This window comes from Anoplopoma fimbria, chromosome 22, assembly GCF_027596085.1.
Source record: "Anoplopoma fimbria isolate UVic2021 breed Golden Eagle Sablefish chromosome 22, Afim_UVic_2022, whole genome shotgun sequence".
Lineage (NCBI taxonomy): Eukaryota > Metazoa > Chordata > Actinopteri > Perciformes > Anoplopomatidae > Anoplopoma > Anoplopoma fimbria.
This window is the reverse complement of record NC_072470.1, coordinates 4,467,607-4,539,695: the sequence shown is the minus strand read 5'-3', so window position 1 is coordinate 4,539,695 and position 72,089 is coordinate 4,467,607. Positions and strand designations below refer to the sequence as shown.

The 72,089-nt window shown below is 42.4% G+C and overlaps 1 protein-coding gene across 3 annotated transcripts; it reads right to left on the bottom strand.

Moving 5' to 3' along the window:
- Nucleotides 1–17,227: 17,227 nt before the first annotated feature.
- On the bottom strand, nucleotides 17,228–65,615 carry tns1a (tensin 1a). Of its 3 annotated transcripts, none has more exons than XM_054623516.1 (31): nucleotides 65,571–65,615; nucleotides 56,929–56,967; nucleotides 54,923–54,964; nucleotides 50,226–50,275; nucleotides 49,401–49,572; nucleotides 49,234–49,284; nucleotides 48,834–48,956; nucleotides 47,888–47,952; nucleotides 47,308–47,391; nucleotides 45,182–45,294; nucleotides 45,033–45,093; nucleotides 44,859–44,934; nucleotides 44,631–44,775; nucleotides 44,103–44,168; nucleotides 43,731–43,856; nucleotides 31,578–33,257; nucleotides 29,933–30,096; nucleotides 29,610–29,754; nucleotides 24,166–24,240; nucleotides 23,614–23,695; nucleotides 22,837–23,378; nucleotides 22,659–22,745; nucleotides 22,326–22,454; nucleotides 22,133–22,228; nucleotides 21,973–22,050; nucleotides 21,784–21,855; nucleotides 21,438–21,464; nucleotides 20,907–21,075; nucleotides 20,540–20,608; nucleotides 20,414–20,443; nucleotides 17,228–20,286 (listed from the first exon to the last, which is right to left on the bottom strand). In XM_054623516.1, exons 5-31 carry the CDS (start codon nucleotides 49,548–49,550, stop codon nucleotides 20,157–20,159), a joined length of 4,635 nt encoding a protein of 1,544 aa, XP_054479491.1. In that variant the 5' UTR covers nucleotides 49,551–49,572; nucleotides 50,226–50,275; nucleotides 54,923–54,964; nucleotides 56,929–56,967; nucleotides 65,571–65,615; the 3' UTR covers nucleotides 17,228–20,156. The 3 variants fall into 3 exon arrangements, with proteins under 3 accessions (XP_054479491.1, XP_054479492.1, XP_054479490.1); XM_054623517.1 differs by having other exon boundaries at nucleotides 44,646–44,775; XM_054623515.1 differs by lacking the exons at nucleotides 21,438–21,464; nucleotides 56,929–56,967; nucleotides 65,571–65,615 and having other exon boundaries at nucleotides 54,923–54,953.
- Between the last annotated feature and the right edge of the window lie 6,474 nt (nucleotides 65,616–72,089).

Genomic DNA, 72,089 nt, shown 5'->3' with positions numbered 1-72,089 from the left:
AAAGCTTCTATTTCTTCGCCGCGTCGAGTTTCACTTCCTCTCTCGCCCTTCCCCCATTTGTGAGACTTTGTCGGCAAACTCTTTTTCAGATCATTCGACCCGTTTGCTGTTGCCCTTGACCTTCGTGCCGCATCAGGTGTCAGGTGACGTCACAGGTGCCTGAAAGGTCAGTTCAGCGTCGCCCACGCAACCCCTTTCATTTCCCTCGTCTACCTGTCCGGATCTGAAGAAAGAGCGCCATTCACCTGTGCAACACATCTGCCTCTCACAGGTTCCAACAAAATAACCTCACTTTCCCAACATCGTCCTGAGATTCCCCTACACATTTATGGTGCATAAATTGGTGATTTACTACCCAGTGGCATATTGGCAATGCTCATATTTTTGTTTTTCTGCAGATGCGAGTCAAGGTGGAGCTGTGGTCCAATGGCTGCTAGGGTTCATAAACCCCGACGCTACGTCCGCTAAGGTTGGGTTTCCTGTGTACTTTGGGTCTGAGTCAGTTGGTGAATATGGGCCATATGATGCACAGCTGGTGGATGTAGCTGTTCTGGGCAGAAGGGGAATGGTTCGAGTATTCCCTGGAAATTAATCCCAGGACTAAATGTGAGGTTTTAATGCTTTGGGCTTCAATGTTAACGATGTCTATAAAGCTCCTTTAGCAACACACTAGCTGTTAGAGGTGTCATGGTACACAAATTCCACGGTTTGGTCCGTTTAACTTCGGCTAAGTATTGTTGCCACACAGTTTGCGTCTGTTCCACCACTCTCATCCCAGCGTTACCATAACAATCCCAAAAGTCTCTTCAAGCTCTAGTTTTCCTTTCCTCCCCCTGATGGCTCCAGCTTTACGACCAATGCATCAACACGTAGTATACATAGGGTCCTGGTTCTTTGACGGTCGTGTGTGAACTTAAGCTTTTAAAGGGCCAGTGTGAAGCATTTCAGGGGATCTATTAGCAGACATTTAATATATTATTCATTACTATGTTTGCATTAACTAACATGGAAAAGATGTCAATAAAGTCCCCAAATTTTAAAAGGTTCAGGTCCCATTCTTCAGGTTTTGTGTCCTTGGTGATTTGGGACACAGCTACTGAAACTGACTGAATGCTGACCTTTGACCTCCTTGTGAAAACAAGCCAATACAACAGCCCTTTTACTCTCTCTGTTTCTTTGACCCTTGTCTTTCTTTTGTGAGTGGAGTTGAAGCACAAAGTGCAAGTCAATCTCGTGTTTTTGTGCCAGCTTCCATATTATCAAAGTATGCATCACTTTTTCTGAAAGTGTTCTCAATGAGACGTTCAGAAAAAGTGATGCATACTTTGATAATATGGAAGCTGGCACAAAAACACGAACGTTATGAAAGATTTTTTAAGTTTTATCTGAGACACAAGCTTTCACTCTTGGTTCTCAAGAGGTTTTAGAGGTACTTTTTGGATCAGAACTCACAGTAACGTTCAAATCATCCATTTTTGTCCCCTTTCTCATGTACGATTTCCTACTTTTTCTCCATCATTGTTCGTCTACCTCTGTTTTCAGCTTTGTCTTTATATCCTTACCTACTTTATCTGTTGAAAGACACGAAAGCTTCTGCTGCAATTGTTCTGGAAGAGATAAAGGAGCTGGAGTCAACTTGTTTAAAAGGAGCAACCTCAGCACAAAACGGTTTGGAGTGCCGATACAATCTATGGAATACAGCGCTCCAGTGACGCGTTTCTCTCCAGCCCCGGGACTTTGGGCTAACGTGATGCATTACAGGAGAGTCAAGAGTGAATAAGTGTGCAGGACAATGAAATTATCCTTGTGGAAGTGATATCTTGAAAACCTGTGCAGCAAGACTTTTTCTCAGGTTGGAAGGAGTTTTTTTTTGTGCCTCCAACTTCTAAGTCAGGTGGCACATAATCATCTTTATTTAAATTATTAATTTAGGGCATCTTTGATAATTTGTGTCTAATTGTTTTGTCTCTATTTTCCAACCCAAACCCTTCTTTCTGCCAAGTGCTACAAAGTTAGCACAGCTAGTTAGCATAGCTGACTTTCCCAATTGAAAATGTGTGCTCTTCTAAGATCATGAATACCATTTGGAACTTCAAAAAACAACTTCTAGAGCTAAACATCTGCTTTTACATTGGTATCAGCACTCCTTACAGTAACATGTAATATTTGACTTTATTTTGCTGTAAAACAAGGTTGATGAAAAGCATAATATTAATATATGGTGCATTGTTGCAACATCTGTTTTGCTGCTGTTCAGTTAAAGGAAGTTGAGCTGACATCTGCTGGATGTGGAGGTCTGATGGTCACATTTTTCATCCAGCCTGTCACGGGTTGGGCAATGTCTACAGACATGTGCAGGCTACTTTCCAGAAAATTGAAATTTAGATTGATTTAGATTCTCTCTGTATGAAGTTTAATATAAATCTAATGCAATAACCCACAGTGCATGTTTACTGTGGTTTGGCTTGAAGCTGCTGCTAGTTATCAATCCAACTGTATGCAGCTTGATGTGGATCAGCAGATGACTCACTTGTGTGACTGATGTGCGCCATATGACACAGTCACAGATTACTGTAAGCGACAAAAAGCCGAGTAAACCACTAGAAATGTGCTGAGGCAGCATGCGTCGCCCTCCCCCATACACAGAGAAAGAGTTAGTTCCCAGAATACAGTAAGCACTTGATTTTCAGAAACAATTAGAGGTGTCTGGGGCTGAAACTCAAAGCAATGCAAGTGTGTATTGTGACGTACAGGTGGAGCTCACGGGTGTGGACCCCTGTGCGTTTCCCACAAGGCATGCTGGGAAGAAAAGACTAATGAATAAGATATACTGTATTTCTTAAGCATGCCTAATGGCTCTTTAAGTACAACAAAAGCACATATTCCTAAGGATAATTATCCCATGTGGCACAGGAAGTGATTTATTTCATGTTTCTGGCATCAGCTGCAGTGTTTTATCAGAATAAATAGATTAAAAACTTGGAAAAATAGCATGAGCAGTGATCAACCGCACCTACAGAGAGTTAATCAAGGGAAAGTCCCAGGAAAAACACATGTCCGGGTCATGGCCACACTGTCAGATTTCCACTTAACACATGTGGGAAGTGAAGTGCAGAAATTCCACATCAATGGCTGCAGAGCATCAATTACGGTATCTGAATCAGAAAAACAACAACAACAACGTAATGTGTTGTTGACAGGCTGCAGTAAAGAAAACAAATCTTGAGCCAATCCATAATTTTTCGTCCAAAAATCGTCTTTTACTGTAAACGGCCTGGCTGCGGTTGTTCTGATTCACAAACTTGTGAAGATGACAGTGCACTTTTGTTTCCATGATACAGCAACTGCAGTCACCGACACCAAATTACACATCGGGCAGCGCATGTTTGGGAAATGTGAACCGCAAATCAGCAGGGTGCTGCGATCGGCATGCAAAACTATAGCGCAAGGTAAGAGGAGGAAGTGAAAAATAGGCAGCAGTGAGGCGCTTGAAGAGAGCTGCAGGCGGAGGAGTTTGGTGAAGGAGGCGGTTATAGGAGGCAGTACGTGAGATGGCAGATTGGCTAAAACCATGTCAGCACATCTGTGTGGCCCTGGCAACCGTGGATTGGACAAAGGCAGATCATTGGATCCAGATGTTGGAAGAGCTTTGGTGTGTCTGCCACGGCGATTCTATTCAAAGAAACAAGTGTTTTTTTCTACGAATCCGTGGAACCTGAATATTCAAATCTGTCGGCAAATCGTCTGTCTCTTGTAAAGTGAGCTGTATTTAAATGACTTGCAGTAAAGACAAATTGTGTCAGGTGGTCCTTTTCTCAGAGGGAGCTCGGATTAGATCCATAAAAAGTACTCTGAGGATGTCTACATCAACCTTTTACTCGAACACTCGTATTTTACCCACAGTAGTGAGCACTGGCTCTTAGCTAACTAGATCCAGGGCAGGCCCTGCTGCAGCACCTGCACAGCAGAGTCGCAAAACATTTCTTGGGAAACAGGATTTTGGCATTCCTTGTTTCAGTTATCAGTCATCTGAAAATGCTTTCTCGGAATTTGCGGTTTCTTCTCGTCTGCAGCATGGCATGCAAAACATCTCCCAAGAAAATATGGACGGTTTTGGCAAAAGGAGTCTCTCCGAGGAATCGTTTTGATTTACTGCTCCGAGGCTGCGGCCCTTGTTGTGGGCCCGAGCAGTTTGAACTTGTGGTCATGCTGTCCTCCGCTTTGTTGCTTTCCCACTGGCGTCGGTGCGCAGCACAATGAGCGATGGTTAGGGTCTTTCCCAGAATATGTCCCGCTGCGGTTTTACAGGGTCAGCGTGATTTGGAGAAGCTAAACTAAGTCCTCCTGGCCTCGCTCGTGCATCATTTGAGTCAGTGTGTCTATGAAGTGCCAGAGAAGTGTTTCCTCCAGTTAACATCCTCTTTTAAAGACGCTGACACAAACAGATGAATATGCACACGCACAAGCAGCCACTGACAGATAATATGGAAGATGAGAGAAACATGCGCTGGTCGACATTGAGCCTCTGCTCCCCAAGGATTCTTTGTGTGAGAGCTTGTTTGTGTGTGAGTTGAGCTGCAACATGATAATTTCACTTACCAATATATTTGCTGGGATCCTCTTCGGGCTCATTCATTTGGTTTCTTAATCATTCAGAATTGTCGTGTGCAGCACAAAGAGCCTCGGGGCAGCCATAACATCTTGACTCTGTGTCCTGTGTCCCATTTTATTTCTTATGCTACTCAGGAGACAAGCTGTCCTCTGAGCACCACAGAGCGGCTGCCTCCTATAAAGTGATCAGGCAATCATCCCCAGGTGTGTATCGGAGGTACTTCAATGAACAGCATGATATCAATTAACACTAATTAAAAAGGGGTTTTTGATCCTGAAGGAGCTACATAAGAATCTTCAGAAAGTTTTTGCAGCATTGATGTTAACTGTAAATCAATTTAATAGTCTTAATGCTTTGTATATGTAGGGTTTTGATGTTGTTGGATGTTAATGTTGTGACTGTATGAGGGTAGTTTATTTGACTATCGACCCCAAGAAGAGCAGTTATTGCCAAGGCAACATTTAATGGGGATCCCAATAAACAATAAACAATAAATCTCCTCACGGCCTCGATCTTTGAACCCGTCCCAACCACAAGTAACCGGAGGCTGTGTCTTCACAATGTTAGACTTTGTGTCCCTCACTCAGCCCAATAAAGCAACTGTGTAATCAGGTTAATCAGGTTGGTTCCTGTCTCGATTAAACCAAGTAATTCCGTTCGAAATAGTATCATAATAATAATCATTCATTGAGATTTGCTGACGAGGGAATGCTCACACAGCTCACTGCAACCTTCAATCAAGTAGTAAATATGTCAGGTTTGAATGCTCATAAAGCAACACCCCTAATTGAATCTTGTTTGGCTATAGCATGGCATTATAAAGAGGGCACATCCTTCAGTTTGACTCGAACAAAAGAATGTGCCTCAAACTGAAAAGTGTGCTTTAGGGCCGATGCAAAGTGAAGCTCTCTGCCCTGACATACGCATGTCCACACTTTAATCCTCACATACACTTTGTTTCTTTACACATGGGCATGCTTCTCCAAATTCAGCATCTCATAGTTAAATCTGTAAAGTGTTGCAGTACTGCGCAGTGGCCAGGGAAAAATGTTGGCATTGGATGTTTCGGCAAAACCACGGATTGAATGTCGACATTGTTGCATTTGGTCAGAGCAAAGTGACAAAACTTTATTGAAAGTTACTTGGCACCAGTGCTGCAGGGATGAAATATTTTTGAAGGATAGCAGGAGGTCAGCTTCGCACTGGTTACTGAATAAAAGCCAATGGGATTTTTCCTCTCGATTTTTGCAGAAAATACTCGTAATGATACTTAGACGTTTTGTGCAGGCAAGGATATCTTCACAAATGAACGCCACTCGTATGACTTCTTAGGCGTGATTGCAATCGTAAGAAGTGAAAAGATAACGTTGGGCACAAAGTGCAATAACACTGACTCATTTCCAGGTTTCAGGGCTGATTAATGCGACACAAGAGTGGTGGTGGATGGGTCAAGCAAACGCATAACTTTCTCCCAGGTCACTGTTCTTGTCCAGTGTGAAACCAAAAGTCAGAGTTGACTTTATGGTCGCTACGTAATGTTATGGAAGAAAGTCTGTTAAGGTTGTTGCATTCTTCTTTTAACCCAAGCCATGACCTTTTTTTCTAACCTTAACCATGTCATCTTTTGTTGCTTAAACCTAATAGTTGGCTAGTTTGAGTCTGATTTAGAGAAACGAGTTGAAAGGATAGATGTTTTTTTGCAGTGTTAAAACTCTCTCCCGTGGGCTTGTATAAACAGTGGGACGCTGTGGTTTTACACCGTCAGAGGTTAATTATCTTCACCAATTTTCCCCTGTGAATAATGACGTGTCAGTATGTGAAGAATCTGCGGTGAGAGTACAATCCAGGGCTTTATTTTATGTTGCTGGATCAGCTTGTATCATGTAAGACATCTCAACTATTCAAGACGTCCTGCCTTTGTCAGCGTCCTTGGGGATCCTGCATGTCATGGCGATATGAGAGGCCAAGGAGACCAGCATGATGAGGGGACGAGAGAAAAAAATTCTTTCCGTGAGCGTTGCAGATTTCTATCAAGAGGTGCTGAGCTCGTCAGTTCTGCATTTTTGGATGCAGAGATACAGAGAGATTGTCCACTGATGAGAGTCATGGAAATGTGCATTATGTCTCCTGCTATGAAAAAATAAAACAAACAAAAGCTACCTGTCTTTCCTCTGTCTGGTTCTGAGTTATCAGTGTGCCTCCCCCTCCAAATCTGTCAAGTATCAGATACGTGCAGAGCTTCCAAAAGTCAGCTGGATTGCAGCTCTTGTTTGGTGATCTGTGAGCCGCCGCCAGAGCCGTGTCTCTTTGCAAGACATGCGATACCGTAACAGGAGGGCATTGTCGGGCTCGACTGAGTCAGGGGGTGTTGTGTTTTGTAGACAGAAACTCTCAAACAGCGAGTGAGCGCACATACTCGGCGGTGAATGAGACGCACACTGTCGTCTTGTGTTTCAAGAGCTCAGTTTCAGCTGGTGAGATGACTCAAAGAGAGGAGCCACTTTCCAAAGAAAGTTGGCGGAAGAATGTGGAATACACTCTACTTTGAAACCTCAACTTGTCCTTTTTACACAGTTTTTGTGCGGATTACACAAACGAGATATAACGTGTTCGCTAGTGAACTTTAGAGTAGCTTTGGTTACAGAACAGACTGACTGTTTCCCCATGTTTTGTTTGTTTGTTTTCTTGCATAAAGTTAGATGAGAAGATCAATACCAGTCTTAGCCTCTCAAGTGAATAAGCATATTCCCCAAAAAGTCAATCTTTTGCTTTTTTAAAAGGAGCTTGACAACTTTTTTCAATCATCTTTTCGTGGGTTTAATGAAAACAATCCACCTCCACATGTTAAATCTTCCACACCTGCAACTTTTAAGGCCTACTTTCTCAACTCTTTCTCTTCCTCGATCCGTCAAGAGCTGAACGACAACAGCCGGCACTCATCTGAAAAGAAAAACAACGCAAAACAAACTTTTCACTAAGCTGTCATTGACACGTCTTAATACCCACTACAGTCTTGATTTAATGACATGTCATAAGTGCGGCCTGAGTCACTGTTCTTGGCAGAGACGAGGCTCCAACAATCACACTATGGAGTTGATGGAAATCTGTCAGAGGGGATGCACCTTTCCTCTCCACTCACACAGAGCCGCTCTTGTTTTTTGCTGGAGCCGGATGTGTGTCGTGTGACGTTTTGGCCATTGTGTGAAGGGCTTATTCTTTATACAAGGTTTCTTCCACTTGCTAGATACAGAGAGATTTGTCTACCCAGCAGTGCGGAAACACAGGTGACATCCTCACCTGGATCCTACAAGCGTGCATGAGACGTTTGCATTCAGGCCTGAACTGATATCTTAAGAGAGCTTTTTGTTGTAGCGTATCTGCAAAGCGAGAGTCTTAAAGCCGTCCAGGATTATGGCTTTAGACAGTGGCATTTCTCTGGGATTATGCTGCACGTACTGCTTGTACCCTTCTTGATACCAATCCAAGTAGAGCTCAGGACAAGTTAATGAAGCTGCTGATGTTAGATGAGGCAGGAGATGTGAGACTTCACAACTTTCACTCTGTGTTATGTCAAGTGTATGTCAAGAAGCTTAATTTGTCAGACTCATGACAGATATGACTTTATAGATTTTCAGGTCTATTATCGGGACTTTTTTATTTTGCATCTCTACATTGGTTCAGTTAAAAGGTGAGTTGGTTTTCTGCAAGTAAGAGAGATTGCAGGGACTTGGTCTTTTGCACAAGGGCGCTTCAGCAGTGCAGATCTCCGTCCTCCGCCGGGGGCCTGAACCTGAGTGTTTTCTCTCCGCTGCCTCCATCCAGCTGATCCAACTCAACCACGGCAGGCAGGGAAGCAAAGTTTCCGTCTCTCTGTGTTTGCAAACCGGCTTCCTTTTCCAGCCAAAATACAGAACAGGCTGCTATTAATTACGAAGAAATATTATCCTCTTGCGGGAGGTTCGCAGCAACACCAGTATCCAAAGCAAACAGATACGGTGTGCTTGGAAGCTTGGTGCCTTGTACAGCTGCCATGCCAAATCCAGGCCCACAGATCCTCTTACAGCAGATCAGAGAGAGGGCGGAGGGGAGGTTTGTTATCATGCATGCTGCAGCATCCTAATTCCCATTTCATCTTCACTTCTTGACTCCAAAAACTGATAGGAAAGCGCCGTGCAAAAGTGACCGTTTGTAACTTTCACAATCTGCAGCAAGAAAAGTTGTCTGAACTAACTTCTGCAGCATCGGAGGAGTCTGATTGCACGATAAATACTTTCCAACACATGGCGTGATAGCAGATGGTTGTGTGGGAGGTTGTGAGTTTTTCAACATGCATAACACCATATCATCCCTGCAAACAGCGCTGGAGGAGGAGACAGAGAGGATCGGGTTCATTACACTCAAGATGTTACATTTTGTTGTAGAAAGCCTTTTCAAGGCCAAGAACCACTGAGATTTGATAATAAAACGGGATTTTTCTCCATCAGGTGGTTCTAATACCATTTGACTGAAAACATGTTGCATTCAAGCTTTAATACAGATAGAAACCATCAAAAGACGTCAAGCAAGACACCCTCATTTAGCTAGAAAGGGATTAAGTTACTGACGGTCCTCCAGTTAATTTACAGTTTGAGCCTTTAAAGTGAGGGGCCCCTTGACGAGGTCCCGCAGTGCTGTGCATAAAGACATCGTAAATAGCCATTATTCCTTTGACGTTACCTGCAAACTGTGAGGAGAGGACTTCCTGTGAAGTCAAAGGGAGAACACTCAGTGTCAGAATGATGGATGAGGCTCGGCCGTGTTGTTTTGATGGAGAGATGTGGAGGGAGATGTGCCTGAGAGAGATGAGACCCAGTGGGCCGTTTGAGTGACAGCGGAGCCGCAACGCACCGCTGCTGTTTTTGTGTGAGCGGTGAATTTGTGAGTCCCAGAAGGGTTTCAGGATCGTCCCCCAGTGGAGGAGCTCTCATGGCTGAACTACGGCGCTGCACATGTTGGACACGATGACAGTTCCAGCTCAGCGGGTGCATGTTTTAACTTTAAGGTTTTCAGATTATTGACGGCAGGAAGTGGAAGCTACTGGGCAATTACACGGAACATTTCAAACCATTAAACTCCATATAACATGTTTGGAAACGATTCCTTTTACAGGCCCCATTATGTTCTAATGATTCCCTTATATATGTTGTGCTAAGAGCTACTAAGCTGGAACTAATTATAAGGAAAAAACATTTAATGATATTAAGTATAAACTTTCAGAAAATGTATGAATATATGTTGTGGATTTAGCTGACAGACGCAGAGGAAAGGCACATTTTAGCAAATGTAAATGTAGATGCAATTTAAATCTTAAAATGTAGTTATAAATGATTTCTAGAACAAAAACTGAATAGCTTGAAACGGTGGGATCCTGTTGAGACTTTAATGGCTTTGTTACCATCCTGACTAAAAAAAAAGGCTTCCTAAAGTGTGTGTGTGTGTGTGTGTGTGTGTGTGTGTGTGTGTGTGTGTGTGTGTGTGTGTGTGTGTGTGTGTGTGTGTGTGTGTGTGTGTGTGGACACTGTCATCAAAGTCTCCATCATCAGTTTATCTCTACAAAGGCTAAGAGGGAGACAAAATAGCCGTAGCGTGCTCATATTGTCTGTGAGTTGTTGTGTGGAGGTCGGGGATTTTCCACCTCCCTTCACCTCACACGACGCTTGCCGCATATGCAAATTTATAAAATACTCCTGACGTATAAACATTGGCGACAGAGTTGATTATTCATCCCATCAATTAAACTTGGACCACATGAAGCTATGTCAGATTCTGTTGACCTCCTGTTTATACAAACGCTTTACATGTGACCCATATCTGATTCCCGTGTTCATGCCGGAACTCTGTTGTTGACATTTATAACAACCTGCATGCATAAGTGACGTCACAGAAAACAACTATATAACCCAGCACAGTCTGGGCATCCATCACAGCTAAACCACAAAACATGTGCAACAAACAAAAACAAGGTTTACTTAATGAGCCAAGATCAGCAAAGGTACTTTAAAATGTAAAATGATAAAGGAAGAGGACAGCCCTGACTGTAGCCTGGAGATAAATGAATGTCCAAAAACATGGTAATCATAGCCTGGGATTTGTCTATAGACTATTAAACATTTTGATGTACCACTAGTTTAGAGTTTAGCATTTATAACCCTTTTATACATGAGGATCTCAGCACAGTTAACCCTCTTCTCCACTGCCATTAAAGCTTGCCGATATGTATAAACTTGTTTCCCTTCTCCATGCACCTTTGAAGTAAAGGTGGACTTGTGCCAGAAATGTCTATACCTCTGATTCAACATGTGTAAATGCATGCAATATTAAAAATGACCCTTCTCCGTTTATTTTAAAATCCCAAGTAGATGGCTGCTCCTCAAACAAGCTCACCTTCAAAGTCACAAGATAAGAAATAAAAAAAGAAAAGTGCATTTCTGCAACCCAAAAATCTTTTATCATGCAATCTTTGTATTTTATTGTGAATTACTAAATAAATGTACTTTCTCAGGTGTCTAGAAATCATGCAAATGATAGACTGATGGACACATTGGTTGTTGTTGGGGTTGAAGTGGTGACCTTTTAGTTAACGGAGAGAGGCCAAAGACGCCCTGATCTCAAGAATCTGGCTGCTAGTTTTTCTTCTTCCGTGTCCCGTAAAGTGACAAAGGGATTTCGCCAACAACCCCTTGTAACCTGGTCCAACGAGTTCAGCTTTACATAAGGTGTGTTTAACAAAAGAGTCGAGGTCGTCTCTTAGTTCTGGCCTCCTCTTGTTGCACCTCAGGAGATATTCTCCAATGACTCATGTGTTTATTCTTCTCACCTTTATTTATCCAGAGAGGTTTTGCTGAGTAGGCACTCTCCCCTCGCTACATCAGTCGGCTCATAAAGTTTCACAGCATCACACCCAGAATGCTCAGTAAAAAAAACACTTCTGCTGTCGACCGCCAAGCTGCTGCTCTGGCGCAGTTGTGGGCTGTGTATTTTGCTCAAGGGTACTTCTGACAGTCAGTGCTGAGAGAAGGGTGAATTATGCTTTTTCGCTTCCTCTATCCACAGCTTTCCAGGAAGACTGGAGATTTAAGGTGGTAGACGCTTGCAGACACAAGCCAGTGTGTGTGTGTGTGTGTGTGTGTGTGTGTGTGTGTGTGTGTGTGTGTGTGTGTGTGTGTTTTCAAAGCCCACATAGGAGTTTTTTTAATGTATCTTGGGGGGATTGACAGGTCTGATGACAAATGCAAGTGATTCATTGATTGCTTTGCCGGCTGGCTTCTCAAATCTCTGTAGAAGTAATTAAGTGTAAAGTTTAAAACTGAAGGGAGAAAATGAAATGCAGACATAAAAACGCTGACACCCTAAAACATCTCTGGGTAAAATACTTCGGCTATTTGGTGTTGCACCCACAGAATTTAAATAAGCATGTTTTTAATGAAGAAGGAAAGGAAAAGTTAGCCAAACAGAACATGGTGAACCATAAAATTATTATAAATTAAAAAAGAGCACATACAGTATCATACTGAATATATAGAGTATCATATATGAAATATCCTGTTAAGGAGAACTCCTCCTGTCCTGAAATAAGTTCTTCTATCTTGGACTAGATTTACAAGGTGCATTTAACAGATCAAGGAATTTACAGCATGTACTTAATACAGGGTGTGTGATTGTGCATATGTTTCTGTCTGATTCTTTAAACAAATGGATTTGAAATGGACAGAAAAGCAGAATGGTCTTCCAAGTTTTGGAGAAATATGCTGTTTTAAGACTGAGGCGGAGATAAAGAGGCGCTTTGCGATAGATGCTTTTTGTAGTTTTATGGCAGCTTCATCTCTGAATGAATGTGTCGGGGAGTGTAAGTTCCAGTGCGGAGGAGATCGTCTCGATTTTTATTGCTATTGGCAGAATTCATAGACTAAATAATGGTTGTGTAATGGAATCGGTGCTGCCTTAAACACGGGAAATAAATGGGGGTGGTCATATTCATTCATGCTGGTAATTATCTCTCCTTTTTCAGGGTAAAAAAAAAAAAAAAAGGCAAACCCATTCAAAGCAAAGAAATTATGAACTTTGGAAAGACGCTGACCGTGTTGCATCGATCCAAGACTTAAAACCACTTCTGTGCGTCTGTCTTGGTGCACTCAACATTTTGATACTGGGCAACCATTGAAGAGAAATCACTCTTGCTCCGGCAGCACATGTTCACCTCAAAAGGCACTTTCCAGCCAGATGAATCTTCAAGTTCAGGGTTTCTTACTTTGGAAAGACTTCCAGAAATAAGATCTCAGATGCGGAGACAAAAAGGCGCCTTGTATACACATGTCACATGAATAATATCACCAAAGAAAAAATCCAATAAAAGCATCTGAAACAGATTATGCAGGTAACTCCATACATCGTGGCTCCTCTCAGCTGGCCCGAGGACAGGCCCTTCCCAAAGCCCCGAGGCTCCTCAAGGGCCACGTCGTAAAAAAGAAACACTTACGCCCCGACATGACTCAAGTTTGGGAGTATTCACATTCATGGCAGTTTGTGTGTGTGGTCATATAATGTGCTGATCTTGTGTCTGTATGCTAAATAAGAAGCTGGAGCCAGGAGACTGTTAGCGTAGCTTAGCATAAAGACTGGAAACGGGGGGGCTAGCCTGGTTCTGTTCCAAGGCAGTAACATCCACCTACAGCACCTCTGACGCTTTTTGATTGATGAATTATATTTTGTTTAATCTACACAAATGTAAAAATGACATGTTATAAGGGTGCCACCATTTGCTTAGTCTTTATGCTAAGCTAAAATTCAAATCACTTGGCTAAACACGATATACGGCACGCCTTGTTAAAATTCAAACATGTCTCTAAAACCACAAAATAAGTCCAACTTCTGCATATATTTTAGTGGCAGAGACCAGAGGAAACATTCTTTTTTTGATCCTGGCGGGAGGAAACCTGCCTGTTTCCGTCCAAAATCTAAGTCCACGCTTCACTGGGATGCCTCATAGTCTCCACTCAGCCTCACAAAAGAGGACCATTTCAAAGCGGAGCTGGATTTGAATCCTCACACTGACTGAATGTGTACGTCGGCGTGGCACGATATGATCACTGATTAGCGCTCTGATGCACGGTCGTTGACCCGGAGAGACTTCACATGAGCGTGAAGATAAAAGGGGAGTCAGTGGGACACGACGGGAGTCAAACAGGGCTTTGCTCTGCAGCTTTGGCGGGAGGACAGCTGGCCCGTTTCAGAGCCGAGAGCTCGCCGGCCTCTTTCTGACCAACATGTGGATGTGAGGAGAAGCCCAGTGTACCGTTTCCAGCCCTAATTAGCCTGCTCTGTTATCTTAAGGAAAGCCTCAGGAGCTGAGAATCGCTCAGGGGTTAGGGGCTAAATCCAAGCTTTTCCTGAGGATATTACCGCAAGCAGGAACAGCATCAGAACATCACTGATGAGCTTTTAATGATTTCCGAAAAGATGACGGTATGTTTGGAGGCGGTGAAAAGAAAACTATGCATTCAGCGTCACTTATACTAAACACCTGCTGCTCTGCTTTGTGAGCGGCGACACAAGATTGAACCTATGTCTCTGATGAAATCTAACAATGAGTCCTCTCTGGGAGGTAAAAGACACGGAGGAATTGGAGTGCAAACCAAAACAAACAGGTTGATTTTTCCATTTGATAAGAGCAGAGTGGGAATTTTCCCTTATTTGAATATTTACAGTCCAGTGGCATTTACGTGTGCAGGGGTCAGGTTTTTCCGAGACAGCTGAGTGTGAGTAGGAAGGTCATACCTGGGTGAGGTGCCTCTCCCAGTTTGTACATATTTCCATTTACACACCGGTTCATGTTTTGGCCATGTGTTTCATTAAAAAAAAGATGTGTAAGTTTCAGCGTTAGCCTTGTGTCCATTCACTTTTTTTTTTGCTTCCTTTGAAGCATCGCATTATTAAATCTGTTTGCTAAAACTTTTTTTCCGCTTGAGGTGTTTTTGTGTCAAAACGCATTAGCCAAATAAATTCTGAGGTAACGAGCATTAAATTCTCATGACTGATCAGCTCTGCTGCTATAAATGATTATATTGTCTTCTTCATAAAACACGGATAATACTAGCTGACATGAAAGAACAATTAAAACATGGCCAACTTTTGTGTCAGCGTATACGGCGGAACGTTAGCTAACAAACATGGCAATCCAGCTGTCGACGTGTCGTGACTACAGTGGTGATAGTCAAACGTAACTGGTCATATTTTGCAACGCTGCACCACTAGATGGCGCTCTGAGGCCCAGACGTTGAGAATAGATGGGCTAGTTATTATTTTTTCCAAACCAGTTGATGAAAACATGCATTTAATTTTTGTGACATTTCAAAAGTTTGCTTTAACCTACAATTAAAAGGAAACATAGCAACCGAGATCACTTCTAAGGGAAAGCAAATCAGATTCTTCTGGTGTTTTTACCTCCTCACTCAAAGTTAAATGATTCATGAACTATAGAACTAAAAACTAAAGAAAAGCAGTTCATCTTTGTCTGGAAGTGAAATACCTCCCAACTGTTGTATGCATTATCAAACAATTATGGTTATTAAATGTTGCCTGAGGTTGAACCGTAAAGACTTTGGTGATTCAAGTAGCCCCCGTCAGTCACAATTTTCACCTATCAAGTACCGATGGATGGATGTACAGACATTCGTGGTTCCCAGATGCTGCATCCTAATGATTCACTCTTCTGCTGTTCCAAATAGCACCACCACCACCGTCACTTTCCCCCCAAAATGTATCTGTCCATTTCTATCTAACTCCTTAAAAATTTAAGATTATATCCGTCATATAAGACAGGAGAAATGCTTGTGTTTCAGCTGACGAGGGAAGTGCTAAAAATGCTTCGTCAGGTGTATTTGAACCCTGGTAGATCCCAGGCCACAAACTTTTGACACTTCATTCCCTCACCGCATGTTATTTGGCTCAAAACACCTTCAGCGCACCAGACAGGACGTCATTCCATCATCACCGCCCAGCCCTCCTCCTTTAAAGACGATTTAAAAACAGAGAGGCATCTGGTCCTGATTTTTAATTCGATGGATTGGCCGTAGATCGAACCCCGATCGAACCCGCTAACCGCCACGCCGACGATCTCACGTTTGAACTTTCTCTGTGTTTTTATTGCCTCGACAGACTCTGTTATGAGTTTGCTTTATTTTCTCTCCGTTTCATGTTGTTGAAATGCTAGACTTGCTCTCTGCACGTGGGAACTCTTGTATAAGAGAACTTTGCTGTCAATGAGATTTCCTTGGTCAAATAACGGTGTCGATTCAAATTAAATCACCGTGGCCGTGGACATCTGTCCGTTCAGAGTGTGAACGTATATGTGGTAGTGTCTATGAACGGAGCCAAGAGACCCATGAGGCACACGGTGAGAGCGTACCTCCCTTACAGCTCATAATGTGCCACGGCGTAGTGCAGGGCGACAGTGCGTACGTAATATGTCAGGGGGGAAGTGTGTCATGCATATTTGGGAGTTTGAACACTGTCTGCAGCCGTGAGAACCTCACAGACTTCTGATTATATTTCTTTATTGCCTGTCTCCGTCTCAGGCGCGGTGGAGCTCGGGCCTTAAACTTGGAATCGAACACCGAGCAAACAAACAAAACTGAGCTACTGCTTGGAGAGCTGCCTTGTTGACTCTGGATTTCCCCCGAGTGGCTCGGCCACAAACACACACCTGTTATCAATTTGTTTGCCCTCGTGTGATAGTTCGGCTCTGGAGTGTTTTATGTTCTGGTTGTGGTTGAAACTCAGTTACCAAATAAGGAAGCTTCTGGAATGGGGAATTAAATAGATAACTAGGTACAAGATAAATAAATAGAAAGTAAAAATAAATGATGTCCACACTGGAAGCTGAGCACTTTTCTGAGACTCTGAACATGTTTCCCCTAAACAAAAAACTGATTTGTAGCTTTGAGAGGCTTGAATGCAAAAAGACTTTACTTCTTCAGATCAATAAATATTAAAAAAAATGCTGCACATTTTTTGCTTTTCTTTGCATGGCACCAGAACAAATGGAGCCTGCTTTTCATTGTGAAACTAATACACTTATTTCAGAGTAATTCTAAAGGATAACACAGGGGAAGTACGAGCCTAACAGGCAGTCGTTTGACAGTAAAATAACGTGTCAGGAAGTGAAGGTGAGGAGGGCAGCAGGTGAACCAACGGTCACATGTGCCTTCAATGCAAAGTTGTTTCATTTGAGAAGGAGGTTTGGATTTTGATCAAATGACCAAACTCTTTGTTTAATAAGCCACATTTGACTTGTCTGAAGCAAGCACGCACGCACACACACACGCACACACACACACACACACACAGCAGTATGTCAGGAGGCAGCAGCTCCTTAAATAAACTTCCCCAAGGTGTCCCACGTTGACCCTAACGAGCTGAGCTCAGCCAGGAGCAGCACACCTGACAGAGAGGCTGAATGATTGAGGCTGGTGTTTGGAGAACAAAGGAAGGAAATAATTTCGTAAAATCATGAATCAAGACTGCTGTAAAAGGTATTTAACAAGTCACAAAAGACCCACATTGAATGTAACTGATTTGTATTGCTTTAATGTTTTTTTTTCTCCTTAGGAACAGGTAAGCCATGACAATATAATGTAAATGATAAGCGCAAACAAAATCCGAGACCCTTTTGTACATTCATAGTATCACATTCATACAACAAGTCCCATCTGTACATAGGGGTCACAAATCTCTTCTTTTTCACTGAAACAAGGTAACTCTTGACTCAAAGCCAACAGGTAAAATGCATTTTTAGATTTAATTTTTTTAATTTAGTGTTTTTTTCTTTTTCTCAAAATGACTAAAAATGGCACAAAGCTTGTTAGTAGTCGATTTAAGTGCAGTGTACCTCTTTGCTCTCAGTAAAGCGCCACCATACATTCCTCCATCCGTTAACACTGACCGTTAAAACTGCTATGATGCGACAATGAAACAAGATTTTTTTTTTTAAACATGTCAGGAAAAAAAATGAAAATAAATAAGAATAAATAAATCAGTGACTTTTCATTTACCTTTCAGCAATGACACCCATGTGGGATTTCTTCTTTTGGTATTGTGAATGTAAGTGCTTTGTTTACATACTTCCAACTGGGGCAAAACAGACCTGTTCTCTCTTGAACAACTGATGGAGGTGGGCACATTTTTTGGAGCATTGAGACACCAGTAAAAACTAATTGATAATAAGTCATCTGAATGAGATGAACGTCTCGCTGTATAAACCCAAGGGCCCCTTGTGTTAGTTGCATGACCAATAACACTGGTTGAGCTTTCTGAAATCTGCTGCTAAAGCTGAACAGGGAGTAAAGTGTAAAACACAAAAATGGAGTAGCAACGTAAAAAGCGACATGCAGCATAAAGTGTTTGAATCTTTGGCAAAATGATAAATGAAACTGTCATGGGTGCATACAGCTGTTTTCATATTGCATTTGAGGTTGGCTTCTAGACTTTTTCGTGCTTCCCTTTTTTTTTCTAAAAATCGACATGATCTACCAGCTACAACGCATCTGCTTCTAAGAGTGTGTTTCTGCTGCTGAAACACACTCAAATGCTTCTGTCCATGCAATCCAGACGCTTCTATCTCATTCATGCCCTTCCTCGTTCTGAGAGAACGCAAAAATGAAAAAACAAAAAACATGACGAGCCGAAAACAAACATATACATGTACAAAGTAATGTACACCATATATTCAAACACATTTCAAAATCGTCAGACTTTGAAATCATTAGCCAAAATAAGTATATATTTTTTTTCTCAACCCATTAGGTAATCTTCTTTATCTAGACTGTACAATATATGTATATATGAGTAATCATGAGGGACCAAAGCAACAAAAATAAATACTTTTTCGCTATGTCACCTTTCAAAGTAGTATATCTATGTACATTTATATCAGTTTTCCTTAGCTTATTGTGAATGGTTCAGCGTGTGTTCAACAAGCAGGCATTTTGCGCACAGTGTGGAAACTCCTTTTTTTTTCTTCTTCTTCTTCTTTGCCCTAAAAGGTATCTAAATGTAAATTTTGACGACACTGTGGAAGGAAAAACAAAGACCGGACCATCATTGGTACAGTGAAAGGTAACCCTGGCTCAAATGGACCAAACATAACGAAAGTAAAAATATAGCATCTCGCCATCATGTGACTACTTCAACAATGGGTTGTCTACTTCTTTTCAGGACTCTGAGAAGAGTACAAAAATGTTTGTCTATTTCATGCAGTCTTTGACAAGTCATACAACCTCAGTGTACTTGTCTAAAGGTTTTAAAGTCATTTTTAGCACACAGCATAGAATGTTTTCAGTGATGTTGAATGTAGCTATGAGGGAGGGTGCAATTTGGGACAACAACATGCATAAAGAACAGTGCATAGGTCCAGGTCATTGGGCCAGTCCCTGGTGATTTCCAGTGTGTTTCAGTGGCAGCGTCTATCAACAGATCCACTACTGCAAGCAGTTGGTGATGGGGCGAGTCAATGTGACGCTCAGGGAGCGGGTCCAAGCCTGAAGGAGTGGCGCCATCTTGTGGACAAACAGTCTTCCTCTCTCCGACTGCCATGCTATCAGGAGCTTGCTGATTTCAGGAAATCCAATAAGCGAGTTTTTGAGAGAGAGATCAGGCTTGGACCGGACGTCAAGGTGATGCGAGTGTGCATTGACACAAGGTGCGGTGACCTTACTTAGCGTGGCGTTTTTTAGTTTTTTTTTTTTTTAAAAGTCTGGTTTGCTATGCGCAGTTTAGATCAGTCGTTGTTTCACTGCAGAGCCCTTTCCAACACACAACAGACCCGAAAAATGACCACTCTAAGGATTTCACAATGATTTTTGTGGAAGATAGAAGAACCAAGCTTAAAGATCAAGCTAACATGCATAAGGTCTTCAGACACTGTTTTGCTAAAAGCCATCAAGGCCAACTTTTTTCCTGAAGACAAGTTCAAGAAGAAACCGTATTTCTTTTCTTTTTTTTTTTTCTTTTTTGTTCAATGCTTCATCTTTTGAAAAGAGGAAATAATAATGGCTTAATAGCTACATCTTTCTTGCACTTGTATTGCAACTACCTTTGGTAAATCAATCAACAAAAACGACAACGGAAAACCCTGAAACATACGAGTCCTTACGTGTTCCTCGACAGAACTTAGCATTGTTCCTTAAGTCTTTAACTAGCTTTTTCTTCTAGTACAGGTTCCCCTGTTAGTACTTTTTCTCCCTTCGATGGCCTCCATGTTTGTCACGTTCACGGTTCCACACCACACTTCCTCTAGCGCCACTCTGGATCCACACCAAATCCCTCAAATAGAGACTCTTCCAAAAAAGACAAACCAGCAAGGCAGAGAGAAAAAGAGAGAGAGAAGGGAAACAGAAACAAACCAACAGGAAACAGAAAGAAAAGGACATCATCGAGTCTTGGCGGAAAAAGACACCAATGACGAAGGAAGATTTTCAAAATGGCCACTGCCATTCAGACGCCGTGGGTTTCACCGCTTCATCATTTTGGAGGCGAAGCTGACGATCGCGGAGGCAGGCTGATCTGGGTCCAGCTCAGCGAACAGGTGGCTGACGTTGTCTGTTGTGCTTCCTTGTTTCCTCGCCACGAATCCAAAAAGCCTAGTGGGATTAAAAAATACCCTACAATTAGTATTTTTCTGATATTCTAGCACCACAATAACCTGAAAAATAAACCAGTTTACTGAGATTTGCATAAAATATCTATTTATCCTAACTATAAACTTACTTTACTGAGCCACCTCCTTCTTTGCCCCATCTATGGAGAGAAAACACAATATATATTTTTTTTTATTACAAGATCAAAGAGTAGTTTTTCTTTTATTTTCTATTACTAGGTCTTGAGGTTTCTTACTTTCTGTCCTGGGGATCAATGTCGCAGTAGGTCACCGTGTTGATGGGATAGTGTCGCCTGAAGAAAAGTCTGTAGTGAGAGAAATTAAGAGCACATTATAGCTATTACGAGTCGGTTCAGCAACGTAAACATTTGTGTACATATGTACATTGATTAAAGCCTCCATGTGTAAGATCTTCTAGTGATTGAAGCATCTTTTTAGTTACTGGCTGAAAGAGTGTCTTCTTCAAGATCACCACACGGGGTGCCAAAGTAAGACTGTTTTCTTGCAGTCTTCCTCTGTGATTTGATGTCTTTATCAACATGGTTATAAATTGATCTTGAATCTTTAAGTCAGAAGTTCTGGTTTCTGCAGGTGTTGACTCACTTCCTCTGACTGTCCGTGAGCGTGATGCCCTGCGTGGACACTTTGAAGTGGACGGTGGTCGCTGCAGGCAGAGGGTTGGTCGCCAGTGTAAGACTGATCGCCTTGGCAATGGCCTGAGGCCCCGTGAGAGACTCCATGTCCACGGAGTTGATGTAGAAGACATTGCACGCTAGAGTTAAACAACAGAGAGACACTGTTAAATAAATACGAGAGGAGAACGATGTGCATGCACAGGAGACGGGAGATGCACTGGGAGGAGACGGGAGATGCACTAAGGAGTGTTTGAAAAGCTGACAGTGCAGACTGTAGTTAAGTTTCTCATGCACTGCACAGCTGGTAACCACATGATGAACTGTGAATCTCAATTTATATACATGCATTTAAATTTTAATGATGGATCATTTTAAGTTGCTCTCAGTTGCAAATAAAAATGGACTTTATGAAAGATTTGTTTCTGTGGGAGCAGGCATCACCGCATTCACATTCAGTCAAAGTGCATGATGGAGCGGAGCAATGCAAACCAGTATTTACCATGGGCTTCCTCAGGAACCTTATGAACTGTAAGGTAAGGGTGACAATGTGTGAGCAAATGAACTGATTCAAGAAAGGTTTGATGTTGAATCCATAAAAGTGGGTTTAGAATTTCAATTATTCTGTATTTCACAGGACATTTATTGTTATATTTTTGTTTGGAAAGACACTTGAATACTTTGGTACTTTAGCTCCTGCATTACTATTTCGTACTGCGTCATTAAAACAATCTTAATGGTTGCATTTTGGCGTGTTGGAAGCTATATGGGCAGAGTGACACTGTCAGACTATACAGTGTAAAAACCTGTGAAAGCATCTTTCCACAGGTGAATAACAGTGTAGTTACCTGCTCCCTGCTTCAGAAGTTCAACAACTGGGTCAGTAGGTGTGGCGAGCTCCAACGCCTCCTCATTTGGGTCTGTGAGGGACAGAATATAATAGGGAAGAATAGGAATTATCAATTATGTCAGAAAACACCTTTTCAACACAGATTACAAGAAACAAAGAGCTTTTTAAGATGAGACGTAACGCTGACCTTTGGCGGGGATCATCAGCTTACAGGGCAGAGCCAGTGGAGTCATCGAGTGTTGGTACACCAGAGCCGAAAGACAACCTACAAACACAAAAGAATATCTCTTTAACTGGATCATTGTGAAATCAAATGCTGATCTTCAAGACCGAAGCACTAAACTCACCAAAGTAGGGCTCATTAGGACAACCCTTCAGACGGACTCCTTTGGGGCTCGTCTCAATCAGGAAGTGCCTCACCAGCTCATTAGTCATGTCACCAACTGGAGAAAAACATATTACGATAGGAAAACTTTTATGTCAGAGGATCGGTTCTTTTTCAAAATAAAAGTTTCGCTCTGCTAAAGTTTGACTCTCTACCTTTTTTGTTCTGTTGGATGGTTGGTGGGGGGCAGGCCACCTTCATGGCCAAACCGTAGGCTCCTCTGAAGGAATGGCTGTCCCTTATGATGAACGCACCGGGCTCCCTGTCCTTCAACACATTGATGGCTGGATGAAGGAGAGACCAGAAACAGGAGGATGAGAAGATCAGAAAGGGGAATGCCCAGATGAAAAAAAAAACAGTAAGACATTAAGGGGACGAACAGAAGTGCAAAAAGAAGATGAAAGCAGCTGCCATTGTTATTTTACTCTCTTTCACAAGATGATCAACAAATTCAAAGCGCTGGTTTGTTTGATATATCTGACCCTCACCCTGCTCTCTGGTGATGTCTGGCTTGTACCAGAACTTGGAGGTGTCCTGGACAAACTTGACATTCATCTTAATGTCTGGATAACCATCTGTTTGGACCAAAGAGACAAGGACATGATAAGTGGAGAGGACACAAACATTCTGGGAGGTAAACTACCATGTCATGTTTCTGCGTCTCACCGTATATGGACTTGGAGACGTCTGGGAGTGTGTGTGCGCCAGTCAGGTTTGGTGTGCTGCCACCGCTGGCCGGCGTCAGGTTCTTGTTGTCCGTCCTCTCAACATCTCCGCTGGACATGTGCCTCTTCTCCGGCAGCTGTGGGGAGACGGGGAAGGCAGGCGTGGAGGGCGGTTGGGCGCTCCCCTGCCGAGAAGCAGCCCCCAGCTCGTCAGGTGTGCTGTGACCACTCGTCATAGTGCGGCGCCCCATCAGTGGGCTGGGGGGCACGCCAGCTCCTGCCGTTTTAGGGTTTCGGCCAATCAGAGGGCTGGAGGGGATGCCGGCTGCAGTAGTGTGTCTGGCCAGTGAGGGGCTAGCTTGACCCAGTCGTCTCTGCAGGGCAGGGCTTGGCGGCGTGTTGGTGGCCACTGTGCGGTGGAGGGTGTTGGGGCTGCCGGGGACGGTGTGGACGCCCATGATGTTCACCTGGGAGCCCTCGGGGGAGGCGGGTCTGTAAGGGTAGGAGGGGACCGGACTGTGCGGCGAAGAACCCAGCCTCCTTCTGCACACAAAGGAAAAATACATAAATATTATTTTTCCATCTGTGTTTTGTATCAAGAGTCTTCACCTTTAATGTCGTTTACTACAGCATCACTGTAAACAATAAATATCTTAGGGTTCCTTCTGACTTTGATTTGAAATGAAGATCATCTGCTCAAAAGGAACTATTGATAAGCTGATGCATACATGCCGAAGCCATATACTTTAGTAATTGGACTTTTCTGTTTCCCACTCACCCATCAGCGCCGTGGACGGGACTGCTGGAGGAGAGAGGAACGTTGAATGGTTGTGCTCTGGGGTCCCCAAAACTGCGATTATCTGAATATCACAAAGCATCACAGAAACAAAGATAGTGAGAATCTCAACTATGTGTGACATTTATTTATTCAAATTTCAGGAAAGCTGGGATGCAGAACTAAAAAGGAAGACAAAGAAATTGTGCAGAGGACAGGAGAAGCTTACAGTATGTTTCCAAAGAAAAGCCCTTACCTTGATCTCCATCATTAGAATCAGAGTCTGACAGCAAGAAAAGATAGAAAGCCAGAGAAGAGGAGATGTGTGGAAGAGGAGGAGACAAGGAGGACACGTTTGAGCGCAAAGCAGAACTTGGTTTGTGTTAGCTGTTAGCATTTAGTGGAAGCATTTCCAGGAGTTATAAAGCTTCTTAATATTTTCTATTCTACCTTTTGATCCTCTTAAGTAGCTTTCATTTTGTTAGAATAATCAAATGAACTGGACATTTACTCAAATAAAGATGAATAAATTATATTTAATGGGTGTAAACTGACCTGATCCGCCCTGGTGATGAGGCTTCAGTCCCAGCGCTGACAGAGGAGTCTTAGTCAAACCTGGAGGAGAGCGAGCTGCAGAGGAAAAGATAGGGATGCAAATGAATATAACTATAAAAACATAACCAACAATGAGGACAGTGAGATGAGAACTGTACTGTACATACAAGCCATGCAAGGATGTAAAACAACTGATGTAAGGCATAAAAAGACACAATTCTCCTCCTTAGCATCAATGCAATGCTACATGAAGAAACATTAGATGGTGATGTTTTAAGAAGGTGCACTCGGTTGCACACAACGTACGATTAAAATAGAGTATCTTATTCCAACTGGTCAGCAAGCACTAAGGTGTGCTTACTTCCACTCAAGGAATTTACTTGATTCAAATGTTTACAAGTACAACAATGGGAGAAACATAAATTATCTCATCCATTACACAAAAATAGGTCCAAGGTCAGAGGCCCCAGGAAATAGATGTACGTCTACCTTTGCACAAACTAGAATCATTTTTTCCGACATGCACAGTTATAAACATCACCACAAAATTATAAAATGTACAGGTGCTTGATATTAACATTTTCAAAGTAAAAGTATAGACTATTTTGTACTCTCATAAGAACCTGAATTATAAGTTAAAAGTTCAGGTCCCCAATTATAAACAGTTATTTCTCTCATATATATCTGTGGCAAAAAGAATACGGGTGTAAGAAAGTATTGATAGTAGTAGAGTATCACGATATTTTGTTTTGTGATACTGCATTCTCAAAAACACGGTTTTGATTTCTAATTAATAGTTTACATACAAAGAATCGTGGCAGACTGTGGCTCTGATTTCACAAAATATAAAATGTATGCATATGGTGGTGTGTTCTTTAGACTTAAGATAGCAATTACTAACCCAAACTCATTATGACATTGGAGCTGAAAATGAGCTATGAGCATCCAACCACAACACAAGTATTTAGTCATGAAAAGATTTACAGCATGCTGCGACACAAACGGGGATCAGGTCCGGGTTAGATCATGAGTCGACAACACTAAAGGTTGAAGATGGGGTCATATTAATGTTGCTAAGTGAGGTGGGAGAGATGAAGGTCATCCAAAAACTAAAGAGTTATTTCCAAAAACGATCTTGTCAGTGAGGAATCTAAACACAGCGATTCATTTTTCTTAAAGTAACAAATGATGCAAAACAATATGGCATCTTTTTATAGACTATATCCTTTATAGTCCAGGTACTGGACATCCAGCATTTTGGAAATAAACTCTTCATTTTCATTAATCCTCCACTTACAAAAGAATTCAGATCAATAGCATGACCAGGATTGCTCACTTAAGGTGGCATGGAGAGGGATGAGGGGCGAAAATATGATGTTTGTGCCACAGAGCTGATTCTTACTGCAACAGCCGTGTGTGTTCAGGACCGACTGCAGGATCCATCAAACAAAGCTATTACCGACTGGGTGTCTGGAAATTTAATAGATATGTCTCAAGGGGTTTGGTCAAAAGAAGTAATATATTTGATTTGACGTGTCTGTGGCCTCTAATTTTACTTTGTCGAAAATAGAGACAAAAAAACCCCAGAAAACGTTGGTTCTTTGAGAATCCAACATACCTGACGACACAAGGCCACATACAGAAGTAGTGCAACACTTCTCCAACTTTAAATCAACTACAGTCCATCATCTATATGTTTGAAAATGTCAACACAGTTTAAATAAATACAAGATAACAGCGATGAAAAAGCAGAAAAGAAAACTAGAGGAAGAATATATTATATCATTTTCTTTCACTGTCACTCCTCTTTACATACGCCCCCTCTAAATTTGCTTTTAAAAGAAAAACATTCCAAACTACTTTCCTTTCATATTTCAAAATAAGATTTGCACACTCCTGCTTTGTGTTGGGATTTGCTGACAAGTCATGCAATGCTTCAGGATTTGCCTAAAATTTTCCTTTGAGTGTCGGGAAAAGCATTATGTCATTTTAAATGTGGGCTTTATCTCTGTGTGCTTATGTTTCTAAAACTTGGATAGGACCCCCAAAAAGTGCTGCCCTTCAAATGTATATGTTTTTATGAATTCAGTTAAAATTGGTGGCCCACAATCTCTCTATGTAAATATGACCAGAGGTTAGAAGTGAGCTCTCTGTTCTCTTGTTGCCCTTGGACATGTTTAAGGAGGGCCAACCCTATGCAAAACACAAAGGGTCCCAAACTGCACCATATATGTCTTCATCACACCACAGTGATGGAGCGAACCTTCACCCGCATCCTGCTCCTGCTGAGCTTTTCTGCAGCTTTTGCCAAGTACGTCCACATCACGGAGAAAAAGACCTGGCATGAAGCTCAGGAGTACTGTCGGCTGTTTCACACGGACCTGGCTCCTGTGAGTAATAGCTATGACATTAAGCAACTTCGCCGGCTTTCCAATCGAAGCAGTGACTACATGTGGATAGGACTGAGAAGGAATTCTACGGACAGAGAGAAATGGACATGGTCAGGAGGTGGGGGGGTGTCCACATTTTTCTGGGGAAGCACTCAGCCCAATAACCGACCAGATGAAGACTACGGCTTAATTTATTTCAATATTTGGCACGACGCCATAGCAGGGAATAAACTAAACTTCTTCTGCTACAACGCGGTCGTGGTGAGGGAGAGAAAGTCTTGGGAGGAAGCGCTGCAGTACTGCAGGAAGCATCACCACGACCTGGCCAGCGTGGCGTCGGACACGGAGATGCTGCTCATCCAGAAAGAGTTAAACAAAAACGAGACCACTGCACACGTCTGGATCGGTTTGCGCTTCTTTCCCGGAGGATGGCTGTGGGTGGACAAGCAGCCGCTGAGCTACGAGGCCTGGGGACAACAGGGGAAGTCTGAGTGTCCTGACTTCAAGCTGAAGTGTGCTGCCCTTCAGGTGATGGGAGGGACGCAGAGTAACAACGGCACGGACTCTACACTGGTCACTAATGCTATAGTGGGGACAATGGCGGTTAAGGCTCATCATACAGGAAGACATGGAGCAATTATTGCAGCACCTAATCAGCAAGATATTCATGAAGTCAGTGATGATGCTGCAGATGTTAAAATAAGAGAATGGGAGGCTTGTGACTGTGTGGAGAGATTCCATTTTGTCTGCTACTGAGTTTAACTTGTGAAATGCATTCGTAGTACTGTTACTGTACTAGCTCATTTGTTTTAGTAACAATAGGAAGGCGTTTTTGACTGTTTATGTAAAGTAGTTTGCTGTCAAAGGTACATTTTTATTAAATTTATAGCAGTTTTTTCCTTTTTCTATTTGGTGTGAAGATGTGTTTTTGGGCTGTATTCCATTATTTTGTTTTGTATGTTAAATATTGTCCAACCAATCAAATAAAATGAACTTTACTTTTGTTGATCTTATTATGTAATTCTTTCCTGTTTTTTTCCTTTATCTTTCATACTTGAATCATTTTGTATTAATTAAAGATAAGACAAAAGAGAGTAAATCAGGTCAAAGGTCAGTGTTTACAGTGTTGAAGAGCGCCCCCTGTCTGCAGGCAGGCTGAACCTACACATGTTGAAGTAAGGAGTCTGTGGCGACACCGGGACGCTGGGGGTCGAGTGGGAATTCTCACCACCGCCTCCGAAGGCGGGACTGTTGTCAAACTCATACACCCCCTCTAAATTTGCTTTTAAAAGAAAAACATGACAAACTACTTTCCTTTCATATTTCAAAATAAGATTTGCACACTCCTGCTTTGTGTTGGGATTTGCTGACAAGTCATGCAATGCTTCAGGATTTGCCTAAAATTTTCCTTTGAGTGTCGGGGAAAAGCATTATGTCATTTTAAATGTGGGCTTTATCTCTGTGTGCTTATGTTTCTAAAACTTGGATAGGACCCCCAAAAAGTGCTGCCCTTCAAATGTATATGTTTTTATGAATTCAGTTAAAATTGGTGGCCCACAATCTCTCTACGTAAATATGACCAGAGGTTAGAAGTGAGCTCTCTGTTCTCTTGTCGCCCTTGGACATGTTTAAGGAGGGCCAACCCTATGCAAAACACAAAGAGTCCCAAACTGCACCATATATGTCTTCAACACCTCTTTGTGCCTTCATTGTGCTGCAGGGCTCTCTCTCCATCTATATCACACCACAGTGATGGAGCGAACCTTCACCCGCATCCTGCTCCTGCTGAGCTTTTCTGCAGCTTTTGCCAAGTACGTCTACATCACGGAGAAAAAGACCTGGCATGAAGCTCAGGAGTACTGTCGGCTGTTTCACACGGACCTGGCTCCTGTGAGTAATAGCTATGACATTAAGCAACTTCGCCGGCTTTCCAATCGAAGCAGTGACTACATGTGGATAGGACTGAGAAGGAATTCTACGGACAGAGAGAAATGGACATGGTCAGGAGGTGGGGGAGTGTCCACATTTTTCTGGGAAAGCACTCAGCCCAATAACGGACTAAATGACGACTACGGATTCATTCATATCAATGTGTGGCACGACGCCATAGCAGGGAATAAACTAAACTTCTTCTGCTACAACGCGGTCGTGGTGAGGGAGAGAAAGTCTTGGGAGGAAGCGCGCTGCAGTACTGCAGGAAGCATCACCACGACCTGGCCAGCGTGGCGTCGGACACGGAGATGCTGCTCATCCAGAAAGAGTTAAACAAAAACGAGACCACTGCACACGTCTGGATCGGTTTGCGCTTCTTTCCTGGAGGATGGCTGTGGGTGGACAAGCAGCCGCTGAGCTACGAGGCCTGGGGACAACAGGGGAAGTCTGAGTGTCCTGACTTCAAGCTGAAGTGTGCTGCCCTTCAGGTGATGGGAGGGACGCAGAGTAACAACGGCACGGACTCTACACTGGTCACTAATGCTATAGTGGGGACAATGGCGGTTCAGGCTCATCATACAGGAAGACATGGAGCAATTATTGCAGCACCTAATCAGCAAGATATTCATGAAGTCAGTGATGATGCTGCAGATGTTAAAATAAGAGAATGGGAGGCTTGTGACTGTGTGGAGAGATTCCATTTTGTCTGCTACTGAGTTTAACTTGTGAAATGCATTCGTAGTACTGTTACTGTACTAGCTCATTTGTTTTAGTAACAATAGGAAGGCGTTTTTGACTGTTTATGTAAAGTAGTTTGCTGTCAAAGGTACATATTTACTGAGATTATAGAAGTGTTTTCATTTTTCTATTTGGTGTGAAGATGTGTTTTTGGGCTGTATTCCATTATTTTGTTTTGTATATTAAAATATTGTCCAACCAATCAAATAAAATGAACGTTACTTTTGTTGATCTCATTATGTAATTCTTTCCTGTTTTTTTTTCTCTTTATACTTAAATCAGTATTTATGAATTAAAAAGTACATAAAAGAGAGTAAATCAGGTTAAAGGTCAGTTATTAGAGGGTTGAAGAGCGCCCCCATTCAGCAGGCAGAGTGAACCTACACATGTTGAAGTAAGGAGTCTGTGGCGACACAGGGAAGCTGGGGGTCGGGGGGGAATTCTCACCACCGCCTCCGAAGGCGGGACTGTTGTCAAACTCTTCTGCGTCGTCGTCCTCAAACGCCTCCCGGTAGCTGTGCATGTGACCCTGGAAGAGATGAAGAGAGGACACATATATCAAAAAAGGGATTTAGACATCTTCCATATATACTCTTGATAACATAATTTTTACTCTTCTTTTGTAAAAAAAATGTGTCCACTAACGTTTTTCTCACAACCTGATTTTGGTTCAATCAGGTTTCACACTATTTAAACTAAATGCTGACCTCTCTGGGTCGTCCTCCCGGGTTGAGGGACAGATTGTGGGCGAAATCCGGTGAATCCACCATCGGCGTGTTATCATGGCTGCTCTGGTACTGTCCCTCACTGGTTGTCCGACGTCGACCCGTCTCCTGCGTCACTTCTGGGGTCATTCCTCTGGACCGAACCCCTAAGAAACAAATGTGTGGTATATTTAAAAAAAAAAAGAATCTTTTTTTTTTTTATTTTTTTTTAAGAAAATGAACCACCAAAAGCTGAAAGCCAACCTGCACAGTAAAATATCTAACAATGTTCTCTTAATCTCAGCTTCTTTATGAATTTTAGATGGTGTATAGGTTTATTCTCCACTTTTAAAAGTAAAACCTACTCATAACCCAAACATGTCTTTACCAAGAGAGACAGACAGAGAGAGAGTGAGAAGAAGTTTAAAGAAGTATAAAAGAAGTGAAGGGAATACAAAAAGGAGTGGAAATAGTGCAGAAAAAGGAATTGATGAAAATTCCTGAAGAAATTAAACAGAAGAGATCTTAAAAGAATCTGAAAAAATGGTTTTTTTTCAGATTATTTTAAGATACAAATGTAGGGAATAAAATGAAACAAAGTCAGAAAATAAAAGCGAGGGAAAGTGGACAAACCAGAGAAGGAAAAGGAGCGATGGCGGTCAGATTGTATCGATGTCATGCTTTCACTGATGCCCCGAATACGAGCGTTGTACTCTGTTTCCCAGGGGGGAGGGAGGTCAGGGTGGTGGATGGAGAGCAGAAGGTGGAGGATAAAGGTGGAGGAGGGAGGTGAGAGAGGTGCAGTGGTGGAAGCAAATGGTAGGAAGGGTTGTCCATACAGCAGAGGGATGAATTGAACAGAAAAGGAGAAGAAATATCAGAACAGAAATGAATCGAATGAAAGTGCCGAGAAAATGAAAAAGATATCCGCCAAATGAAATGACGACTTGGTCACTTGGTCAATTTAGTTCTATAGTTGCAAGGATACATATATATGTTCATTACTATAGGGTTTAATGATTTATTTCATGTTTTAAAGTGGTTCAAAATAAGAGGATTTGTTCCACTGGGTGGCGCCTGGGAGCATCCACAGGGTTTCAGATAAAGGTAAATATGAATGCAGATGCAGCGTTCAGAGGGTTGGCGCCTCTGAACGCTTGGCTATTCTTATTCTCATCCCCTCTCCACTCTCAGCAGCTCTGCTTCATTTCAGCTGCAGAGCTAATTTTATGGCTGTAGGTCATTCCTCTGGTGCAGCACCCTACGATGAATCGGTAACAGAAACTGCTGAAAGCTGCTCTGCTCATGTGCTGCATGCAGACTTAAAGTGCCTCCAGCTGAAGTTGACACTTAACTAAATAAACTCTGACTACAGTACAGTGTCCAATCAAGTTAGCATCGTCAGCATTTTGGACGCACACATTTTGCCTCGAACATATAAATGATTTAAGCCTATTTACGAAACAATAACTGTAGATTAGTTTGTTATTGTTTTAGATTCATTTAATTATGTGAAGTAAACTAATCTGACCTGAGACCTGTTTTGGATATGTAATTAACCAAAATGAACATCATTATTGATTTGTTAATGTTGCGTGTCAATCTGCCAGTCATCCTCATCATTTCAGACAATAACTCAGATCCTTACGTGCGATGCGGTGAGCCACCAGGCCCTCCAAGTTAAGCGTCTCCTCCTCTGCATCTTTTTCTCTTGGCAAGGAAGTAGAAGACGTGTCTTTTGGCTGGGGGGTGAGTGTGGGTAGAGGAGAGGAAGAAGCACTGTAGCCTGGATAAGGAGACGAGCCCTGCAGGTCCGGGGAGTGGGAAACCCCGCTTCCTGGATACGAGTTCACAGGCTTCACTGGCACCTGCTGGTTGAAACTGGGGGATGGATCTGGGGGGTAATGGTGGGCTGCTTGGCGTGTTTGGAGGTAGGGCTCTGGGGTGTGTGTAGGGGTGGTGTTTTGGTGTTGGTAGCCAGCGTTGGACCTCTGGGGAGAATAGACTGGGGACTCCATTAGGGGGCTCTGGTTGGGCAACGCTCTCCCAGTCGGCCTCAGGGGCTGATGAAAGGAGTTGTTGACAGAGCCGGAGTTGTTGTAGCCATGGATGGCAGAGTCTGCTTGGTATGAGGGTCTTGCAAGGGTCTGCGAGAAAGGTGCCTGGGATGAACTGAGGCTGTCCTCCCCAGGAGGTGCACTGTGGGACTTTGACATGTGGGAGTTGATAGGGTCCAGGTCAAGCATGAGCATGTTGAGCGCCTCAATGGACTGCTCAATGTCCCGCTGAGAGGCTGAGGTGGGGAAGTGGGGCAAGCTATGGGTTGACTGAAGAGGAGGGCCAAAGGGATCATCTGGGAGACTATACTGGTGCCAGGTGTTGAGACCTCTTTGAACAGCCTCCCGGCTACTGGTGCTCCTCTCTGGGGCCCTGGGCATCAGTTTCTGGTTGGTCTCTGGGCTGCTGGCCGCCGGATTCCCAAAGGACTGTGAACGGTACATCCCTTCTCCGTTCTGGTAGTTGCTGTATCCCCCCTGCGGCGATGCAGAGTCAACAGACCTCTCTTGCATTGTCGTGGGCGTTCGTACTCCGTGCACGGGCATCTCGCTCAACTTTTCCCCGAGAACAACTCTCTCAAGGTAGGGTCCGTCGTTCTGCCTGCCGGTGGGCGTCTGTGATTGGTAGTAGAGGTCAGCCGGTGTGGCCTGGCCCTCCAGGGATGAGATTGTTCCCAGGCTGTCCACACTGTTGCCCTCTTGGCTGTTAGGCAGCTCGTCGTCTAGAATTTCTGTCTCACGCTCCTCTGTTGAAGCGGCGCCAACCAGCCTGGTGTGGCCTCCGTTGACGTGCACCTGCGCTGGGACCAGATGTCGGACACCTCCTCCTGGACTGGTGGACGTGGACAGGTAGGCTTGTCGTTGTTGGGTTGGTGCTTCGAGGCCGCTCAGAAGCTGGTCGAGCTCTCTCTTCTCCTGCGGGCTGAGCGGTGGTTGGGTCGCTGTTGGGTTGTTGTGGTTCACGGCGCCCTGCACAGACTGGCTGTGCTCATCAGTGCGATCGGTCTTGATGGAGGCGGTGGAGTTGCCTGAGTCGCTGCTCACGGAGAGGGTGTGATCGACGGCAGGGAGGGAGGCGTGGCCTGTCACAGGAAGGGTCTGCTCAGTGGTTTGGAGGGGATGACTGGGGTGTTGTAACGGGTTCTCGGCATTGGTCAAGGGGTTTTCATGGACTGGGAGGCCATTGATGGTGACAACTCCCTCCAGGGAGTCTTTCTTGCGGACTCGTGCATATAGGCTTCCATCAAGTGGACCTTGGGTGTGAACAACATCTGAAAGAGATGAAAAGAGACGTATAGGTAAATCATTAAAGTAGTTCTATGTTTTCATGCAGTTCCAACCATACACGGCAATGAAGGGTGAGTAAAAAACCTGTTCAAAATGTTTTTTATCATCTTGTCTTCACTAACAAACTGGTTTCACAAGGTTTCATTAGCCCCAAACATCAAGTCACATTGGGACAGGACAGGATCCCTCACATCCCAGTGCCCCCCTGCACCCGCCTTTTTTGACCCTGAGGTTCAGCTCCAGCAACACAGCCCCTCCAGCTCTATTAATAGCTCATTTGCAGGGCTAAAGCCCCTGTCACGTTGCGTCAGTGCAGGCCCACATGGTCTGACGTGAACTGGGCCGGCTGATGTCCAACACACTGAAACAGCTGGTCTGTGCGAGCCAAAGCGAAGAGCTTCCAGTTTGAAAGCCCAGAGCTGGACTGGGAGAGGATGAGCTGTCTTCAAGTTGACTTCTGGTTGCTGAATCATGCTGGCAGAGTCAGACTGATCGCCTACAATTAAAGTATCCACTGAATTTGTTCACAGGAAAAATAAATTTGTATATCATGGGCATATTTCACAAAACATATTTAACTTTCAAAACAGTCTGTAAGCTTCCACAGTAACACTGACTGACATGTAGTCTCTCAAAAAACTAATTTTGAAGTCTAAGGGAAAAGTACAAAACTTTTGGACAGTTATTGCTCCTTCCTGGCAACATCAGTTAAAACATTGAACACGGGGATAAATCACCTTCTGTTTACAATATCAGAAGTATCAATAGTACCATTTGACATTTCTTATTTGAAGGTCCTTCTTGGAAAGTCATGGTACAACCAAAGGAAAAAATACCTTACTTTAAAAAGTACACAACTCATTTGTGGCACATGAACACATACACAGAGGTCAGGTACAGTACTGTAATTCACACACAATGTGTACTTCAATTATAGGCCGGGACACTATTTCAAACTGTAAAACACTATACTTCATGCTTCCATGAAATGCAACAATCACAGCTCATTCACAGCTCATTCTGCGGTATCACTTGTGCTTACAAGAAGAAAGTAACACACCAATACTGGCTTCCCGTATCCAGTATACATTTGAAAAGTGACACACGACATATACATGACCACGGCTGGCTCATATGTGGGATATTCCAAATTGAGTGACCCCCTGGGACAGATGGTGAATCGCTCGGACCGCAGCTATTTCAAAACCCATGTCAACAACAACTCACAGGCACAGTAGCAACAAGAACGAGAGGGCAGGCGAGGAAGTTGTAAACACAGTTTGTTCCTGTGGTTGTTTTTAATTATGACACAAGGATTAACATTATGGTGAGGTTTAGGGTTACATTTTGTTTTAAGTTAGGTGGTGTAATTTGACTTAAGTCAAAGCTTTATCAACAATATTTTCATAGAAAAGTATTATTTAACTTTTAAAAAGTTTATTTATTTTTTACTTAGATTTCTTTCTTGTCAGCAATGCTATAATAAATCCTGGATATCTGATTTTAAATTTCTATATTAAACGACTTCTATTTTTTGATTGCTTAAAATTATAATTACATCTCTATATCAGAGTATCAAATTCAGTGGAAACATCCTCCTTACCTGTACTTTAGGTCAACCCTCAGAAAACTCTCAAGAAAGGATGAAATATTTCCTCTTCTTCAGCAAATTAAGCTGCGATTAGAAAGCCACATTTCAGTCCTTCAGTAGCCTCTCATGGACTGAACTTTCTGTCTCTGGGCTTCTTGTCTTACTCTCCCTGTCCTCTCTGATTCATGTCCTCTCATCACCCAACATGCTTCACTGGAGCGAGGTGGGGCCGTACCACCGAAGCTGCCGAGAGGGGTGAGCTGGCACTCTGGGATGATCTGTGGCTGTTCCCGGCAGCAGGGGAGGGACTCTACCACCGCCACCACATCCCAGCTTCCTGTGAAGCCACGTCGTTTTTAAATAAACTACAACTCCCACGCCATCTGTTTGCCTGGGACTGCAGCACCCTTGCCTGGTGATGTCATCAGAGGGGATCCCCTCACTCAGGGTCACCACCCTTCCCTTTCCGGTCTTACAGCCTTTTTTTGCAGAAGAAGCTTTCACTGCATGCCATAAATCTTGAAGAAACTGCATTTTATTACCTTTTAAGAAACTTTCATGTAAATCATCTTCAGTATTTCAAGAGAACTTTAATTTACATTTTCCACCAGCTGAGCTCCGTCTGTCTCTCTTTCTCTCACGCTGACCTTTAACAGAATAGGGAATGCCCTTGTTCTAGTTCATAAAAGAGGATCTTTTAGTGCTCTGTGGCAAAAACAAGTCAAGTTTGCCAGAGTGACAGTTTTTCCAGCTGTTGGTTAGCCCCGCCCCGAGGTTTAATCATGGCTCAGACAGGAAAGAAAGAAAGTAAAAACACACAAAGCAATGGTTTTTGGGATAAAAGGCCCAACGTGTTGCCGCGGTAGCGAATAAAATTGTATGACCAGAAAACATTTTGATTAACTTTTGATTTGGTGCCTCAATTTGGTGTCTGTTTTTGGGGATGTTGCCTAGAAAGTTTCCCACAGGCAGCGACTTAAGCTAATCTTTTAAATTCAAATGATCCAAATCCAATAAAATAATATTTGTACATTTTCTATTTTCTAGATTAAAAGGATTTCCAAATCCACAATTTTTTTTAAAATGTCTCTTTAACCGATCAGTTGCTAACAATGATCTTTTAATTTGAAATCTGACATTTCTCAAAGGTTTTAAATAAATGTATGACAACAGTAGTGACTCACTGGTCAAGTATGAATGTTTCCTGAGTGAGTCTTGCCACCTTAAACACCTTCATCGCTATTTTCACTCGCTCCTCGATGGGGGAGATGAGGCCTGTGGGTTCGGAGTGATCCTCTTGACTAAGTAAAGAACGGAAGTGCCGTACAACGTTGGGTATGACAGGAACTTACTAAACAAGAGTTACAAGGTCACAACCTTTACATTTGCCCCACACTCATGAACCAAGTATGACGACAAACCAAAAATATCGAATGACTCTTCATCACCTACTATACTGTGGCGTCATATCTGATCTGCAGACCTCCAGTCTGGTAATAAACCAGTGACTGGCACAAACAAGCAGCTCTATCTGAGTAGAACAAATACCTTTCTTCTGGTGTCAATAAATAGCTGCAGCACTACTACTCCTACTGCGGTAAGCAAGTGTAACATGCCATTATCTCTGCTTCAATGGGAAAAAGCCACGTTTACCACTCATTTACATATTCAATGACACAAAAATCAAATTCAAGAAGTTCTATGAAAACAGCTATTTTAAACTTACAGTTTACACAAAATGCTGATTAAATTTAGCTCCTAAACTGATGCTTTCATCAATTAAGCACTAAGGTCCCTTGCTCTCACACTCACACACACACACACACACACACACACACACACACACACACACACACACACACACACACACACACACACACACACACACACACACCTGTCCATTCTCTGTATTCTCTCATGCGACAGGTGCTTTCCTCTTGTGAAAGTGCCAGAGGCATTGCTCATACAGCACTGCACACACACAAACACACACACACAAACACACACAGCACCTGCCTCTTGGCTGTATTCTCTTAAGTGTTCGCTTGAGTGTCTCATTGCCACATTGCAGCCTCGGAGGCCATTAAAAAGCCATTTAAACATCTGTGGCCAATGGTTTATTATAAATAGACAATGTCCTACAACCAATGTTATTGCTGTATGAAATGCACCAGCTGGGATGTGGATTTTAAACATAGTTATTAGTTGGGAGATTAGCAGGGCAGGGTGATTGAGGCGTCAGATTTGTCAACACACCTATAAAGCAATGAGATGATGGCTTGGTGGCCATTTTGGCGCTGGACGTTGTAGCTGAATGTGCTCCCTGGGTTTTTGGCGTTTAAACCTGTGTGTTTAGCACTAATTGTGGATTATCAGAAGTGGGACAACAGTCATTACCATCATGGAAGAAAATATGAATGGCAGGGTTGAAATGTTTGTTGGTTTACAATTTACTCTATCATTAAAGTAATTTATTTTAACTTAATTTAACTCGAGTGATCATACTTTCCTCTCGCATATATTGCATTCAGTTAGTTTCCACAATTAGGTCAAAAAGACCAAAAAATAAGTTGATATGTGAAGATGTTCCTCAGGGCACTGTTCTAGGACCACTTCTGTTTCCCCGATATTAACAAAATGTTATGCTTACGACATTTTGTATCATAAAGTGACTTAATTATTGGTTAAATCTATCTATCTAGATCTAAGTAGATTGAGCTGGAACTGCAACCTTGATCATTAATTGGTATTAACTGAAAAAAAAATCCTGGAAGTAACACAGGGAATTTTTTTCCTTAAAGGACAATACCCACCACCAATTATTTTAAAGGGTTGTTGGGCGGATCCTTCCTTTGAATTCTGTTATTAGCTGCTTTAGAAGTTTCCAGGGCTGGTGGAAACGTAAAGAAGGGCTTGACACTTACACGATGACCTTATAAAAAGGGCCAAACCCATTTTTACGTGATGCAGACACATAAATATAGAAACACACCTAACGTTTACACGCATAATCAAACGGTCCCATGGTGGTTCTCTCACCCACTTAAGAAAGACGTCTGCAATCATAGTTTTATTGGATATGGTGTATGATTTCACACATGTTTATATGTGCATATATGGACGCACATGCATACAGACATCTATAGTAAGAGCTATTTAGAGTGGGAAGTTGACCTTTGCTAGAAAGGTCTGTTTGGAGTAGTGAGAATCTCTACGGGTTTGGAGGAAACTGGGTGTGCATCTCTGACAGCAGTTACACTGAGAGGTTTGAAAAAGTGAAACACCCTGCTTGAAAGAGGACCAGCGTGACAAAGAACCAAAGTGGATTAAAAGACAAACCAAAACAACACTAAACTTAAACTTATTTTTTAACTCACTCAACTTTTAAACTGGTTTCTGTTTCAGTATAAGTTTAAATAGCTAAAGATGGATATTTTATTTCCAGTGTGAACGAAAGACTTTGTCTTGATGTAGCGTTGAAGATCTACAATGTCTCTTTTCAGTCAGTTGCCGTCTCTAACATGTACAATTATAAAACACTGACACTGGCAGAGGCAGGCATGTATGTGCACGAACATCTACACACACGGTGTTGTGAGAGAGCCGTCAGGTATCTCTCAGCAGGATGTGACATTCACCTTCACAGTTGTCATATCACCGTGACGACGGCCAGTCTGCATGCCAGCAGTGGGTGACTGGGTTTGACTGACAGATGACTGGTTTGTCTTAAAGACTTGTGTGTGTGAGACACCGGAGACACTGCAAAAACATCCTCGTTTAGACATTTGCACAGATTTTAGGGCAATACTCTTTAGAGATCTGCCTTCTACTAACTTCTTCCAAACTCCAGAAAAAAATAAAAAACAAAATTTGACCAATTTACAGGTGTTACAAAGAAATATGTTTAAGCTGCAAATGGGCCATTGAGGTCTTTGCAGCAGAGCATGAGAGGGAAATAGCTACACCCTATCAAGGGATGATATGACATCCCATCAGTGAAAAAGGTGTCATGGTTGGTGTATCAATGACTGGCACAAGGAAAACTGTCACGGTTTTATATTTGCCATGTCTGTCTCTGAGTCCGTCCATCCGCCAGTGTCCAGCTGTCACAATTTGAGGTAACATGACGTGACTGTATCAGTGTCTGTCTCAACGATTGCTTTCAGGGTGATGTCATCCATCCGTCTGTCTGTCTGTCATCTGAGTGACTGTCATAAAATAAATATGTGTGTCCGTATATTTGACTGACAACAAGCTGGCTCCACGTCTGATTCATTATGACTCTTTTTGCTTTTCAAGAGAGGAAATTTCAGATCAAGCTACAGAATGAGCCACATTTACTCGCTATGGGATGCTGGAATTAGTTAGTGACGGTAATGTGCAAAGAAATCTTGCAATGCGTCAACAAATGCAAGAAAGAAGAAGGGGAAAAGCTAACAAACTTGCACGTAAACATTGCAAGATTTTATATATTAAAATAGGGGAATACATTCAACCTCAAGGATACACACAATGTAATAATTAATAATAATTAAGCCTTTATTAGTCCCACAATGGGGAAATTATTTCTCTGCATTTAACCCATCCCGGAGGAGCAGTGGGCTGCAATGAAGCGCCCGGGTGTTTCTTTGTTTATAAGAAAATTCCACCAGGAAACTTTAAACTCAACCACTTTGCTGCTCCTCTCAAAAGGGGCCAAGTTAGCTTCTTTGCATATGTGCAACAAAATAATATATACTGCCAAAAAAGAGGACCAACAGGATCACGTCAGGGTAAATCGCAGGCCTGCATGTCTGCCTCTGTGCGTCTGGCTGTCTCCTGACTGGTGGGCTGGTTTCCTGTGCATCTGTCCATCCATCTGTCTTTCACTCATGAGGATCAGTAGCTGTCATAAAAGTGCATCTGCCTGCTGTCTACCTAGATGTTGGTCTGTCATCTCTGTCTCTTCTGAGAGATCTGATGTAAGCACTGTACTTCAATCTAAATGCAAAAGAGGCACAATAGCAGGGACACTTCTAGAACACGCATGTAGAAAAAGACAACGAAGGAGAAAGAGCTAAAAGACAGACAAAGAGAAAGCCATATGGGGACATGTAGACAGACAGTAGGAGAAATGAGGCATTAAGGGATGAGGACTGGCTCAGCAGGGTTTCCAGGGCTGGGATTTGAACCTGCTGCTATAGCTCAGCATGCTGTCAGCAAGAGGTCTAACTACAAGCATTATGTGCTCATGGAAGACACACACAGGGTGGATTTAAAATACCTGACTGCTCTCTATTTCTGCAGAATTGTGTAGGCCACTTTTAGCGTACAAAGCTCTCCTTAAACCCTGATGTACTAGGTTTGAGACCAAGATAAACAGCATAAAAAATGATTTATACACGCATGTGGAAAATTTACGAGTGAGGGGCTGGGAAGTTGCAATACTGACATAAAAAATAAATTATAATGTTGTTTAACATTGAAAAAATGAACTGTGTAGAGTGAATATTTTGTCAGACTTCAACTTAAGTTACTTGTTATTCAGTTGTTTGTACAAGAAGACCCCCTTTTTAAGTGTTCACCTCACTCTGGAAACTTGCTCTGCAGCACCCACAAGAAAAACATGAATATGTCAAATATATACAGACAAACAAACAAACAAAAAGTTGCAACTTCTCACCTACTGAACTAACCCACGTGCATTGTTTCCCAGTCGTAGCTCTATGGAGCTCACATGATGTTACCAACCGAGGTCCCTAATAGTTTTGGTATACCCAAATTGCAGCCTGCTCATAAAATGTTCCACACACAAATTGCTTGCTCCATGACTCATTTTATACCATATAGGTGCCAAACACACAGGATGCAACAGTGTTGACATGGAAACACAATAAACAGAAAAACAGACTGATGTCTGCGGACCGAGTGGAAAAGCAGTTGTATTTAAGTCATTCTGTCTGCGCTAAAGAGTGAGGAGGTGACGTTTTAGAAGGTCAACCTGCATATTTTTTCCATTCAATTATTTGCAAAATAAGACAAATTTTGCTAATGTTTTTGCATGATATATCAAATTAGAATTCACTGTATGTTAGTGCCTTTTTGAAGTGGACAGATGTTTTATAAATAGTAAAGAAAGTTGATAAAGGAAACCCCAAGGCCTCCCAGAACTACTCACCAACCAATGCTGTTTAGCTGCTCTCCGGCTCTACTCGATTTTTACTTCAGTCCTTAATCTCTCCTTCTTTTTTCTTTCCACTGCATTCAAACTTCAGCAACATATAAAAAAAATAACTTAAATCGCTTTGAACTTTTGGCAAATCTTTGCAAAAGTCTGTTCGTCTCTGCTTCCCTCTGCCTCTCTGAGCCCGTCTCTCTATCTCCGTCTCTGTCTCTATCCAGCTATTCCAGACATGTTTCAGGGCTCAGCCCCAGCCAAATATGGGAGGAGGGCAGTAAACAAGGAAGACAGGCTGTGCTGTCACTGGGCCCGCTGCCTTACTGTACACCACACACACACACTGGAACACACACACGCTTATCCTCCTGCGGCAACACACTATGTTTAGTGGTTATTCTCATTTTGCAGAACTCAAGGGATCATTATATTCATAGAACACATTTAAGAAGTAATTTACTTTCATGCTGGTACTTTTTATGACTTTTGGTCCAATTAAAAACATCGACTTAATACACTAAAGATGCTGCATGAAGCCCTCGTAGCCATAAAGCTTCAAAAATTCTGCAAATTGAATCAACAATTTTCAGATGTAAAACAGTACACATGTCCCTTTTAAAAAGCAGATTTTCTCGTATCATTAAAATCACGCTATAGCTGCTCAGTGGCCCAAACGGTGGCCTTCTGACTGGTTTGACCTCCGGGTCGACAGCTGCCACCACACTACAGGGCTATTAGTAGAGCAAAGGCAAGCCGACAAACACAAGGTGCACTGAACAAACACTCTTAACATACCACATAAAAAAACCTGCAAAAGACTCATATAAACAGTTACAGGCATGCACAGACGCCTATGCACGCCCATATAGTGCAGAAATACTCTATTACACAAACACAAACAGCTGGACTAAAACCTTTAAACACACACACTTCACACGGCCGCCATCAACAACCGCCTAAGTGCAAACACTCGTCACAAATACCTTCCGTTACAGAAAGCTAAGGACGCCTCTCCTCACGTTCACCATGAGCGAGAGCATCCGTATGAAATGCACACACACTCTAAGCTGCCTAATCCTGCAGACGCTTTAAAGACACCCATCTTTCGTTGAGTCCTCTCGAGTGGATTTCCAAGGTCGCTGGACTCTTTTAAAAATGGCGTCAGGATGAGTTAGCCGAGCCCCACATGCATTCAGACATCAACGCCTGAGGATGAAACATTCGTTTTACACCCGGACAAATAAGCAAGTCTGGATTCTCCAAATGATTCCCGATGAGTGATAAGTGTCCTGCAGCGTGTAAAAATAGGCCATTCTGTCCTGTCAGTGTTATTCGTGTGCTACAGTGTGTGTGTGTGTGTGTGGTCAACATTTAATGTGTGTCCTGCTAGTGCTCTTTTGTCTAATCGCAGACAGCATATTAAAACTGAAAATCTTTTTTTTTACTTTTAATCAAATGCTCTAAGAGCTTTTGAATCAACTCTCCTGTAATTTTCTTAAATCTCTTTTACAGCTTCCTCCGAACATTGAGATTCTCGCGTCCAAGTGTAAGAGCGAAAGGCTGCAATCAGTGAAATGAATAAACTGGCCGAGAGGTTTTTTTCTGCTGAGTGCTGAGAACACCGCCACCCATTCAATTAGGATCAAAATTGCAATCCTGGCGATTCCCACTGACCTTCTTGCAACACAGCAATTACCGCAATGGTTCTCTGGGGACGTTCATAAAAATGAAATGGGTCTTTGTGAAGCTGTGGGAAAGAAAAAAAAATTCCCTTGTGTAAAAGTGGCTGCAGCACCACAATGGCTGCCAAGTCCTGACTCAACTGAGAGCATCCTTATGTTCTTTGGATTAACAGTTATGTTAAGTGGAATGGTACTTTTCTTAAAACGCTAAGAATATTTCTAGTTTATTTCAGATATTTACAACAAAGAGTGAGTCTCTGCTGTTTGTCATATTTGTGGTATTCCATGCACTGATTTGTCTATGGCTGACTGAATGGGTAGAAGGGGGCTCATGATACAGGCCGACCGAGTTTCAAATTCCTGATGGGAAAGCTGGGAGTGGATGGAAGTGGGTTTGGGCACTTGTGGGACTTGGGTTTGGTGGTGTCTCAGGTTACAACCCCCCTGAGAAGTGGGCCGCCACCGGCAGGGCGACTGACGCCCCCCTATTTCTGCAGCGGCTATTTAAAGGACTAATTGACAGACCGGGGTTTAGGAGGGTGGGGGGCTTAGAGGAGGAGAGGCTGGTTGAGGAGCAGAACGACAGACGGATCTTCTCTTCAGTAGAGTGCAGAGTGCATCAAAGCCAGAGATCTTGAGCTGTGGCGCTGACTGAGGAGTATGATTTATGTGCACTGAATTTGAAGTGTGTCTCTGAAGCTCATATGTGAAGCAGTGAATCTGAACAAAGTTAATATTTGTTAGTTTGTGAATTAAGATTCAGCGATAATGCTGATGTTATTTTTTACAATAATCAGTGTGTAAAATAAGAAAATCTACCAAAGCAACAATACCGGATGAAGAATCTTGTTAGTCTGAATGTCTCTATTATCAACTGTGGATGAGTGGAGACAAGACTAATCAGACTAATCTATCAAACTGTGTGTGTGTGTGTGTGTGTGTGTGTGTGTGTGTGTGTGTGTGTGTGTGTGTGTGTGTGTGTGTGTGTGTGTGTGTGTGTGTGTGTGTGTGTGTTGTGATGACATACCTTGCTCGCCATCCACAGTGTCCTCGCAGTGCTGGCTGAAGCTCTCGTACGAGTCCCAGCGGATCAGAGGGTCCTGGGTGTTGTAGTCCACAGAGACGCTTGGCCCGTTCTCTAGGTGGCCCAGGCCTGAGGAACACATGGCATGATGGGTAACAGAGTCCTCACGTCAAACGCAAAATAAAGAAACGCAACTATCTATGAGTTGGGAATCAAATCCTTCCAAAAAAGTGATCGCTTCAAAAGGAAAAAACGGTTATTGTCACTGTTTTTTAATATGATAATGATCGCCAATATATTAGCTTTGATAACGTATGTTGTTGAGTCACATTTTAAAAATCTACTTTTTCCCATTAGTCAGGAAAAATGGATTACCTTTGATTTTTTCTGGTCCATATGAGAAAACAAACTCCACCTTCCCATACTCTGGGAACCGCTCATCTGTATAGAAACACATAGTAAACAAAATGTTTTTCTACTTGTAAAACAATGTACACAAACACAATATGTGTATGTGATGTATGTAATGAAATATTATGTATTAAAACCTGGATGGAGCATTACAGTGAAACATACAACAAATACAAAAAAAACATTGAGAATCACAGATCAGATGTCAAAATTTCCTTTTCAGTTCAGCAAATTTAAAGCTCATAATTTTTTATAACAATATGTGATATATTTTGCAGTGCAAACAGTCTGCTTTTTGCTAGTTCAACTTGACTATAATTTGTTATTCTTTTGCATTTTCTTCCATCATTTGAAAATGTTATTGAATGCTGAGCAGCTTCAGTTTAAAACTGAAAACAATTAGCTTTTTTCTTTACTGTTCCGTGATTGGCAACTTGTTTTTTCTTTACAATCACATAAACAAAGATATATATATTGTAAAATCACACCCACCCAGAGAGCCGTTACCTTTGAAGGTATCATCCAGCTCATTCTTCCCAAACACCACCCCGAGGTCGTGGATGGCGCAGGTGTGGAACTGCACCCTGAACATCACGTCCCTGGTGGAGTTCCTGTACCTCTTGTGGTAACACTTCAACTACGGCGAGGAAGAGAGAAAACATCAGCACATGAATCGATGCATCAATCAGTTTCAGTGTCAGTATCATAATAGTATCTCACCAGGATGTCTCCCTTCAGAAGCAGGCCGGGCTCGATAGTGATGCAGATACTGGTGTTGCTGTCTCCTTGCACATTGCTGCAATAATAACAATAAGAACGTGTTAAAATCCCATAACTGGATTCAATAAAGGGTCAAACACAAACCACACTGAACTGGAATAAAAGTTTCCATACTATATTCCTGACGTATAGACTGGTTGCATTGCCTGGTAGATCTTCAGGAAAGGACGGCAGCCTGTGAAGGGAAACAGACACGAAGATTAAAACATTTGCACAAAAAACAGAACACTTTACCTCTTTATTCTGCAGGGGTAGAAGCTCACCTCCTTTGGACTCAAAGTTGGGTATGCCGTGCATGATGACATGATGCAGGAACAGAGGCTTGTTGTTGATCTTTATGTGTCCGGAAAGGAGGCCGTTGAAGTATCGCACATACCTGCAAAGAAAGGAAGGTAGGCATGAGGTCTCCAATTCATTTGAGTGCTGTGTTCAACATCAAGCCGTGCACAAATTCAACACCATATATTAATGATATCAGCATGTGTGGCTGCACCACATCCACGAAGTATAAACCCTCATCCTGCGTAATGCACCTTTACCGCCCGTCAGCTCCAGCAGCCCAGCCGGAGGTAAATCCCACTCTGACTATAAAACAACCTTCCTGCACTACGGGAAATGTCAGAGTGGATATGTGTGTAGAGGCCAGTCGGGGGTCCGTTGAGTTAGTGGGGTCTGGTTGTTAATGATGATAACGATGATGGTACCTAACGTGACCTTGACCGTGGGGTCGCCACATGCAGACGCTTCCCCCTTTGCTCTGCTGTCAGTGTCCAGATGGTTTAGCCTCTCTGAAATTCAATTAGACCGAGCGGGGATGCCACGAGAGGAGGCAGGGGCTTGTAATCGTGTTCTGTGTTTTATCAATGAATTATCCTTTATTAAAGGTTTTGCGTGATGCCTTTGATACTACAGAAGAATATGAATTGAATAAGGCTACAGCCAAGATTAATTAATATTGTATGAATTTCATACTAGTGGTTCTTCTTCCTTTTGTCACAGAGTGTTGCAACTTGTTCCTTGCAAACAAATAGAAATAATAATAATTGACGTTATTGACAATTAAAAGCCACCACAATGTTATTTCTTCCATTAGAATATTGAATGTAAAGCCTCTTTTTGCTTCTGTCATTAGCTAAATATCGCCCCTCCATATATACAACTTGATTTCTTATATTCGTCAAATTTCTGTTCTGGTTTTCGTGTGAGAAACTTTAAATTGCACGTAAAAACAAGTTAAATGGAGAAGGGGAAACCATAAAACAATTCAGCCCATTTGCAGCTGACCCAGTGGCTTTTCACAACCAACATGTTAATCATTTAATGATCCCAAAATGCAGCATGTAACACGTTTAATCCAAACTTTTTAACAAGCTTTTATAGCCGCAGCAGCTCATCTCCTAATCTTGATGTTAATGTCACACATTCCAGACCATAATACTCGCAGACTCCAGGGGCAGAGATAATTATATCCGAAGCAGGAAATAGCAGCGGGGCAGAGGGCAAGCCTATAGACCTGTTAGGGAATGGCTGGCTGCCTGATTCACAAGCTGAAATGAAGTGGTGTTAAGTCCCATGCTGTTTCCTGTGTTTCCTCATTTATTCCTTGCAACCTTTGTCCTGCTCATCTTTTCAAAGAAGAACTCAGATCAGGATTCCTCTCTCTGCAGGTGAAGAAGAGAGACGGTGAGGAGTCAAGCCTTTAAGCAGCTAATTGTCTATTAAGGAAGAAGCTGGCTAGTGATATGTAAGGAGCAGACTTATGAGTAAAAGAAGGATGTCACAGAAGATACTCCCCCCTAGAGGGAGCTGCATTCAAAATAAGAAATTGTTTAAATACCTTTAAACCACTCTTGATTGGTTCTGGTTTGGATTTTGTTCTATATGCATGAGAAGCCCATTATCTCTAAACACTTAATGCTAAAAGTGGAGAAGAAATTTGAGGAAAATATGCTCTAATATGCTTAGAGGACAGGAATGAACTGTCACAGAGCCCAGAAGCCTCCCCAGAGACCAGAAGAATCCCTCAGACAGGACAAGATAGACGACTTCTCTCCATGCCACGACGTTTACCCACAATTATCTCATTAAAACTAAACTGGAGATAAACTGAAGGGAAAAAATGGAGGAATTTCCTCTGTGAAATGTTTGTGAAACAACAACTGGATCAGTCAGTTTGTCTTGTTCTTTACAGTGTGCCGGCTGTAGGAAGAACTGAACTCTGAACATAAAGCGTTTGGTTGTTTCCCTCTTCACCCTTCACACATGTGAGCGTGTTCGTCTGCTGTAACATGAGCTGCAAACATTCGGAAACAGCGGGCAAGACGCTGCAGCAAAGGTCAGACTCATAAAGCTTCATGTCAGGCCAACAGGAAGTGAGGTAGCGACTGACCTTATCTGTGACGGCTGGCCCACAGGAAGTGCTTTGTCCTCGTAGAAGCGCCTCATGGCAAACCTGTCCAACGCCTGGTCAGCACTGAAGCACACACATTTAGACAGGCATTGTTATTATTTTTATATAGTAGAGAGCATTTTTCAGTATCAGCTGCACATTTTTCCCAAGTTTGATGTTTAGAGAAATCCCCCGGCCTTCATCAGTAACAAAGCAGCTTTAAATCCTCCTGGCTTCTTCCCACCTATCAACATCTGGCTGCATTAAAGAATGATGACATGTTCGGAGTGCTTCTTCTCACAGGGCCAGAATAATAAGCTTGAGTGTTTTGCAATAATAATCACATCGGTGTTTCATTCTCAAGGCTGCTGAAGTCCCAGACCTGGAGGGCTAACTGTGATTGACTGGTGCTCCTGTCCTTACAAAACCTCATGAGGAGATCCAAAGGGAAATCACACTTCTTAAATATCAGCAGTCTTAACTAATCACCTACGCTGTTCAATCTCCTCATGTAAACTACAGCCCATAACAATTAAATGAAGTATTTGCGTTGTGTTTACAGATGTGTCATGTTTGATACCTTGCGGATATGTTGCTGTAGTGCATGTACGCAGCCACCACCACCCCTGTTCGACCTCGGTTCCCCTGTGACACAAAAAACAGAGACAGCAAGACTCAGTCACATGATTTCAAGTTTTGAGACAGAGATCATTTCAAAGTAGAAATCATAAAGAAACAGAGGAAAAAAGAAATCCTCAGATGTGATGGACTAGTCAGCACGGAGCATTTTGAAAAGCTAAAAGCTGGACGCACAAATAACATGAAATAATGTCTGATCACTCAGTTTGTTTAAAGGGACTTATACCAATCTTAAAAGCAACACGTCTGCTCCAGATTAAAGCAAGAAAGCTGGATAAATGTTCCATTTCTGCTTTACCTGGACAGCGTGTGCACATTTTGTGTAATACTGTATGTTTCAACAAGACAGGAAAGGAATGTAGAACTACAAGAATTGAAAAAATACAAGACTTTGTGTTGATTTTAGAAGGTGAGCCGCATGTGCGTATCTCATTGAAGCCTTTTTTTTTTTTTTTTTTTTTTTTTTTTTACATTTAACCTATATAGTCCAAAGCCAAGAAAAAGTCCAGCACATATGCTCTGTAAATATTCAAATTGACATGTTTAAACTTGTGTTTTTGTTTGATTAAACAAAAGAAGTAAAACGTGATAATGGATTTGCTTAGCTGGTGCTGGTTGGCAGATTTGTTATCTTTGGAGTGAGCCAGGCTAGCTGTTTCTAGGCTTTATGCTAAGATAAGCTAATCATCTTCATGTTGAATGCACAAATATGAGATATCTATGGGTATCGATATCCTCGTCTAACTCAATAGGAAAGCAAATAAGTGTGTTTATAATGTTGAACTATTCCTTACAGAATATTAATTATAACTGTGTGTGTGTCCTTGACAATGAACAGATGTTTTTCTTTCACATTCTGAACGTTGTGTATTTCCTCCCTGCGTTACCTTGTTGTGCAGAACCACTACGTTGCGTGGGTCTCCATTGAGCCACGTGTCGATGGCCTTGCACATGCTGCAGATCTTGTCCAGTGCCGGTGCGTGGTGGTCCGGCCATCCGAACTCCACAACCTGAGGGGTGTTATAGAGACCAAAAGAAGGGGTTCTTATTGAAAGCTGTTCAGGAAAGTGACATTGCTCTCTTGGAGCCAAAAACACCAATCAGATATGAGTAAAACATGCTATTTGATGTGGAATTTGTTGCATCAATGGGGATGAAATAAAATATTTTTTACCTCGTTTTCTTTTCGGTTTAATTCCTCCCTCAAACAGGAAGTCACTTAATAGATTTAAATGTGTTTTTATGTGTCTGGATTAAAATAACAAAGACGATCCAGCTGCTTCGTACCTTAGGGTTCAACTTTGATAAGTCACTCCTCCACTCGCTCAGGTTGAGAATCTGAAATCAAGAAAAAGAACAAATATATCAAAGCAATACTAATAATCAAAGAAATATCAATTATATCATATCATAGAAATTTATTTCAGATGTGTGTCCTGGATTCACTTTCTCACCAGATAGTGCTCGCCATGTTTGGACCGCAGCATCGTTGCCACCTCCTTGAGGTTGGTGGTGTAGCTGTGCTCCTCGGCGCCGGCGGGGAAGCAGACAGAGATGATCCTCTCTGTGATGTAGACCAGGTCCACCTCATAGCTCTCCTCCATGGCCTGAATCACACTCTGAATCCTGGAGAGACGGAGAGGGAGCGAGAGGTGTTTATCCGAGGATTTGACCTTTTCACCCGTGTAGGACGATTTCTCTCGGAGTCCATTTGTTTAAATGTAAACTCCTGCAGATCACTCTTATATTTCTTGGAAAGGAAATTATTCACAATCCTTCGCTGCTTGTTGACGTGACCTCTGTTGATAAATGCAATCTATCTCACTGGCCAAACAGCGATCAGGTTTAGTGGGCAGTGAGCGCACAGTAAAGCCCTGCATGACAATCAGCCCTGCCTGAAGAATAACAGACAACAGAAAGGTGGAATTATCATTTACATTCCTAGAAAGGAGGAGAAATATCCAGCACAAACAATCCTTTTTGGATGTTCGTCACAAAATAAAGTCGAGTTCGGATTATAAAGGATTTACTACTCAACAAAACTTAGTTCACTTTTTGTCCAAACAATCATTAGGAGTCACAGTGAAGAAAACTGAAGAATCAAAGGAGGTTTCAAAACTGAACAGAATATGCTCAGATTCTTTCTGGTTAAACTTTTGGTTAAACTGGTGATGCTGGAGGGAAAAAAACACCTTCATCATTCCTACTGCTAAGTAAGTGTCTACATCTGCACATTTGCATTCAGTATAACACAATAGTATAAAATTGCTGTGTCTTACTGGGACTGCTTTCGCCTTATCTCCACACTCTTGCAGGACCTCGTGGATCCCTGGAGAGTGCACACACACACACACACACACACACACACACACACACACACACACACACACACACACACACACACACACACACACACACACACACACACACACACACACACACACACACACACACACACACACATATTCAGAGGGAGGGGGAGAGAAAAATGATTCATAAGCAATCCATTTCTGTTAATGACGGGGATGTTATTGAATTACAATGTGACATAACTTATTAGGGAAAAGTCAGATCACAGAGGTTAAACTGAAACTGATTTGGAGGGAAAAAAAGGTAGAGATAAAAGAAGAGAAGAGGAGGAACAAATAGAGGAAGGGGGAGAAAAAGGAGTAGTAGAGGAAGCAGAGGAAGAGTAAGTACTCAAAAAAAAGTAAAGAGAAGAGTACAGTAGAAAGAGAAAGAAAGATGATGAAGAAGAAAAAGAAGCACTGGAAAAACGTAGTATTGGAATTAAAGAGAAAAAAAGAGATACAAACAGGAAAAGAAGAAGTAAATGACAAATAGAGGATGATGAAGAAGTGAAGGAGAAATTGAAGAAGTCAAGGAGAAATCATAGATGGAAAGCCAAAGACTGAGAACGATTAAGATATTTGAAAGGAAGAAGTAAAAGAATAAGAATAAGAAAGGAAGTAGGAGGGTGAATAAGAGGAGAAGAAGAAGACAGAAATCCCAATACATCATTCTGTTCCAGTAGAAAGCCATCCTGACTCAGGTGTTTTCAGGATTTCAGGACACATTTTAATTATCTAGTCCTATATTTACTGAGGAAAGACAGGAAGTCAGGCCGTTCTGCTGTGACGGGGCTGCGGAGGGGAAAATGTCACTAAACATGCCGTACTGTCGAGGAAATCGCTGCATAATAGATGCTGGAGTTGGCTCTTCCTCTCACTGTTTGTCGGCCCAGAGGAGAACTTGTCTGTATGAGTCGGCTGCCATGAAGATGATGAAGCCATCCAAGAAGATGGAACGACAACAGAATTTATCTCTACAGGCATCCTCCACCTTTTTGCTCGTCAGAGAGAGTGAGCGTTCAGCTTCACCGGTCAAGTGCTTAAACAGAGATATTGGCAGGAGAAGTGTCTGTAATCATGGCGCAAGGTTAAACACACAGCCCAAAGCTCTCTCTCCGCATTGCTGCCGAGCGGCCCTCTCACAGATGAAGCTAATCCCGCCCCCCCAAGAGCCAAAATGGGAGGCATAATTCTCCGTGATTTGACAGGAACCAGATGCTAGGCGGACCGCGGACGCTGGTGTTCGCAAAATGAAACAGCCTGTTCACATGGGGCTTCGGGGGTGTTACGCCGGTACGTTTCACATCACAGGGACAATCTGTTTTCTTGTAGCAACATGGGTGCATGAACGCCTCGTGAAAGTCAATGCAGCACGTAAAGTGGAGTGAACTATCTGTCCATTTAAAGGCACATTTTACACGGTTAAAGGCTGGTTCTCCTTATCAAAAATATCACATGAAAGACCTAAACCATCAGTAAATGTAGAATATTTTCTGTTCAGCCATTCATTACATTACATTACATTACAGTCATTTAGCAGACGCTTTTATCCAAAGCGATTCCTTCATTAACATGGACCTATACCCTATGCCCCAACTCACTTTTTATTAAATGTATTTTCATCCGCTGCTGAAAATAGTCCCTATTAAATTCCCTACGTTCTCCTGTTTGAGTATTGAGAAAAAGATTGTTTAAGTCCATTTACAAGATACGTTGACAATAAGGGAAATATAGAATAATGCCAAACATATTATTTAAGAGATTCAGTTAGAGGAAACGATAATAATTTGTTTTTGACATTTTAGCAAAGATTTCATTCAAACAATCAAAAATCACTCTCCTAAGGAAGAACATGATATGATCCAAAGCTCCAGAGAAGCCGCTAATGGACCTTGTAAAAGCGCTTTGAAGACTAAAATAACGTTTTCTACATTTAGGACTTCCTGTGGGAGTGGCCTACCTTGCTGGACAGGTACCCAGTGCTCCACCTCCAGGATGAACGCAGGTGGGTCAACCGGCTTCGCATGGAGCTGCCCAGAGGCATAGCTACAAATAAACTGGAACCACTTCTCTACGTTTTACTATTAAGATCATGAAATAAAAACAAGGAAGCTCCAGATCCTCATGATAGAAGAAGATTCTAGACTTCATCAGCTATATAAGAGATTTATATTGACGCATCTCCTCTCTGTTCTCTCCTCTCGACTGTCTTCTCCCGACTTTCTCCTGCTTCCTCTCTCCCTCACGCCCACTTTGTGTTCTCTGGATCTACTCCTCCCTCGGTCTCATTATCTCTCATTATGTCCGACTCCCCCCCGCTTCTCTTCTCTTCTCTTTGACTCCCTTTTTCCCCCAAGCCGCTGTGTTTGTGTATGTATGAATGTACAGTATGTTCGTGCTTCTCTGCTGCACATGTGTTTGACCTTAATTGACCTTAAGAATCTCGAGACTTGTCAACAATATTGTTTTCTGTCATATCGAAATATTTCCTCACTGGTTTAAGCTGTAACATGACTTGTCATCACAACTCTACAATTGGCAGAGACAGTTTTTTGTCAGCGTATCAGTCTCTATCCTCTCCTGATCCACAAACAGATTAAAAAAATTCCCATAGTGCACTTGGATGACCCTGACAGGCCTCACACTGACACAATTATGGTCACGGTGGGATGTTTCGACTCAAAACCACCATGGATGTGTCCTATATGGACTAAACAAATAAACACTCCATAAGTACTTCCCCCTTCTGTCTGTACACTATGCACAGACACAGACACACACAGACAGACACACACACACACACATACACACATTTATGCATGAAACCATATGATGATAACTCTTGGATTAAGCATGGCAGAAGAAGGAATTCCAGGACAAAATGTAAAAAAAAATGAATGGTTTCTAATGAAATCCAGCCAGAATGCATATATTTTCAATTAGACTTGAAATGATATAACGCTTTTGATATGACGGGACGACACAAAGAAACGCTTTGATAAGAGGTAACAGCCACAACATATGGATGATAAATCAGGATCATGAGGATGCAGCAAATTCTTATGTGAAATGTCTGAGGATTTACTCCCCAACACCACTTAGTCATTGTCAAATTGTTTGTCACAACTTTCTATAATTACAGTAAAAAATTGGTAGCCTCTGTCTTGGTATTTTTAGTGCTAGCATTTCTCATAATTACATCCACATTTCCAGTAAACCCTGTTGTTGAGAGGATGTTGCTACTTGTATCAAGTGTTCCATTGTTTCGCTGTTTGTGCCTTTTAGAGGATAAACACAATCTTACACCTCTTATTGCACAAGGAACAGAGCATCAGCTTCCTGTTGATAGTGGATAATTACACAAATGAAAAAATAACGTATTTTGAGAAAGGTTTGCAGCTTGTTTTGTGCTGCTTATGGCAACCTGCAGTGAAAAAACCTGCACAGAAACTTCTACATCCAGACCGTCTCTCTTCCTCTGTGTGAAGTTACAGACTGTGAATTAATTTCCATGCAGTCTGGTGTACACAGACCGATCTGTGTTTATAATCTCACTCTGAATCACCGCCGCAACTTCTGCTGCCGATCTAAACATTCAGGCGACGTCCGACACAAACACTGACTCATAACCGTGACTCACAGAGGAGAGAAATAACAGGGATGCGAGACATCAGTGCTGCTTTCATCTTTTGGATAAATGTTGCTTCTGGTTTCATGAAAAGGAAGATAAAAACATTTTAAACAAGCTAACATTTTTTTTGCCTTTGTGACTGCTAGCTTGTGCGATCTGTTTTCTTTCTGCATTAGTGGTGGTCCTCTCCGCTCTTAATTTTCTGGACTCTCGCCCTCTTGGAAACACACACCCTTCATGGTTTAGCAATGTCAAGCTAAACATGCATGCCTCGTCTCGGGCCAGGCCTTGGCAGACATTTCTGGCACAGACGAGACACAATTTGCACTGAACTGGCAGCAACAGATGTCACAGCAGCTTTTCCCATTTTGTAAGGTATGTACCAAATATTTCTTTACACTGGCACAGAACAGAGCGAGGAATAAATAATTTACCTCAGGCCACCTGGTTGTATTGAGTCGGGGGTTATAATCATGGACTTTTTCATTTCTTAGATCAGTTACTTTGCCAGTTAAGAACATTAATTACCATCCTTGTGTTTGTTTATTTCAAAAATTGTTTGTTGAACTTTAAAACATTATTTAGCATTAACAGATTCCAATTCATGGTCACTTTAATTTAGAGACGGGTCCCTTTACTGTAAGTTAAAGCCATGAGAGCCGTCCTAAAATGAAAAGAAGTCGAACCTACAGAGCAGCTATGATTGGCTAGCTGTTATGTATTGAATGCTACTGCCACCTTCTGCAGTGTGCAGGAACAGGTGGTCGCATTTGTTGTAATACATTTAAAATATATATTAATTGAATATACTCAAACATGGAAAAAGTCTATAATTATTCCAGTGCCACACTCCGGACTCAAGAAAGATGACTAGTGATCATAAGGATTGTTATTCCATCACTTTGCTGCATAACAACAGCAGCCTCTATGAATGAAGAGCTTTTAAAGCATGTCTACTTGGCATTAACACTGATAAAGAAGAGGTGTTACTCACCGGTGTATCTACATGCTTTAATGGCAGCTGAGGAGTGGGAGGCTGGAGAGAGAAGCGAGACAGTCAGTGGGTTAGTCATTGTTTCTCTCACACCGAGGAAGAAACAACATGGTGAGAGAAAGGATGAGAGAGAGAGAGAGAGAGAGAGAATCCACAGACACAATCTTTAATCATAAAATCATTTTTTTTCAAAAAGTCATTTTTTTCAAAGTTATTTTTAAAAGATTTCGATTTTAACTCTTATTTTTGCGCTAAAACAGAAATTGTTTTTGTCCTTAAAGGTCCATTCTTTACTTGGAAATAGAAGTTTGACTTAAGGTTACATATCATGACCTACACACCATCAACTAAATATCTTAGGGGGAAAAATGCAAAGGGACAACTGCTGCATATCGTAGTAGGACAGGTCACATTATCAATATGTACAAGCAAAGAAGAGAACAAATACAAAACTAATATGGTCCATAAGTGGCAGGAAGAGGCAGAGATGCAGAAGCAGAGACAGTTTGTGAGAAGTGGAGGGGAAAATATGTACACACACACACACACACACACACACACACACACACACACACACACACACACACACACACACACACACACACACACACACACACACGCACGCACACGCACACAGAGCTTGACAGTGATCCATGTGTTAAGGAAAATCTCTTAACTGAGTTAAGTACAGCGTCTCAGGCCGATGTGAGCTCTATAAACAAAACTGGGGACTGTTTAACAAGCTGCTGCAGTCATTTAAAACGGCCGGCGTCCAGAGTAAATAAGTGAAAAGTAGTTACTGCAGCTTGGAATGTTCCTAATTTGGTCATATCATCGGTGGTTAATCCTGAAAATATAAAACAGGATTTACTGTGCCACTTCTTATTTGACTTTATTGACTACAAATCGGGAGAACGATCAAATTGCTTTCCCTGACGTTTTTTCTAATCCCGACCCACCATTTGCTGAGCGTGCGTTCTTTATGGAAGTAAATTAAATCTCTCCTATTTCAAGCTCATTAAAGGGAAAATGACTCAGGTCTCAGTGTTTCAGTGTATAAATCACAATTTTGTCTTGTAAAGGAGCAACCCCTAGAGGAAAGGAGAGTAATCACTTTGACTGCAGCTCAGGTTCTGTCCTCATTTAAACAGCATCCTGAAACGAATGCTTGGTTGCTGTGTCCGAACTGTAAACTATAAACTGATGTATACTTTATCGCATGCTAGTTCTAGTCCATGTTCTCTCTACTATCCTTATAAAAAGGCAAATAAATGTCCCAAAATCTATATTAGTTGTGAAAACAACAAAGTGACAGCTCAGAAGTATATAAAAAACATGATGTAATAATTGGCAAAGACTTTAGGACTGATTTATATCTGATTCACATTCCTCCCAATGTTTACACGCCTACACAGATCCACAGCGATAACGCCCAAGAAACCCAACAATGCGGCAATAAAGGCAGTGAAGAAGAAGTGAACTGTAAAGTAAACATGGATGGAAACGCTGCAGGATTCAAACATTTAAGAAAAAAAAAACGAGGCAATTGCATTCGACATTTTAGACCTCAAGGATATACAAAATTAATTTTGGTGAGTAACAATGAGTGTACACATCATCATCGTCACCATCAACACTTTTATCACCTCCACAGCTGACTTAAGGACACAGAGGGTGTCTTGTTTGAATTGCCCCGACAGAAGGAAGCTCTCATGGTTATAGCCTCTGACCTTTGACCTCCAGCCACAACTCCACTGCCTATGTGTGCGCTTCTGACACCCTATGTGTCCAGACACAATTCCAGGAAGTATCATTGCATCGTGACGAGGTCAACAAGATCTTTAGAAGATGGTCTCATTGATGCACAAATTCACACACATACTGCAAAAACATACACACACACACACACACACACACACACACACACACACACACACACACACACACACACACACACACACACACACACACACACACACACACACACACACAAAGGTTACACTCACCAGATCATAGTTGGTAGTTAGTTGACATGATGTGGTGACCTGTAAATGGAGAAACAGAGAAGGTGTGAGTCAAAACAAGCATTAAAGACTGCTGAAGAAAGCTGTAAATGTTAAGTAGATCACATAAAAAAAAAAAGAACTCAACAAAAACTTCTATAAATAACATAAACTAGTAGCATCTTCTGAAGTACTTAAGGACTGTGTTGTGTGTATTTTTGTAGAAACAGGGAGGGAGAGACATCTCTGAGTGTTTCCCCCTGAATGCCTGAGTATTCCCCAAATCGCCCTTAACAGCACAGAAATAACCGTGGCCTCATAAAATAGGCTCTTTTGACTGTTTCTCTGTGTGGGAAACATGTCAGGGCCATTTCAGGCAAAATCACATTTGGTTCGGAGTTCAAATTGAGAGAAAATGTTTCCTGTAAAAGTCTGAAAAACATATCTGTTCACACAGGGGTTGACATACTACACTATGACTTTTTAAATTCTTTGCGCATGATGTTTTTTTGTTCTGTCCGAGAGAATCCAGACACGACGCAACACAGAGTGCCTCTTCAAGCGTGTCTAAAGCCATTTCCCTTGTATTCAATAACAACTCAGGTCAAACATCATATGAGAATTTACAGTCTGATTCACACCGTGGACTCTGGTGCTGTCCCCACCTGCTCTGTGACTCCACCTGCACCTTGAACACATGTCAGAACAAGCAACACATATGCCGGGATCGGACTACACAATATTTCTGCCTCGCCCAGATGGTCGCTGTGTCAGATTAGGTGATTATAGAGTCATAAATTCTTCCCGCGAGTTGGCGGAGAGACATGACAGATTACATGTTGGAGGCCGACCGGTCATTGCTCATCTGTCCAACGATTTGTGTGATGACGGTCGGTCATAAAGGTGCCGAATGTGACATCTTCAAGTGTCTGTCTATCTAAAACTCAAATATACTCAGTTTACTATCATATAAGTCAAAGAAAAGCAGCAAATCCTGCCATTTGAGAAGCTGTAGCCATCATATGTTTATTGTTTTTACCTGAAAAATTATGCAGATTAGATAAATTATGGTTAAAGCTCCAGGTTTTTTTTTTACTTCCGGCAACCCTGGCTCTAACTTCATTATCAATTATCCTGTAAAAAGCAAGTAAATAGAGTTTACAAAAACATTATTTTCATTAAACAGCGTTGAACCACGACGGGGCTTCTAGTGGTTCTCTACTGCAGTAAACCTGTAGATGTAATGACTTACTGCTGCTTATTACTTCTAAAATGCCATGCAGCAGTGTAGACAAGACCACCTAAACCGAGACCAAGTCATGACCAAGACCAGACCGTATCGAGACCGCAAAAAGCCCAAGAGTTAAAAGGGGTTGAGACCAAGTCAAGACCTCTTGGATCTCGAATGCTACAACATTACATTTACATTACAGTCATTTAGCAGACGCTTTTATCCAAAGCGACTTACAATCAGTAGTATATTACATATCATTCACCCATTCACACACTGATGACAGGCTACCATGCAAGGTGCCACCATCAGACTCTAACTAACATTCATTCACATCCAGTCCACACCGATGGCAAGCCTTCGGGAGCAACTTGGGGTTAAGTGTCTTGCCCAAGGACACATGGACTGCCAAAGCCGGGTATCGAACCACCGACCCTCTGATTGGAGAACTACCTTGCTCTCCACTACGCCACAGCCGCCCCTTCAACACAACTATTAGTGATAAAAATATGTTTTTTAGTCTGGTCTTCCTCAACTAATCTCTTTCCCTGTTGAAAACAATTGATGCCCCCGTCCCATTTTCTAATGCAGTCTCATACTGAAAGAGAAACTGAAAGCTTCAGCTCTATTGCCTTATAAAACAGAATCCTGTACCCGCTCTGTGTTGTTCATCGACTCTGTCAAACAACAGTAGGTTTACCAACAAAAACAACTGGGTGGCACACCAGGGCTATGAAATGCAGAGTGGAGGCCCAGTACCTGTTGCCAGATCTCCCAGCAACAGTATCACTTGTCCCCTAATTATACTATGGCCTCAAAATAAGAGCGGTGTTGCTTTCCTGACGTTGCAACGCTACATGTAGCATCTCTAAATAGCAGGCTGTTTTGGTACTCAATGCTTATAGTATCCATGGCAGGCAAGTGTGGCTCCTAATAGTCTGCATAACCCTTGGCACCGCAAATCACTGATTACGATGCGTAAACAGGCCCTCTCTGGCGAGCTGAGTGACTTCCATTAGATTGTGTTTACTTCGGCGTGCACGGATAAACACGCATGAGGGAGGGCATGGAGGCATATGTGTGTGCCGGCCAGCGTCGCAGCGTGATGTGAGTTGACGGATGTTTACGGGCGATGAGATGAGAGCGCGCTATCTGAAGACAACAGACGCAGGCGGGAAGGAAGCCGCTGTAATTAGTTTGCCCTGGGAAAACAAAAGACTCGATGACTTTGTAAAGCTATCATCAGGCGTATCAGAATACAGCAGTCTGATAACGTCGTAGCAGAGCAGATCCCACCCAGTGCACGCTGATATCAGTCCACCACTGAGTGCTGATACGGTTATGGGTTCCTCTAAATACATGAAGGAGCTGACCAAGAGTGTACGGAGGTATTTCAACAAGTTACAAAATGTTTCTGGTAATTTCCATGTTGCATTGCTGGTACTTCAATATGTTACCATACTGACTTTTTCTTATACTGATATGCACACTGCAATATCTTAAAATAAGTCTTAAAATAAGACATTGACATTTAATGTCAGAAAAGCTGACATTACAAGCTAACATTTGCAAGCCTAAATGCAGATTTAACAGACCAAATCTATCAGATGACGGGTTAATATACAGTATACCAAAAAAAGGCCCACATCAGTTGGACCTTGTCCCTGTGTGTGCATGTGAGAGGAGCCGCTTCTTTGAGAAACGCAACTTGGAGGGCATCATTTTAAATCCCCGGGTTAATAAAGTCAATGAGTTACAACTGTTGCTGCAGCAGGTGCCACGAGGAAGTGGCTAAAAGTCGAATTAAGGAGGAGAAAATGCAGAATCCAATGACAAGGATGCATACGAACATGATTGTTAGAAAAAAGAAAAGTTGCAAAGAAAATACACCTAGCTAAAGTACTATAGTCCTAATAATCTCCCACATTCATGAATGCTTTTGTTGAAACTGTTTTAGAGGGTTGATTCAGCTGTATGGTCAATACCCATGGAATCGACAGGATCTCCTCGGAGGCCAACAGAAGATGAAGTTTCTAGTCCCAGAAGCGAGTCGGCTCATGCTTCGCTCTTTACGGTGCCTTCACTACCTGGGGCCGTGGCTGACATTCATATTTCAGTGTTGGCGGTCCCAGTGGCCCCGGGGCCTCGTAGCGAGAGCATCTGCCTTTATTCACAGCTGACAGGAGTTGCTGTTCTGTGCGCTGTACTGCAGCGTACGCCTGCAAATGTCCCGATGATGACTCCCTCTAGTATTGATCTAAAGGTCAGAAGGGTAGAGTGATGACTTCCACTTCCATTTGCTACTGTAGAAACCTTGCCTTGTGAATGCTGAATTATTTCTTTAGGAGCCGTTTGTGCATGAAAAAATGGTTTTCAAGGAATCAGACACAAACATGGCTTGCAAATATTGTTTTCATATCACGTATTTAGTGAGTCAGTCATGAGAGAAGACAGCCGGAGCAGCAGACAGAGAGAAAATACAGACTTCGTAATCTTACATTCCTTCAAACACCGCCTCAACTTTACAATCTTCACCGCATCACCATGCAGCCAAGCGAGAGAACAACAGCTACCCCGACTTCATCCATATATGGTGGGTGCAGCTGGAAGCTGGACTTACACAGGCTTCACGTGGTTTTTACCAGCTCAGACGGATAAAAGAGAAGGAATCTCCGAGAGGCCGCTGCCACACGCGTCAGCACCTGAACTCCATCTGTCTGTAAATGTTTGTGCAATTGCATCTGTAAAGTAATCCAGTTGAGATTGCTCAATAGGGATAAAAACCTAACCCCTTGTCAGGTAGTTTAATTAGTTTTTATCTGTGCATTGTTTCTGCAGCATATGTCTTGCAACTGTTGATTAGAAATGATGAATGTTGACCTTTTGTTTGGCCCCCAGTGAGTTTCACCAATCACTTCCCAGCAAAGTGACCAGCAGACCACAAAGAAAACTCTCTGACATGGAGAGAAACAGAGTCAAAGCGGTTTTAGGCTTTTAAAAGAAGGAGTTTATAATCTCATCGAGTCACGAGGGGCGTCTGGGAAGCCACTGAACTAGAACAAGGAGTCAAGCGAGCCACCGTGGGGGGCCCCTCCTAAATTTCAACCCAGCCGAGAGGCCTCATTAAGGGGCAAACAGAGGTGAGCTGAGGCGGGACGTTGTTGAATTACCCGCAGCAAAGGTCAAATGTCTCAGGTGAGTCTCGACAGCTTCACAGCGCTTCCCTCCTCTGTCTTGATCCCCCCCTCCCCTTCACAATAAGAGCGTGGATCAGCGAGCGCTTTAATGACTTCAGGAAAAGTGCTGCTCAAGTACTCAAGTGGGTTTATATGGAAATGGAGAGTGCAGAATATCAAAGCAGGACTCTGGAGCCCGGTCCACCGAGTTGAATCGTGGTATAATGAGTAAACGTGCTGCAGCTCCAGCAGGATAGTGATGAACAGTTTTCTCTCACCGCTCAAACGCTTCAAACAGGCTGGAACAAGCATCCTCAGATAACCAAGGAGGAGTAAGACCGGCCTGCTAAGCAACATTTGCATTCTTTGTTTGAGCTTTATCAAATAATAAGGGCAATAAGCTTCCATCATCAGTGCTTTTATTGTTATAGTTCTGGGCTTTTTGAAACATGAAAAAGTAAGAATTACATTTATTTGTGATATATTGCATGGCATACCCATTAAAGTTTTTTTTTCTAAAGTTTAAAGATTTGTTAGAAGTAGAAGTTGATTTTTTTTGTCCACTTCTTTGTTCCCTTTAGGTGCTCTCAAATTGGGAAGGCTGCTTGTATTTTCCACAGATTTATGCCCTCTTACCCCTCTGATCACTCTGGTCTTGAGTTGATCTACTTTAGCCTAACTGATGGGAGAAAGCATGTTTCCCACTGTGCATAAATCATCTCATTGGCTCTAATAAATAAGCCTGCCATTGGTCCAACCACACTCAAAATTCCTCAAGCACTCCTCCTGCCCACACAAGAGCCACTGCCGCGCTGATGGCAGTTTGCCTGAGAAAGTAAATTCTTCACTTTCCAAACGGGGGCCAAATAAGGACTGAAGCTCAAACAGCCCCTTTGGAGGGATTTATACATCGGCTGGGTTTCTGTTTAACTTGGAGGGGCTAATAAATCTGCCGAGCGCTGTGATGGTGAAGAGCCCGTTCCTCTCCCGCTCTGACATTTTGACATAATGGCAAGTGTGTAACGCGCCGTGTTCGACTGGGTGGCAGTGTGTCGCTGGCAGGAGTGCTCTGGCAGGAGTGCGCTGGCAGCGTCGAGTGATGTCGTCAGTGGCTGAATAATGATGCAGAATTTAAAAGGACGGTTAAATCCAATTGGAGGGAAAATGATGGCAAAATAAATGTCTCAAAAGGAAGAATAATGCTTGGGAAAGTTCTACCACTAAAATGCTATCTATCATTCATAAGAGGTCAATAATTCAATATCCTGTGAAACAAAGAATCCACTAAACATGTCATTAAGTCAAGGGTCCAAGCTATTTGGTGGAGGTCTAAATTTGGAACCAAACATTGTGAAACATGCTTATCAGTCTGGGTTGCTCAATGAAGGTCCATCTGCACCGAAGCAGGATGGGAAAGGGCTGTTGTATAGACATGAAGTCTAAATAATTGTTTTGGTAAAGTAGAACACACTGCCTGCCAGCTGTTTTCCATCAACACCCGGTAGCGCAGCACAAACAAGGTCTTCAAACAACATGAAAACCCGTCCTGTGATGGTCGAACAAATGACACGCCCGTGACTGAATGAATACAGTTCCTCCCAACCATTCATGTGAAGAATCCACCATCTAAATGTTGTGGATAAACACAAGAAGGGGATATATTTTTCACATGAGAAGAAAATCACTACCACATGGTTAACACACCATAAATAAGCATAGAAATCGGCCGACAAGCACAAGCATTTGCTTCTCCCCTAAATGGTTCGGACAAAACACACCACAACATACGGGAGGTTATTTACAATGAGATTCATCACAATGGATTGTCTTCTTATTTCAACTGTTCTGACTGCCAGCGAGCTCAGATTTGTGTCCAACAAAGGCAACAAAATTATTTCACTCCCAAACCGACATGCCGATGTCGGGTTCGAGGCCCAGAGGAACTTCATCAAGTGGATGCAGAAGAGGCCAAAGACCACTGAGGAAGCAGTTACTTGGTCATGGTCAAGCCACAGCGAGTGGAGAGCGGGATCATGGCTTGGCTGCGTCGCCCCTTGCACGGTTACAACGGAATCACTGCGAGCTACAGATGACAAAATTGCCCATTAAACAAGGAAATGATGAATATCAGATGTGCAATTGTGGCTCACTTTGGACACAGGTTGAAAACCTCCAAATCTGAAAGCTAGCCTCGGAGTTTTATGCAAGAGGCGCATGACCGTTTATCAAAATCGTTAGGTCTTGCACTTCAAAAACTAAAACTCACCTAAAAACATGTGCAATCGTGTGACACTTCAAAAGCCGGGCTTCCGTAGAGGTTAAAAACAAGCATGTTTTCATCATTACGGGATGGAGCCGATGTCGGAGGGTGCTGATGGTCTGTTCCTGACAGTTCCTGTTTAATTAGTGCTGGCTTACAGGATGCTTTCTCTCTCATTTAACCACTAATAGCACGGTGAAGCGAGAATAAAGAAACACTGCCAAGCCAAAATAAAGGGTATTCACACAGAAAAGTGCCATAAAATACAGGCTAACTAGAACACAAGATGCTCCAAAAGGATTTGTGAACGCTCTTTTGCTGCAATTACTTCAATGAAAGCCTCAATTTATGTGTATCTGAAAACAATCACCTTGTATTGAAATTTCCTGTCACTCAAGCTTTTTATTTTTCCTTGCCAGCCTGTCACTTATTGACAGAAATAAGTTAGTGGGCATGCTGAGCTTCTACTAACTCAGCCTTTGCCTCTTGTGTGGTTGCATGTTAAATGCCATCCTCCCCGGTCACTACTGCTTTTATAACACATACTTTGGAGCTGACGCAGCTGGAGGTTCTTGCACTTTTTACAGTTTACCAGCCACGCTTTCTACTTTCTGCTTTTCTCTCTTTAAGCCTACATTAGAATATCTAAAAATTCAATCTGATAAAACAAATATGATGCATGACATAGCAAAACAAACATATCTGCACAAACATGTGAGAGGAATTTTCTATTTGGCAATCACAGTTATGTTCTTTGAACCTTTCAAGAGGATTTTTTTCTGCAATTCATGGTATGTTTTTCCCAACATTTCTGCTGAGGCTGCCAAGGCTTCAGGCCTTGATGTGTCAAAAGATGAACTGCCCTGAGGGAAGCTCGGCGTGTTATTAAGGGATGGGAGAGACAGATGGAAGAGACAAGCAGTTCAAGAGGGATAGATCTACAGGGAAAGCAGCCATTCTATAAGCGTCACTCGGAAAGAACATCTTCATGTTATGAGACACGAGGGAGACATGAGTTAGGGCTTTTTCTGCAGTTTAAGAGGGTTTCTGGGCAAGGTGGAGAAAGTGGCGAAAGAGCGTTTCCCCTTATGACTTATGACCGATTTGAAGAGTGTGATGCCTGGGAAAGAGCATCAGGTTCAAGGCTATGTAATGTCTTTAAATGGAATTCAAAAAGAAAGAAGAAAAATGTGTTGCTGTCAAAAAAGAAGTGTTGAATCTCTGCGCCGTGATAAAACCTGCATTCCCTCCTGTTGTTTTGACTCTTCAGCGGGAGACGACGGGACATACAAGCCTCGCGACCCCTTGACTGTTCATGTTTAACTGCCAACCTTGTGTTAGCTCAAGGTCAAAGGTGAGTGATTGCCATCATCCGTCTGCATCCCCTCTCAGAGGTGTCAGAATGAAAAAGTGTGAGAAAAAGCGAAGACGGTGCAAAGGAAAAAGACCACGTCCTGCACACATTCTAGTTGACCAGCTGCTCTACTTTATCTCTCGTAGGGCCACAGCAGATGCGGGTTACGCTGAGAGAGAAAACACGTGTTTGCCTGCTGTGTTGACCAGTTGCTCCGGGTCTCTCTCCGCGACTCTGCCGCTACAAATCACTTCTCGTCGGGTCATGAAGGGCTGCCGAGCCTCAAACAGCGACTCGGGTGAACTCTGTCTGTCATGTTCCCATGGGAGCAACTTTCCCATGAGTGTGTGGCAAACCAGCCCAAATCCAAAACATGCAGAGTAAAGCATTTATAAAATGACATCCAAAAACCCCTCATTGTTATTGCTACAAACTCATGCACCAACAGCCTTTTTTTATGCACTCAAACACTCAGAATTCAGCTTTCTGAAGACCCATTTTAAGCCCTGAAAGAATGCAAAGAACTACAAATACTCAACATGCCAACCACGCAAACTACAGATGGAATATACTGCAAAAAAAACCTTTCATGCATCTTAAAATGTAGTCCTCCAGCTGTCTTACCTGCACACCGCTGCCACTTTTTCTCACGCTCTCTCCCCCTCTGCCTTGTTTCTACCTCTGCATTCTCCCTGCCTTCAGACCCCCCTCTGAGAGAGAAAGAGGGCAGGAGAGGGAGTACCAAATACAGACACTTTTCCTCCTCCTCCTCCTCCTCCTCCTTCTTCTTCCCCTCTCTCGCTCTAAACAACAGCAGTAATCCCAAACGCGTGCCAGAGAGCTACTGAACTCGATTTTGTGTGTGTGTGTGCGTGCGCATATGTGTGTGTGCAGCCTGTGGACTGGACCAGGATGCAGTCTTTGTACTGCTGGCTCTGGTTCCTCACCGTCAACTGCCAAGAAATTTTGAAACACGCTATATAAGGCCAAGAAAGTGGCTTGGGGCTCCTTATGATTCCGGTACCCAAAACGAGAGAGCAAAAGCTGTCCGGGGGCAGACAGTAACCGTATCCCTCCCTCTGATCACCCGCTCTGACTATTTCTCCTTCTCTCTTTCTCTCTCTCCTCCCTCCTTTCCCTCTATGTAGCTGTTGATACGTGCTTGACAGAGAGAGAGAGAGTGAGAGGGAGAACGGGACGGAGAGACAACTTTTCTGTTCTTCTGTTACTATTTCACTTTTCTATTTCATTTAAATTAGTGTGTGCATTATATTTTAATACCTAGTATTTACAACGATTGAGCACAAAAATGTCCTTCCAGATGTTGCGAAAGTTCAGTCTTGTCTTATCTTAAACTTATTCTGAGCACCCTGCTTAACATAGAAAGTGCTTATAAATAAGAATAATATATGAGCGGTGCAGGTTCAAACAGAATCCTCTCAGGCAGCTTTTTTCCCAAAGCTTTTTATCTTCAAATGCAATGGGAACACTTGTACTTTTGCCTACTATCTATGTAGACACACACGCATGCTTGTTTACCTCAGAGTAAAAAAAAAACTGAGGTCGACAGACGGACAAAAAAAAACCAAATCCCTCTTTTCTAAAATATTTGCCAGCGTCCCGTCGGGTTTTTAAGCACTCGGGGTGAACTCAGCTCTTGACCTCCAGACGAGGACCGAGGTAAATTGGTCCATCAGTCATCTGCTAGCACCCGGTTATTAGGCCGCCCGTACTGTTTTGTCTGCCAGCTCTATCTCCCGACTGCCGCGCTGCATCCATACCGCTGAAGGGCGTCGCTATGGAGACGCGCTGTGATGGCTCTTTGATGTGACTTTTTTTTTTGCGCTGGGGAAACAGACCTGCCTCTGTGAAGGGCTGCTGAGGAATGAGGAGGCTTGGCTCTCCTGAATGTGTGTGTGTGTGTGTGTGTTTATGTGTGGCTCATCATTTTCTCTCTCTCTCTCTCTCTCTCTCTCTCTCTCTCTCTCCTGTTCTACCTTTTTCACTTTCATGCTTGGACAGTGACTCTCTTTTCCATGCCAACATTCTTGAACGCTCCTCATCCCTGTCTCTATGCACGTCTTGCTGTGTTTTTGGTCTCGCTCTACGCACTTTCTACCTTTGGAAGATAAAGCAGATTAAAAAAAAGGGCGGAAAAAAGCCACAAAAACACAACTGATAGCAATGCTGAGTCACACAAACAGTGCAGAGTTTTACAGCAGGTGGTGAAATGAGGCTGCACCCGAAGCCTTCTGGAATATTAAAGAGCTTCTGGGTTGCATTTTATTGAGCTCTAACTAAAGGGCCTCTCCCGGTTTTCACACGTCCACACATGTCAGAATGTGGATTAAAATGTTAGGATGGGGATTAAAAAGCTGAACCTCGAAACACTTGACCTAAAAATTCTGCAGCGGAGGAGGCCCAGCTCAGCTCAAGTCGGGGAAATTCCAGTTTGGAATGTGCACGAGTCGATTTAGAGACAAACAAATGAGCTTTAAAGTCACTTTGTAACAGTAAACGTCTGCCGTTATAGGTGCAGACTATGAGAGTTTTATGGAGCTTCCTTCCTTCTTCTAAAATGCTTCGCTTTACTTTCTTGCACATCGGTGCTGGTGTTATGTAAGCTGCGAGTGAGCTGAGTTTGACAGAGAGGGATTTTCGGCTACTAGTGATGAAACGGGACCGTCTGAGTCTCCTCAAGGAAATAATATCCCCTGGATTTACTTTTGCATGACAAAGGAACTATTGAATCTGCTAAAAATAGTGCATATAGCATGTGACTGGGTTTCCAAATCTGTAGAGAAAACCTGTTGTTTGAGTGCAGTATTTTATTACATGTAACTATTATTAGTTAATGCTTAAACAATCTTAAATTATCTTGTCAAACAGTTGTAAAAAAAACAAATTAGCCCTAATTAACATTAAACAATTTAGACACATTTTCAAGTTTTTTGTTTTATATGGATGATTATTATGTATATGTTGTGTATATGTTATAAACAACTTAATTATTTAAGTTATTAAATATAAAGAAAGGGGAAGGAACTTTAAGCCTTCTCCTTTTTGAACAGATAATATTAATTCAAATAATTTAGAATATGTTCATTATGTTTTCTGTTTCTTGGTGATTATTGTTTTGTTGTCTTGTTATTTGTTACATGTTTGAAATAAATCCTATGTAAAATACCCGACTGCCTTGCCCTCCCACGGGTTGTCACACTAGAGAATGGAAAGAGTACTATGAATAATGCATAAGAGATGTAAATAGTTATGAAAGACTGTCAAGTATAAATGTATCAACAGGAATACACTCCGCCTCTTCTTATTTTATTCTTGAACTGCCACCGTGACTCACTTCCTTGTCCTTCTGTTTCACCCCTGGTGCTGCTCCCAGATCTGTGAACATCTACAACTCCAGGAAGTGGACAAGCCTGATTACAAGAGCACTTTGTTCGGCTCCAGCTGAGAGCAGCGATAAGTAAACAAGGCGTGAGATTTTTTAAATGCCCTGCCTGAATCAAAAACTTGTTGAAAGTACAAAGCGCTGTCGTCGGCTGGTAGCAGATAGAAATGATCCCTGAATCCTGGGAAGAACCTGGGTCAAATGTCACTCCCTGGCTTTTCCTATTGACCTTTACTGTTATCATTAGAACAGAATAAAACTGGTCTTGCAAGTCATCTTATTTTTAAGTCTTTACCTAGTTTTTGGAACATTTTCTAGTAGTTTGGAAACTCTGTGTAGCCAGGATGTCATGTCATCTACTCTAACTACAGTTTTGAATCTTCAATGCTAGACGAAGCAGAAATATCTGAACTGCGATGTCAAATTTACCCTTACTTGCACATATCTTGCATTACAGTAGTACTCCAAAGTTTTCTAAATAAAGATGTCTTGTGGCTCCAGCCAAAAAAAGCCAAACATGTAAACTGGGTAATACAAAAGCATCCTCCAGCATTGTTGTTTGTGTGAGGATTATTCAAACTTCTTGCGCTCTCCCTAGTCTTGTCCAACCCCTTCCCATCATTCCTCCCCGGCCCTGCCTTTCCCTGCCAAACCTCGCCTGTGTCATCCAACCCGCCGGCCCATCGAACAGCACAAACCGCCGCAATGGCATTCCAGGAGGCTGCTCCAGGACATGGCAGGGATAAATCACAAGGAATAATGAGGGCTTGTTTTCATGGAGGCAGAGGGAGAACCGAGAGCTGACAGACGCTGCGCTGTCCGGTCAACACACTCGCACACATATACGTGGATCTGTTTGCATATTTTTGTTGCACTGGTGCCAAAATAGAAACCCTGAATCCAGACAGTGGAGCGACGGAGTCTACTCATAAAACAGTAGGAAGCATTCATGAAATGCAGCCAGGTTACCACGGTGATGACACATATGTAGGCTCACATACATAATGTCCACATCAACTGGTTTCTTCCTTTAGAAATCTATTTAAATAATAAAATCTAATTTATTGCACCAATGTTACCCAGCATGATGTAAAGAAGAATCTGTCTCCAACCACATCTTGGGTATCCCGCCAGGTTTCGGGCAGCATCCCATGCAGCCACAACACCCCTTTCCCAACAAGCCTCAGCCTCACTTTAGACAACCAAAACAACTACACTGAGGTCACCAAGTCTGCTCCATGTGCACCGCGGGATGATAACGCATCCGTTGCCGAGCTACAACGTCCTCAAGGCTCCAATAACAGACGTCCACGCAGAGACGGCTGCGGTCGGACAGAAAGGAAAACAGGGAAATGACGAGTAGCCAGAGACGATTAGTTGTTCTTCATCAAGGCACATTAGTGGACATCTGTCTTTTGGATGTTCTGCTAAGACGTTTTCATAAGCTATAAGACTTAATGATCGAACCGCATGTGGTTACGGATTTTCAGAGAAAGAGAAACATATCAGTAATCGCTCCTCTGACAACAAGATTACAGGGACGTGGGCAAAACGTTTTATGGACTTTAAAAGGTGCAGTAAGTCCGATTCTTTTACCAATCACAACACATTTATGTCTAGCAAATGAAAAAGTAACAGTGTTATTGTAGTATTAGGCAGGGTGAATGCAGTGTTTCCCATCGTTCTTGATGTCAATTACAGAGCAGTGAGTCCAGCTAGCGATGCCAGAGAACTTTTCATGTTGTTGCAATTCCTCTGGTCACCAACAGGGCTCAGTAAATGCCACTTACTGCTACTAAGAAACTTTGCACAGAGTAGATCATATCATTTTTTAGATTATTTCACTATTTTGTTCACATTTCACACGTTTAAACTGATCCATAATGCTTTGTGTAACGTTTGAATTCTTGTGTACAATCCCTTTTATTATAGTTAATTTGGTTAAAGACATTCTTACAAATATTAGAAACAGTGTAGTTTATGTGTAATTGATAAATGTAAACTCTTACTAAGGTTATTAAAATTACAACACTTTCACAAACAATACATGACCATGCATTAAATGTATGTAGAATATTTTAAAGTGTACTTTTGTCCATCTTGCATGGCCATAAAATAACTTAATTAATTCATTAAGTGATAGTAGGTATAGTGCAGAGTATAAATAAATTGCACATATATTGTTTCACACCCTATGTGAAGAACATTCACCTTCATGACTCCCTCATTAAAATCAGAATAGTCTCCATTAAAATGCCATAAAAACACAGAGACGCTGCATTAAACATAATAACACGTCCATTAAAGCGTTCAAACACAAGCATGTCTTTACTCTTCTGGTTACTGTACAGCATAAAAAAGGGGAAGTTGTGGCAGCTTGAAATGATAAACACATAAAACCAAGGCAACGCGGCCCAGCGGTTATCTTCACGTTCGGTGGACTGCAAACCGCTGGCGACGACCCCATTGTGCTTCATGACAAATTTACTGTTCAAGGTCGGCGTGGAGGCGGCTGAAGGAAGCATCGCCGTCTGCCTAAATCCACACTCGTATCCGAACAAAGACTCTATGTTTCTGATACTTTTACAGCCTGAAACAATGAGCGTGCCCCTTCCATACTGTGTCCTGTTTATTTTTATACGGGGGTCATTTCACTGGATAAAGCCAACACAATTGTTTGGTTCAGAGTAAACCAATTTAGGGATTAGCACATTTGCAAATAAGGATTAGGGAAATTGTGCCAAAGCTCAAATTTTTTAATCAAATGAACCAAAGTCAAAAGAAAATGTCTTCCACAGCACTATCCTTTCTTCTTATCATTTTCTCTTCTCAGGCAAACACACCTCCTACTTCTCCTCCTTAAAAACATATCCTGTCCAACGTCTGTCAAGACCAGAATGAATGACTCATGACTCTGGTTTTCCTGATTATTCCCCCAATTGCCACCACAAATGGCTCGGCCTGGTTTTGGAGTATTTGGGAGATTTTTCCTCTGATGTTTTGGGAACACACAGCTTTTGTTCCGACAGTAATATTTGGGTAGAGCGATGGTTTTGGGGATGTTTTTTTGGGGAAAAGGGAGAGGAGGTAAAAATGAGGGCAGACTGGAGAGGAAAAGAGAAGAGAGACATTTTAACATTTCTCCCCCCCCAGTCACAACTAAAACCACTAAGAATAGCCTTGTTACGCTCTCCCCCTCCGCCCTTTTCCCTCCCTTCTCCCCGTCATTCATTCCTCCCTTCCTTCCTTTTCATTTTCTCTCCCCATGCATTCTTCCCTTTTCCACTGCAGATTGGGATCCAATGTGGTGAGTCTGACTGAGAGGAGGTAGAACTGTGGAATATGTGATTCGATGCGAGGAAGCAGACAGCGCGGTTTTACTTCCTCTTCAGTTTTCCAGGTTTTTCTCTTCAAACATCCTGCAGCTCAAGATACCAACAATGTTTTCCTCATGTTTTTGTTTTTTTTGCAAATAAATGTGGGAAAATGAACTATAAAATGTATTTAGTGATGTTAAAATAACATGTTTCAGGTAATAGGAGGACGAATGATCCAGGAAATATGTTATGAAAAGTAAATGAGGTTTATAATACTATGGAACAGGATTTTAAAACTTACTCGTACTGACAATCATTTTACAGCAAAAGATTACTTTGACCTGCAAGTTCACTGAACCCTTTTGGAGATTACACTGAAAAAGGATGCTCATGCTTGAATTCATCTGTTGTGCAGGTTTTAAT

What these genes read in the sequence shown, in the direction of transcription:
- tns1a (XM_054623516.1), bottom strand. Translation starts at nt 49,550, where the DNA reads ATGGAGGAGAGCTATGAGGTGGACCTGGTCTACATCACAGAGAGGATC. An exon ending in GTCTATACGTCAGGAATATA is followed by an intron (nt 44,935 to 45,032) that starts GTATGGAAACTT and finishes TTATTATTGCAG; the next exon opens with CAATGTGCAAGGAGACAGCA. An exon ending in TCATCACCAGGGCGGATCAG is followed by an intron (nt 23,696 to 24,165) that starts GTCAGTTTACAC and finishes TGTGATATTCAG; the next exon opens with ATAATCGCAGTTTTGGGGAC.